Source organism: Lissotriton vulgaris, chromosome 8, assembly GCF_964263255.1.
Source record: "Lissotriton vulgaris chromosome 8, aLisVul1.2, whole genome shotgun sequence".
Taxonomy (NCBI): domain Eukaryota; kingdom Metazoa; phylum Chordata; class Amphibia; order Caudata; family Salamandridae; genus Lissotriton; species Lissotriton vulgaris.
This window is the reverse complement of record NC_141696.1, coordinates 1,529,026,666-1,529,098,754: the sequence shown is the minus strand read 5'-3', so window position 1 is coordinate 1,529,098,754 and position 72,089 is coordinate 1,529,026,666. Positions and strand designations below refer to the sequence as shown.

At 39.3% G+C, this 72,089-nt stretch overlaps 9 non-coding genes across 9 annotated transcripts; all 9 read left to right on the top strand.

The window, feature by feature from the left end:
* The first annotated feature begins 6,323 nt into the window (after window positions 1-6,323).
* TRNAF-GAA (transfer RNA phenylalanine (anticodon GAA)) lies at window positions 6,324-6,396 on the top strand. The gene has a single exon. It is a non-coding gene; the product is annotated as a tRNA-Phe (tRNA).
* Window positions 6,397-8,070: 1,674 nt separating this feature from the next.
* On the top strand, window positions 8,071-8,143 carry TRNAF-GAA (transfer RNA phenylalanine (anticodon GAA)). Its single transcript has one exon. It is a non-coding gene; the product is annotated as a tRNA-Phe (tRNA).
* A 10,395-nt stretch (window positions 8,144-18,538) lies between these two features.
* Window positions 18,539-18,611, top strand: TRNAF-GAA (transfer RNA phenylalanine (anticodon GAA)). The gene has a single exon. It is a non-coding gene; the product is annotated as a tRNA-Phe (tRNA).
* A 1,675-nt stretch (window positions 18,612-20,286) lies between these two features.
* On the top strand, window positions 20,287-20,359 carry TRNAF-GAA (transfer RNA phenylalanine (anticodon GAA)). The gene has a single exon. It is a non-coding gene; the product is annotated as a tRNA-Phe (tRNA).
* Window positions 20,360-33,084: 12,725 nt separating this feature from the next.
* On the top strand, window positions 33,085-33,157 carry TRNAF-GAA (transfer RNA phenylalanine (anticodon GAA)). Its single transcript has one exon. It is a non-coding gene; the product is annotated as a tRNA-Phe (tRNA).
* Window positions 33,158-34,249: 1,092 nt separating this feature from the next.
* TRNAF-GAA (transfer RNA phenylalanine (anticodon GAA)) lies at window positions 34,250-34,322 on the top strand. Its single transcript has one exon. It is a non-coding gene; the product is annotated as a tRNA-Phe (tRNA).
* A 27,598-nt stretch (window positions 34,323-61,920) lies between these two features.
* On the top strand, window positions 61,921-61,993 carry TRNAF-GAA (transfer RNA phenylalanine (anticodon GAA)). Its single transcript has one exon. It is a non-coding gene; the product is annotated as a tRNA-Phe (tRNA).
* Window positions 61,994-65,991: 3,998 nt separating this feature from the next.
* Window positions 65,992-66,064, top strand: TRNAF-GAA (transfer RNA phenylalanine (anticodon GAA)). Its single transcript has one exon. It is a non-coding gene; the product is annotated as a tRNA-Phe (tRNA).
* A 2,256-nt stretch (window positions 66,065-68,320) lies between these two features.
* On the top strand, window positions 68,321-68,393 carry TRNAF-GAA (transfer RNA phenylalanine (anticodon GAA)). Its single transcript has one exon. It is a non-coding gene; the product is annotated as a tRNA-Phe (tRNA).
* Window positions 68,394-72,089: the final 3,696 nt, after the last annotated feature.

Here is a 72,089-nt window from a genome sequence, read left to right as displayed (position 1 = left end):
GCACAGTTGAGAGGTTCCTTGCTTCTAACAAAATAGGTCTTGGGATCAGCTGTAGTTCTTTTTCTCTATTCATCAAATTTTTTCCAACTGATCTACAACACAATCAATTTAACATAGACTTTGCTTTATGTCCTCCTTCTAAACTTGCTTCCACCCCTCTTACCTTCAGGTTTGACAATGAATATTTCCCATTTCATGCTTTTTTGTAAAGTAAACTCTTGTCTGCATTACCTTCCACTTCCCCTTGAACACAGATGTCAGTAGTCAGATGACATTGCTTACCTACTCATGCCAAATATATCTGGGTAATATAGTGCTAGTCCATTCAGAGTTAAAAAAACAACTACCTAACCTGGATCCAAAAAATGCTATTTACCCATTGCACCAGTTAATTGCGGAATGATACAGGACTCCTTAAAACATATCTCTACCATGTGAGGTTAAAAATCCAGGTCCTGCATCTATTTTGTTAAATGGTTTAAATTAAAGTATGAAGACCACAGCTATAAGCAGGCCGAAATAGCTCAGTTGGGAGAGCGTTAGACTGAAGATCTGAAGGTCCCTGGTTCAATCCCGGGTTTCGGCACAGCTGAGAGGTTCCTTGCTTCTAACAAAATAGGTCTTGGAATCAGCTGTGTACTTTTTCTCTATTCATCAAATTTTTTCCAACTGATCTACAACACAATCAATTTAACATAGACTTTGCTTTATGTCCTCCTTCTAAACTTGCTTCCTCCTCTCTTACCTTCAGGTTTGACTATGAATATTTCCCATTTCATGCTTTTTTGTAAAGTAAACTCTTGTCTGCATTACCTTCCACTTCCCCTTGAACACAGATGTCAGTAGTCAGATGACATTGCTTACCTACTCATGCCAAATATATCTGGGTAATATAGTGCTAGTCAATTCAGAGTTAAAAAAACAACTACCTAACCTGGATCCCAAAAATGCTATTTGCCCATTGCACCAGTTAATTGCGGAATGGTACATGACTCCTTAAAACATATATCTACCATATGAGGTTAAAAATCCAGGTCCTGCATCTATTTTGTTAAATGGTTTAAATTAAAGTATGAAGACTACAGCTAGCAGGAGGCAGAAATAGCTCAGTTGGGAAAGCGTTAGACTGAAGATCTAAAGGTCCCTGGTTTAATCCCGGGTTTCGGCACTGTTGAGAGGTTCCTTGCTTCTCACAAAATACGTCTTGGAATCAGCTGTAGTACTTTTTTCTCTATCAACATTTTTATCAACTGATCCACAAAATGATCAATTCAACATAGACTTTGCTTTCTGTCCTCCTTTTAAACTTTCTTCCACCTATCTTTCCTTCAGGTTTGACTATGAATGTTTCCCATTTTGTCCTTTTTTGTAAAGTAAACTCTTGTCTGCATCACATTCCACTTCCCCTTGAACACAGATGTCAGTAGTCAGATGACATTGCTTACCTACTCATGCCAAATATATCTGGGTAATATAATGCTAGTCCATTCAGAGTTAAAAAAACAACTACCTAACCTGGATCCCAAAAATGCTATTTACCCATTGCACCAGTTAACTGGGGAATGATACAGGACTCCTTAAAACATATCTCTACCATAGGAGGTTAAAAATCCAGGTCCTGCATCTATTTTGTTAAATGGTTCAAATTAAAGTATGAAGACCCCAGCTATCAGAAGGCCAAAATAGCTCAGTTGGGAGAGCGTTAGACTGAAGATCTAAAGGTCCCTGGTTCAATCCCGGGTTTCGGCACAGTTGAGAGGATCCTTGCTTCTAACAAAATAGGTCTTGGAATCAGCTGTAGTACTTTTTCTCTATTCATCAAATTTTTTCCAACTGATCTACAACACAATCAATTTAACATAGACTTTGCTTTATGTCCTCCTTCTAAACTTGCTTCCACCTCTCTTACCTTCAGGTTTGACAATGAATATTTCCCATTTCATGCTTTTTTGTAAAGTAAACTCTTGTCTGCATTACCTTCCACCTCCCCTTGAATACAGATGTCAGTAGTCAGATGACACTGCTTACCTACTCATGCCAAATATATCTGGGTAATATAGTGCTAGTCCATTCAGAGTTAAAAAAACAACTACCTAACCTGGATCCCAAAACTGCTATTTGCCCATTGCACCAGTTAATTGCGGAATGATATAGGACTCCTTAAAACATATCTCTACCATATGAGGTTAAAAATCCAGGTCCTGCATCTATTTTGTTAAATGGTTTAAATTAAAGTATGAAGACCACAGCTACAAGCAGGCTGCAATAGCTCAGTTGGGAGAGCGATAGACTGAAGATCTAAAGGTCCCTGGTTCAATCCCGGGTTTCGGCACAGCTGAGAGGTTCCTTGCTTCTAACAAAATAGGTCTTGGAATCAGCTGTAGTACTTTTTTCTCTATCAACATTTTTATCAACTGATCTACAAAATGATCAATTCAACATAGACTTTGCTTTCTGTCCTCCTTTTAAACTTTCTTCCACCTATCTTGCCTTCAGGTTTGACAATGAATGTTTCCCATTTCGTCCTTTTTTGTAAAGTAAACTCTTGTCTGCATCACATTCCACTTCCCCTTGAACACAGATGTCAGTAGTCAGATGACATTGCTTACCTACTCATGCCAAATATATCTAGGTAATATAGTGCTAGTCCATTCAGAGTTAAAAAAACAACTACCTAACCTGGATCCCAAAAATGCTATTTACCCATTGCACCAGTTAACTGGGGAATGATACAGGACTCCTTAAAACATATCTCTACCATATGAGGTTAAAAATCCAGGTCCTGCATCTATTTTGTTAAATGGTTCAAATTAAAGTATGAAGACCCCAGCTATCAGAAGGCCGAAATAGCTCAGTTGGGAGAGCGTTAGACTGAAGATCTAAAGGTCCCTTGTTCAATCCCGGGTTTCGGCACAGTTGAGAGGTTCCTTGCTTCTAGCAAAATAGGTCTTGGAATCAGCTGTAGTACTTTTTCTCTATTCATCAAATTTTTTCCAACTGATCTACAACACAATCAATTTAACATAGACTTTGCTTTATATCCTCCTTCTAAACTTGCTTCCACCTCTCTTACCTTCAGGTTTGACAATGAATATTTCCCATTTCATGCTTTTTTGTAAAGTAAACTCTTGTCTGCATTACCTTCCACTTCCCCTTGAACACAGATGTCAGTAGTCAGATGACATTGCTTACCTACTCATGCCAAATATATCTGGGTGATATAGTGCTAGTCCATTCAGAGTTAAAAAAACAACTACCTAACCTGGATCCCAAAAATGCTATTTACCCATTGCACCAGTTAATTGCGGAATAATACAGGACTCCTTAAAACATATCTCACCATATGAGGTTAAAAATCCAGGTCCTGCATCTATTTTGTTAAATGGTTTAAATTAAAGTATGAAGACCACAGCTATAAGCAGGCCGAAATAGCTAAGTTGGGAGAGCGTTAGACTGAAGATCTAAAGGTCCCTGGTTCAATCCCGGGTTTCGGCACAGTTGAGAGGTTCCTTGCTTCTAACAAAATAGGTCTTGGAATCAGCTGTAGTACTTTTTTCTCTATCAACATTTTTATCAACTGATCCACAAAATGATCAATTCAACATAGACTTTGCTTTCTGTCCTCCTTTTAAACTTTCTTCCACCTATCTTGCCTTCAGGTTTGACAATGAATGTTTCCCATTTCGTCCTTTTTTGTAAAGTAAACTCTTGTCTGCATCACATTCCACTTCCCCTTGAACACAGATGTCAGTAGTAAGATGACATTGCTTACCTGCTCATGCCAAATATATCTGGGTAATATAGTGCTAGTCCATTCAGAGTTAAAAAAACAACTACCTAACCTGGATCCCAAAAATGCTATTTACCCATTGCACCAGTTAACTGGGGAATGATACAGGACTCCTTAAAACATATCTCTACCATATGAGGTTAAAAATCCAGGTCCTGCATCTATTTTGTTAAATGGTTCAAATTAAAGTATGAAGACCCCAGCTATCAGACGGCCGAAATAGCTCAGTTGGGAGAGCGTTAGACTGAAGATCTAAAGGTCCGTCGTTCAATCCCGGGTTTCGGCACAGTTGAGAGGTTCCTTGCTTCTAACAAAATAGGTCTTGGAATCAGCTGTAGTACTTTTTTCTCTATCAACATTTTTATCAACTGATCTACAAAATGATCAATTCAACATAGACTTTGCTTTCTGTCCTCCTTTTAAACTTTCTTCCACCTATCTTGCCTTCAGGTTTGACTATGAATGTTTTCCATTTCGTCCTTTTTTGTAAAGTAAACTCTTGTCTGCATCACATTCCACTTCCCCTTGAACAAAGATGTCAGTAGTCAGATGACATTGCTTACCTACTCATGCCAAATATATCTGGGTAATATAGTGCTAGTCCATTCAGAGTTAAAAAAACAACTACCTAACCTGGATCCCAAAAATGCTATTTACCCATTGCACCAGTTAACTGGGGAATGATACAGGACTCCTTAAAACATATCTCTACCATATGAGGTTAAAAATCCAGGTCCTGCATCTATTTTGTTAAATGGTTTAAATTAAAGTATGAAGACCACAGCTATAAGCAGGCCGAAATAGCTCAGTTGGGCGAGCGTTAGACTGAAGATCTAAAGGTCCCTGGTTCAATCCTGGGTTTCGGCACAGTTGAGAGGTTCCTTGCTTCTAACAAAATAGGTCTTGGGATCAGCTGTAGTTCTTTTTCTCTATTCATCAAATTTTTTCTTACTGATCTACAACACAATCAATTTAACATAGACTTTGCTTTATGTCCTCCTTCTAAACTTGCTTCCACCTCTATTACCTTCAGGTTTGACAATGAATATTTCCCATTTCATGCTTTTTTGTAAAGTAAACTCTTGTCTGCATTACCTTCCACTTCCCCTTGAACACAGATGTCAGTAGTCAGATGACATTGCTTACCTACTCATGCCAAATATATCTGGGTAATATAGTGCAAGTCCATTCAGAGTTAAAAAAACAACTACCTAACCTGGATCCAAAAAATGCTATTTACCCATTGCACCAGTTAATTGCGGAATGATACAGGACTCCTTAAAACATATCTCTACCATGTGAGGTTAAAAATCCAGGTCCTGCATCTATTTTGTTAAATGGTTTAAATTAAAGTATGAAGACCACAGCTATAAGCAGGCCGAAATAGCTCAGTTGGGAGAGCGTTAGACTGAAGGTCCCTGGTTCAATCCCGGGTTTAGGCACAGTTCAGAGGTTCCTTGCTTCTAACAAAATAGGTCTTGGAATCAGCTGTAGTACTTTTTCTCTATTCATCAAATTTTTTCTAACTGATCTACAACACAATCAATTTAACATAGACTTTGCTTTATGTCCTCCTTCTAAACTTGCTTCCACCTCTCTTACCTTCAGGTTTGACAATGAATATTTCCCATTTCATGCTTTTTTGTAAAGTAAACTCTTGTCTGCATTACCTTCCACCTCCCCTTGAATACAGATGTCAGTAGTCAGATGACATTGCTTACCTACTCATGCCAAATATATCTGGGTAATATAGTGCTAGTCCATTCAGAGTTAAAAAAACAACTACCTAACCTGGATCCCAAAACTGCTATTTGCCCATTGCACCAGTTAATTGCGGAATGATACAGGACTCCTTAAAACATATCTCTACCATATGAGGTTAAAAATCCAGGTCCTGCATCTATTTTGTTAAATGGTTTAAATTAAAGTATGAAGACCACAGCTATAAGCAGGCCGCAATAGCTCAGTTGGGAGAGCGTTAGACTGAAGATCTAAAGGTCCCTGGTTCAATCCCGGGTTTCGGCACAGTTGAGAGGTTCCTTGCTTCTACCAAAATATGTCTTGGAATCAGCTGTAGTACTTTTTTCTCTATCAACATTTTTGTCAACTGATCTACAAAATGATCAATTCAACATTGACTTTGCTTTCTGTCCTCCTTTTAAACTTTCTTCCACCTATCTTGCCTTCAGGTTTGACTATGAATGTTTCCCATTTCGTCCTTTTTTGTAAAGTAAACTCTTGTCTGCATCACATTCCACTTCCCCTTGAACACAGATGTCAGTAGTCAGATGACATTGCTTACCTACTCATGCCAAATATATCTAGGTAATATAGTGCTAGTCCATTCAGAGTTAAAAAAACGACTACCTAACCTGGATCCCAAAAATGCTATTTACCCATTGCACCAGTTAACTGGGGAATGATACAGGACTCCTTAAAACATATCTCTACCATATGAGGTTAAAAATCCAGGTCCTGCATCTATTTTGTTAAATGGTTCAAATTAAAGTATGAAGACCCCAGCTATCAGAAAGCCGAAATAGCTCAGTTGGGAGAGCGTTAGATTGAAGATCTAAAGGTCCCTGGTTCAATCCCGGGTTTCGGCACAGTTGAGAGGTTCCTTGCTTCTAACAAAATAGGTCTTGGAATCAGCTGTAGTACTTTTCTCTATTCATCAAATTTTTTCCAACTGATCTACAACACAATCAATTTAACATAGACTTTGCTTTATATCCTCCTTCTAAACTTGCTTCCACCTCTCTTACCTTCAGGTTTGACAATGAATATTTCCCATTTCATGCTTTTTTGTAAAGTAAACTCTTGTCTGCATTACCTTCCACTTCCCCTTGAACACAGATGTCAGTAGTCAGATGACATTGCTTACCTACTCATGCCAAATTTTATCTGGGTAATATAGTGCTAGTCCATTCAGAGTTAAAAAAACAACTACCTAACCTGGATCCCAAAAATGCTATTTACCCATTGCACCGGTTAACTGGGGAATGATACAGGACTCCTTAAAACATATCTCTACCATATGAGGTTAAAAATCCAGGTCCTGCATCTATTTTGTTAAATGGTTCAAATTAAAGTATGAAGACCCCAGCTATCAGAAGGCCGAAATAGCTCAGTTGGGCGAGCGTTAGACTGAAGATCTAAAGGTCCCTGGTTCAATCCCGGGTTTTGGCACATTTGAGAGGTTCCTTGCTTCTAACAAAATAGGTCTTGGGATCAGCTGTAGTTCTTTTTCTCTATTTATCAAATTCTTTCCAACTGATCTACAACACAATCAATTTAACATAGACTTTGCTTTATGTCCTCCTTCTAAACTTGCTTCCACCTCTCTTACCTTCAGGTTTGACAATGAATATTTCCCATTTCATGCTTTTTTGTAAAGTAAACTCTTGTCTGCATTACCTTCCACTTCCCCTTGAACACAGATGTCAGTAGTCAGATGACATTGCTTACCTACTCATGCCAAATATATCTGGGTAGTATAGTGCTAGTCCATTCAGAGTTAAAAAAACAACTACCTAACCTGGATCCCAAAAATGCTATTTGCCCATTGCACCAGTTAATTGCGGAATGATACAGGACTCCTTAAAACATATCTCTACCATATGAGGTTAAAAATCCAGGTCCTGCATCTATTTTGTTAAATGGTTCAAATTAAAGTATGAAGACCCCAGATATCAGAAGGCAGAAATAGCTCAGTTGGGAGAGCGTTAGACTGAAGATCTATAGGTCCCTGGTTTAATCCTGGGTTTCGGCACTGTTGAGAGGTTCCTTGCTTCTCACAAAATAAGTCTTGGAATCAGCTGTAGTACTTTTTTCTCTATGAACATTTTTATCAACTGATCCACAAAATGATCAATTCAACATAGACTTTGCTTTCTGTCCTCCTTTTAAACTTTCTTCCACCTATCTTGCCTTCAGGTTTGACTATTAATGTTTCCTATTTCGTCCTTTTTTGTAAAGTAAACTCTTGTCTGCATCACATTCCACTTCCCCTTGAACACAGATGTCAGTAGTCAGATGACATTGCTTACCTACTCATGCCAAATATATCTGGGTAATATAATGCTAGTCCATTCAGAGTTAAAAAAACAACTACCTCGTCTGGATCCCAAAAATGCTATTTACCCATTGCACCAGTTAACTGGGGAATGATACAGGACTCCTTAAAACATATCTCTACCATATGAGGTTAAAAATCCAGGTCCTGCATCTATTTTGTTAAATGGTTCAAATTAAAGTATGAAGACGCCAGCTATCAGAAGGCCGAAATAGCTCAGTTGGGAGAGCGTTAGACTGAAGATCTAAAGGTCCCTGGTTCAATCCCGGGTTTCGGCACAGTTGAGAGGTTTCTTGCTTCTAACAAAATAGGTCTTGGAATCAGCAGTAGTACTTTTTCTCCATTCATCAAATTTTTTCCAACTGATCTACAACACAATCAATTTAACATAGACTTTGCTTTATATCCTCCTTCTAAACTTGCTTCCACCTCTCTTACCTTCAGGTTTGACAATGAATATTTCCCATTTCATGCTTTTTTGTAAAGTAAACTCTTGTCTGCATTACCTTCCACTTCCCCTTGAACACAGATGTCAGTAGTCAGATGACATTGCTTACCTACTCATGCCAAATATATCTGGGTAATATAGTGCTAGTCCATTCAGAGTTAAAAAAACAACTACCTAACCTGGATCCCAAAAATGCTATTTACCCATTGCACCAGTTAATTGCGGAATGATACAGGACTCCTTAAAACATATCTCACCATATGAGGTTAAAAATCCAGGTCCTGCATCTATTTTGTTAAATGGTTTAAATTAAAGTGTGAAGACCACATCTATAAGCAGGCCGAAATAGCTAAGTTGGGAGAGCGTTAGACTGAAGATCTAAAGGTCCCTGGTTCAATCCCGGGTTTCGGCACAGTTGAGAGGTTCCTTCCTTCTAACAAAATAGGTCTTGGAATCAGCTGTAGTACTTTTTTCTCTATCAACATTTTTTTCAACTGATCTACAAAATGATCAATTCAACATAGACTTTGCTTTCTGTCCTCCTTTTAAACTTTCTTCCACCTATCTTGCCTTCAGGTTTGACTATGAATGTTTTCCATTTCGTCCTTTTTTGTAAAGTAAACTCTTGTCTGCATCACATTCCACTTCCCCTTGAACACAGATGTCAGTAGTCAGATGACATTGCTTACCTACTCATGCCAAATATATCTGGGTAATATAGTGCTAGTCCATTCAGAGTTAAAAAAACAACTACCTAACCTGGATCCCAAAAATGCTATTTACCCATTGCACCAGTTAACTGGGGAATGATACAGGACTCCTTAAAACATATCTCTACCATATGAGGTTAAAAATCCAGGTCCTGCATCTATTTTGTTAAATGGTTCAAATTAAAGTATGAAGACCCCAGCTATCAGAAGGCCGAAATAGCTCAGTTGGGAGAGTGTTAGACTGAAGATCTAAAGGTCCCTGGTTCAATCCCGGGTTTCGGCACAGTTGAGAGGTTCCTTGCTTCTAACAAAATAGGTCTTGGGATCAGCTGTAGTTCTTTTTCTCTATTCATCACATTTTTTCCAACTGATCTACAACACAATCAATTTAACATAGACTTTGCTTTATGTCCTCCTTCTAAACTTGCTTCCACCTCTCTTACCTTCAGGGTTGACAATGAATATTTCCCATTTCATGCTTTTTTGTAAAGTAAACTCTTGTCTGCATTACCTTCCACTTCCCCTTGAACACAGATGTCAGTAGTCAGATGACATTGCTTACCTACTCATGCCAAATATATCTGGGTAATATAGTGCTAGTCCATTCAGAGTTAAAAAAACAACTACCTAACCTGGATCCAAAAAATGCTATTTACCCATTGCACCAGTTAATTGCGGAATGATACAGGACCCCTTAAAACATATCTCTACCATATGAGGTTAAAAATCCAGGTCCTGCATCTATTTTGTTAAATGGTTTAAATTAAAGTATGAAGACCACAGCTATAAGCAGGCCGAAATAGCTCAGTTGGGAGAACGTTAGACTGAAGATCTAAAGGTCCCTGGTTCAATCCCGAGTTTCGGCACAGTTGAGAGGTTCCTTGCTTCTAACAAAATAGGTCTTGGAATCAGCTGTAGTACTTTTTCTCTATTCATCAAATCTTTTCCAACTGATCTACAACACAATCAATTTAACATAGACTTTGCTTTATGTCCTCCTTCTAAACTTGCTTCCACCTCTCTTACCTTCAGGTTTGACAATGAATATTTCCCATTTCATGCTTTTTTGTAAAGTAAACTCTTGTCTGCATTACCTTCCACTTCCCCTTGAACACAGATGTCAGTAGTCAGATGACATTGCTTACCTACTCATGCCAAATATATCTGGGTAATATAGTGCTAGTCCATTCAGAGTTAAAAAAACAACTACCTAACCTGGATCCCAAAAATGCTATTTGCCCATTGCACCAGTTAATTGCGGAATGATACAGGACTCCTTAAAACATATCTCTACCATATGAGGTTAAAAATCCAGGTCCTGCATCTATTTTGTTAAATGGTTTAAATTAAAGTATGAAGACCACAGCTATAAGCAGGCCGAAAAAGCTAAGTTGGGAGAGCGTTAGACTGAAGATCTAAAGGTCCCTGGTTCAATCCCGGGTTTCGGCACAGTTGAGAGGTTCCTTGCTTCTAACAAAATAGGTCTTGGAATCAGCTGTAGTACTTTTTTGTCTATCAACATTTTTATCAACTGATCTACAAAATGATCAATTCAACATAGACTTTGCTTTCTGTCCTCCTTTTAAACTTTCTTCCACCTATCTTGCCTTCAGGTTTGACTATGAATGTTTCCCATTTCGTCCTTTTTTGTAAAGTAAACTCTTGTCTGCATCACATTCCACTTCCCCTTGAACACAGATGTCAGTAGTCAGATGACATTGCTTACCTACTCATGCCAAATATATCTGGGTAATATGGTGCTAGTCCATTCAGAGTTAAAAAAACAACTACCTAACCTGGATCCCAAAAATGCTATTTACCCATTGCACCAGTTAACTGCGGAATGATACAGGACTCCTTAAAACATATCTCTACCATATGAGGTTAAAAATCCAGGTCCTGCATCTATTTTGTTAAATGGTTCAAATTAAAGTATGAAGACCCCAGCTATCAGAAGGCTGAAATAGCTCAGTTGGGAGAGCGTTAGACTGAAGATCTAAAGGTCCCTGGTTCAATCCTGGGTTTGGGCACAGTTGAGAGGTTCCTTGCTTCTAACAAAATAGGTCTTGGAATCAGCTGTAGTACTTTTTCTCTATTCATCAAATTTTTTCCAACTGATCTACAACACAATCAATTTAACATAGACTTTGCTTTATGTCCTCCTTCTAAACTTGCTTCCACCTCTCTTACCTTCAGGTTTGACAATGAATATTTCCCATTTCATGCTTTTTTGTAAAGTAAACTCTTGTCTGCATTACCTTCCACTTCCCCTTGAACACAGATGTCAGTAGTCAGATGACATTGCTTACCTACTCATGCCAAATATATCTGGGTAATATAGTGCTAGTCCATTCAGAGTTAAAAAAACAACTACCTAACCTGGATCCCCAAAATGCTATTTACCCATTGCACCAGTTAATTGCAGAATGATACAGGACTCCTTAAAACATATCTCTACCATATGAGGTTAAAAATCCAGGTCCTGCATCTATTTTGTTAAATGGTTTAAATTAAAGTATGAAGACCACAGCTATAAGCAGGCCGAAATAGCTCAGTTGGGAGAGCGTTAGACTGAAGATCTAAAGGTCCCTGTTTCAATCCCGGGTTTCGGCACAGTTGAGAGGTTCCTTGCTTCTAACAAAATAGGTCTTGGAATCAGCTGTAGTACTTTTTTCTCTATCAACATTTTTATCGAACTGATCTACAAAATGATCAATTCAACATAGACTTTGCTTTCTGTCCTCCTTTTAAACTTTCTTCCACCTATCTTGCCTTCAGGTTTGACTATGAATGTTTCCCATTTCGTCCTTTTTTGTAAAGTAAACTCTTGTCTGCATCACATTCCACTTCCCCTTGAACACAGATGTCAGTAGTCAGATGACATTGCTTACCTACTCATGCCAAATATATCTGGGTAATATAGTGCTAAGAAATTCAGAGTTAAAAAAACAACTACCTAACCTGGATCCCAAAAATGCTATTTACCCATTGCACCAGTTAACTGGGGAATGATACAGGACTCCTTAAAACATATCACTACCATATGAGGTTAAAAATCCAGGTCATGCATCTATTTTGTTAAATGGTTCAAATTAAAGTATGAAGACCACAGATATCAGCAGGCCGGAATAGCTCAGTTGGGAGAGTGTTCGACTGAAGCTCTAAAGGTCCCTGGTTCAATCCCGGGTTTCGGCACTGTTGAGAGGTTCTTTGCTTCTAACAAAATAGGTCTTAGAATCAGCTGTTGTCCTTTTTCTGTATTCATCAATTTTTTTCTAACTGATCTACAACACAATCAATTTAACATAGACTTTGCTTTCTGTCCTCCTTCTAGACTTGCTTCCAACTCTCTTGCCTTCAGGTTTGACAATGAATATTTCCCATGTCATGCTTTTTTGTAAAGTAAACTCTTGTCTGCATTACCTTCCACTTCCCCTTGAACACAGATGTCAGTGGTCAGATGACATTGCTTACCTACTCAGGCAAAATACGTCTGGGTAATATAGTGCTAGTCCATTCAGAGTTAAAAAAACAACTACCTAACCTGGATCCAAAAAATGCTATTTACCCATTGCACCAGTTAATTGCGGAATGATACAGGACTCCTTAAAACATATCTCTACCATGTGAGGTTAAAAATCCAGGTCCTGCATCTATTTTGTTAAATGGTTTAAATTAAAGTATGAAGACCACAGCTATAAGCAGGCCGAAATAGCTCAGTTGGGAGAGCGTTAGACTGAAGATCTGAAGGTCCCTGGTTCAATCCCGGGTTTCGGCACAGCTGAGAGGTTCCTTGCTTCTAACAAAATAGGTCTTGGAATCAGCTGTATACTTTTTCTCTATTCATCAAATTTTTTCCAACTGATCTACAACACAATCAATTTAACATAGACTTTGCTTTATGTCCTCCTTCTAAACTTGCTTCCACCTCTCTTACCTTCAGGTTTGACTATGAATATTTCCCATTTCATGCTTTTTTGTAAAGTAAACTCTTGTCTGCATTACCTTCCACTTCCCCTTGAACACAGATGTCAGTAGTCAGATGACATTGCTTACCTACTCATGCCAAATATATCTGGGTAATATAGTGCTAGTCAATTCAGAGTTAAAAAAACAACTACCTAACCTGGATCCCAAAAATGCTATTTGCCCATTGCACCAGTTAATTGCGGAATGGTACATGACTCCTTAAAACATATATCTACCATATGAGGTTAAAAATCCAGGTCCTGCATCTATTTTGTTAAATGGTTTAAATTAAAGTATGAAGACTACAGCTAGCAGGAGGCAGAAATAGCTCAGTTGGGAGAGCGTTAGACTGAAGATCTAAAGGTCCCTGGTTTAATCCCGGGTTTCGGCACTGTTGAGAGGTTCCTTGCTTCTCACAAAATACGTCTTGGAATCAGCTGTAGTACTTTTTTCTCTATCAACATTTTTATCAACTGATCCACAAAATGATCAATTCAACATAGACTTTGCTTTCTGTCCTCCTTTTAAACTTTCTTCCACCTATCTTTCCTTCAGGTTTGACTATGAATGTTTCCCATTTTGTCCTTTTTTGTAAAGTAAACTCTTGTCTGCATCACATTCCACTTCCCCTTGAACACAGATGTCAGTAGTCAGATGACATTGCTTACCTACTCATGCCAAATATATCTGGGTAATATAATGCTAGTCCATTCAGAGTTAAAAAAACAACTACCTAACCTGGATCCCAAAAATGCTATTTACCCATTGCACCAGTTAACTGGGGAATGATACAGGACTCCTTAAAACATATCTCTACCATAGGAGGTTAAAAATCCAGGTCCTGCATCTATTTTGTTAAATGGTTCAAATTAAAGTATGAAGACCCCAGCTATCAGAAGGCCAAAATAGCTCAGTTGGGAGAGCGTTAGACTGAAGATCTAAAGGTCCCTGGTTCAATCCCGGGTTTCGGCACAGTTGAGAGGATCCTTGCTTCTAACAAAATAGGTCTTGGAATCAGCTGTAGTACTTTTTCTCTATTCATCAAATTTTTTCCAACTGATCTACAACACAATCAATTTAACATAGACTTTGCTTTATGTCCTCCTTCTAAACTTGCTTCCACCTCTCTTACCTTCAGGTTTGACAATGAATATTTCCCATTTCATGCTTTTTTGTAAAGTAAACTCTTGTCTGCATTACCTTCCACCTCCCCTTGAATACAGATGTCAGTAGTCAGATGACACTGCTTACCTACTCATGCCAAATATATCTGGGTAATATAGTGCTAGTCCATTCAGAGTTAAAAAAACAACTACCTAACCTGGATCCCAAAACTGCTATTTGCCCATTGCACCAGTTAATTGCGGAATGATATAGGACTCCTTAAAACATATCTCTACCATATGAGGTTAAAAATCCAGGTCCTGCATCTATTTTGTTAAATGGTTTAAATTAAAGTATGAAGACCACAGCTACAAGCAGGCCGCAATAGCTCAGTTGGGAGAGCGATAGACTGAAGATCTAAAGGTCCCTGTTTCAATCCCGGGTTTCGGCACAGCTGAGAGGTTCCTTGCTTCTAACAAAATAGGTCTTGGAATCAGCTGTAGTACTTTTTTCTCTATCAACATTTTTATCAACTGATCTACAAAATGATCAATTCAACATAGACTTTGCTTTCTGTCCTCCTTTTAAACTTTCTTCCACCTATCTTGCCTTCAGGTTTGACAATGAATGTTTCCCATTTCGTCCTTTTTTGTAAAGTAAACTCTTGTCTGCATCACATTCCACTTCCCCTTGAACACAGATGTCAGTAGTCAGATGACATTGCTTACCTACTCATGCCAAATATATCTAGGTAATATAGTGCTAGTCCATTCAGAGTTAAAAAAACAACTACCTAACCTGGATCCCAAAAATGCTATTTACCCATTGCACCAGTTAACTGGGGAATGATACAGGACTCCTTAAAACATATCTCTACCATATGAGGTTAAAAATCCAGGTCCTGCATCTATTTTGTTAAATGGTTCAAATTAAAGTATGAAGACCCCAGCTATCAGAAGGCCGAAATAGCTCAGTTGGGAGAGCGTTAGACTGAAGATCTAAAGGTCCCTTGTTCAATCCCGGGTTTCGGCACAGTTGAGAGGTTCCTTGCTTCTAGCAAAATAGGTCTTGGAATCAGCTGTAGTACTTTTTCTCTATTCATCAAATTTTTTCCAACTGATCTACAACACAATCAATTTAACATAGACTTTGCTTTATATCCTCCTTCTAAACTTGCTTCCACCTCTCTTACCTTCAGGTTTGACAATGAATATTTCCCATTTCATGCTTTTTTGTAAAGTAAACTCTTGTCTGCATTACCTTCCACTTCCCCTTGAACACAGATGTCAGTAGTCAGATGACATTGCTTACCTACTCATGCCAAATATATCTGGGTGATATAGTGCTAGTCCATTCAGAGTTAAAAAAACAACTACCTAACCTGGATCCCAAAAATGCTATTTACCCATTGCACCAGTTAATTGCGGAATAATACAGGACTCCTTAAAACATATCTCACCATATGAGGTTAAAAATCCAGGTCCTGCATCTATTTTGTTAAATGGTTTAAATTAAAGTATGAAGACCACAGCTATAAGCAGGCCGAAATAGCTAAGTTGGGAGAGCGTTAGACTGAAGATCTAAAGGTCCCTGGTTCAATCCCGGGTTTCGGCACAGTTGAGAGGTTCCTTGCTTCTAACAAAATAGGTCTTGGAATCAGCTGTAGTACTTTTTTCTCTATCAACATTTTTATCAACTGATCCACAAAATGATCAATTCAACATAGACTTTGCTTTCTGTCCTCCTTTTAAACTTTCTTCCACCTATCTTGCCTTCAGGTTTGACAATGAATGTTTCCCATTTCGTCCTTTTTTGTAAAGTAAACTCTTGTCTGCATCACATTCCACTTCCCCTTGAACACAGATGTCAGTAGTAAGATGACATTGCTTACCTACTCATGCCAAATATATCTGGGTAATATAGTGCTAGTCCATTCAGAGTTAAAAAAACAACTACCTAACCTGGATCCCAAAAATGCTATTTACCCATTGCACCAGTTAACTGGGGAATGATACAGGACTCCTTAAAACATATCTCTACCATATGAGGTTAAAAATCCAGGTCCTGCATCTATTTTGTTAAATGGTTCAAATTAAAGTATGAAGACCCCAGCTATCAGACGGCCGAAATAGCTCAGTTGGGAGAGCGTTAGACTGAAGATCTAAAGGTCCGTCGTTCAATCCCGGGTTTCGGCACAGTTGAGAGGTTCCTTGCTTCTAACAAAATAGGTCTTGGAATCAGCTGTAGTACTTTTTTCTCTATCAACATTTTTATCAACTGATCTACAAAATGATCAATTCAACATAGACTTTGCTTTCTGTCCTCCTTTTAAACTTTCTTCCACCTATCTTGCCTTCAGGTTTGACTATGAATGTTTTCCATTTCGTCCTTTTTTGTAAAGTAAACTCTTGTCTGCATCACATTCCACTTCCCCTTGAACAAAGATGTCAGTAGTCAGATGACATTGCTTACCTACTCATGCCAAATATATCTGGGTAATATAGTGCTAGTCCATTCAGAGTTAAAAAAACAACTACCTAACCTGGATCCCAAAAATGCTATTTACCCATTGCACCAGTTAACTGGGGAATGATACAGGACTCCTTAAAACATATCTCTACCATATGAGGTTAAAAATCCAGGTCCTGCATCTATTTTGTTAAATGGTTTAAATTAAAGTATGAAGACCACAGCTATAAGCAGGCCGAAATAGCTCAGTTGGGCGAGCGTTAGACTGAAGATCTAAAGGTCCCTGGTTCAATCCTGGGTTTCGGCACAGTTGAGAGGTTCCTTGCTTCTAACAAAATAGGTCTTGGGATCAGCTGTAGTTCTTTTTCTCTATTCATCAAATTTTTTCTAACTGATCTACAACACAATCAATTTAACATAGACTTTGCTTTATGTCCTCCTTCTAAACTTGCTTCCACCTCTATTACCTTCAGGTTTGACAATGAATATTTCCCATTTCATGCTTTTTTGTAAAGTAAACTCTTGTCTGCATTACCTTCCACTTCCCCTTGAACACAGATGTCAGTAGTCAGATGACATTGCTTACCTACTCATGCCAAATATATCTGGGTAATATAGTGCTAGTCCATTCAGAGTTAAAAAAACAACTACCTAACCTGGATCCAAAAAATGCTATTTACCCATTGCACCAGTTAATTGCGGAATGATACAGGACTCCTTAAAACATATCTCTACCATGTGAGGTTAAAAATCCAGGTCCTGCATCTATTTTGTTAAATGGTTTAAATTAAAGTATGAAGACCACAGCTATAAGCAGGCCGAAATAGCTCAGTTGGGAGAGCGTTAGACTGAAGGTCCCTGGTTCAATCCCGGGTTTAGGCACAGTTCAGAGGTTCCTTGCTTCTAACAAAATAGGTCTTGGAATCAGCTGTAGTACTTTTTCTCTATTCATCAAATTTTTTCTAACTGATCTACAACACAATCAATTTAACATAGACTTTGCTTTATGTCCTCCTTCTAAACTTGCTTCCACCTCTCTTACCTTCAGGTTTGACAATGAATATTTCCCATTTCATGCTTTTTTGTAAAGTAAACTCTTGTCTGCATTACCTTCCACCTCCCCTTGAATACAGATGTCAGTAGTCAGATGACATTGCTTACCTACTCATGCCAAATATATCTGGGTAATATAGTGCTAGTCCATTCAGAGTTAAAAAAACAACTACCTAACCTGGGTCCCAAAACTGCTATTTGCCCATTGCACCAGTTAATTGCGGAATGATACAGGACTCCTTAAAACATATCTCTACCATATGAGGTTAAAAATCCAGGTCCTGCATCTATTTTGTTAAATGGTTTAAATTAAAGTATGAAGACCACAGCTATAAGCAGGCCGCAATAGCTCAGTTGGGAGAGCGTTAGACTGAAGATCTAAAGGTCCCTGGATCAATCCCGGGTTTCGGCACAGTTGAGAGGTTCCTTGCTTCTACCAAAATAGGTCTTGGAATCAGCTGTAGTACTTTTTTCTCTATCAACATTTTTGTCAACTGATCTACAAAATGATCAATTCAACATAGACTTTGCTTTCTGTCCTCCTTTTAAACTTTCTTCCACCTATCTTGCCTTCAGGTTTGACTATGAATGTTTCCCATTTCGTCCTTTTTTGTAAAGTAAACTCTTGTCTGCATCACATTCCACTTCCCCTTGAACACAGATGTCAGTAGTCAGATGACATTGCTTACCTACTCATGCCAAATATATCTAGGTAATATAGTGCTAGTCCATTCAGAGTTAAAAAAACGACTACCTAACCTGGATCCCAAAAATGCTATTTACCCATTGCACCAGTTAACTGGGGAATGATACAGGACTCCTTAAAACATATCTCTACCATATGAGGTTAAAAATCCAGGTCCTGCATCTATTTTGTTAAATGGTTCAAATTAAAGTATGAAGACCCCAGCTATCAGAACGCCGAAATAGCTCAGTTGGGAGAGCGTTAGACTGAAGATCTAAAGGTCCCTGGTTCAATCCCGGGTTTCGGCACAGTTGAGAGGTTCCTTGCTTCTAACAAAATAGGTCTTGTAATCAGCTGTAGTACTTTTTCTCTATTCATCAAATTTTTTCCAACTGATCTACAACACAATCAATTTAACATAGACTTTGCTTTATATTCTCCTTCTAAACGTGCTTCCACCTCTCTTACCTTCAGGTTTGACAATGAATATTTCCCATTTCATGCTTTTTTGTAAAGTAAACTCTTGTCTGCATTACCTTCCACTTCCCCTTGAACACAGATGTCAGTAGTCAGATGACATTGCTTACCTACTCATGCCAAATTTTATCTGGGTAATATAGTGCTAGTCCATTCAGAGTTAAAAAAACAACTACCTAACCTGGATCCCAAAAATGCTATTTACCCATTGCACCGGTTAACTGGGGAATGATACAGGACTCCTTAAAACATATCTCTACCATATGAGGTTAAAAATCCAGGTCCTGCATCTATTTTGATAAATGGTTCAAATTAAAGTATGAAGACCCCAGCTATCAGAAGGCCGAAATAGCTCAGTTGGGCGAGCGTTAGACTGAAGATCTAAAGGTCCCTGGTTCAATCCCGGGTTTCGGCACAGTTGAGAGGTTCCTTGCTTCTAACAAAATAGGTCTTGGGATCAGCTGTAGTTCTTTTTCTCTATTTATCAAATTCTTTCCAACTGATCTACAACACAATCAATTTAACATAGACTTTGCTTTATGTCCTCCTTCTAAACTTGCTTCCACCTCTCTTACCTTCAGGTTTGACAATGAATATTTCCCATTTCATGCTTTTTTGTAAAGTAAACTCTTGTCTGCATTACCTTCCACTTCCCCTTGAACACAGATGTCAGTAGTCAGATGACATTGCTTACCTACTCATGCCAAATATATCTGGGTAGTATAGTGCTAGTCCATTCAGAGTTAAAAAAACAACTACCTAACCTGGATCCCAAAAATCCTATTTGCCCATTGCACCAGTTAATTGCGGAATGATACAGGACTCCTTAAAACATATCTCTACCATATGAGGTTAAAAATCCAGGTCCTGCATCTATTTTGTTAAATGGTTCAAATTAAAGTATGAAGACCCCAGATATCAGAAGGCAGAAATAGCTCAGTTGGGAGAGCGTTAGACTGAAGATCTATAGGTCCCTGGTTTAATCCTGGGTTTCGGCACTGTTGAGAGGTTCCTTGCTTCTCACAAAATAAGTCTTGGAATCAGCTGTAGTACTTTTTTCTCTATGAACATTTTTATCAACTGATCCACAAAATGATCAATTCAACATAGACTTTGCTTTCTGTCCTCCTTTTAAACTTTCTTCCACCTATCTTGCCTTCAGGTTTGACTATTAATGTTTCCTATTTCGTCCTTTTTTGTAAAGTAAACTCTTGTCTGCATTACATTCCACTTCCCCTTGAACACAGATGTCAGTAGTCAGATGACATTGCTTACCTACTCATGCCAAATATATCTGGGTAATATAATGCTAGTCCATTCAGAGTTAAAAAAACAACTACCTCGTCTGGATCCCAAAAATGCTATTTACCCATTGCACCAGTTAACTGGGGAATGATACAGGACTCCTTAAAACATATCTCTACCATATGAGGTTAAAAATCCAGGTCCTGCATCTATTTTGTTAAATGGTTCAAATTAAAGTATGAAGACCCCAGCTATCAGAAGGCCGAAATAGCTCAGTTGGGAGAGCGTTAGACTGAAGATCTAAAGGTCCCTGGTTCAATCCCGGGTTTCGGCACAGTTGAGAGGTTTCTTGCTTCTAACAAAATAGGTCTTGGAATCAGCAGTAGTACTTTTTCTCCATTCATCAAATTTTTTCCAACTGATCTACAACACAATCAATTTAACATAGACTTTGCTTTATATCCTCCTTCTAAACTTGCTTCCACCTCTCTTACCTTCAGGTTTGACAATGAATATTTCCCATTTCATGCTTTTTTGTAAAGTAAACTCTTGTCTGCATTACCTTCCACTTCCCCTTGAACACAGATGTCAGTAGTCAGATGACATTGCTTACCTACTCATGCCAAATATATCTGGGTAATATAGTGCTAGTCCATTCAGAGTTAAAAAAACAACTACCTAACCTGGATCCCAAAAATGCTATTTACCCATTGCACCAGTTAATTGCGGAATGATACAGGACTCCTTAAAACATATCTCACCATATGAGGTTAAAAATCCAGGTCCTGCATCTATTTTGTTAAATGGTTTAAATTAAAGTGTGAAGACCACATCTATAAGCAGGCCGAAATAGCTAAGTTGGGAGAGCGTTAGACTGAAGATCTAAAGGTCCCTGGTTCAATCCCGGGTTTCGGCACAGTTGAGAGGTTCCTTCCTTCTAACAAAATAGGTCTTGGAATCAGCTGTAGTACTTTTTTCTCTATCAACATTTTTTTCAACTGATCTACAAAATGATCAATTCAACATAGACTTTGCTTTCTGTCCTCCTTTTAAACTTTCTTCCACCTATCTTGCCTTCAGGTTTGACTATGAATGTTTTCCATTTCGTCCTTTTTTGTAAAGTAAACTCTTGTCTGCATCACATTCCACTTCCCCTTGAACACAGATGTCAGTAGTCAGATGACATTGCTTACCTACTCATGCCAAATATATCTGGGTAATATAGTGCTAGTCCATTCAGAGTTAAAAAAACAACTACCTAACCTGGATCCCAAAAATGCTATTTACCCATTGCACCAGTTAACTGGGGAATGATACAGGACTCCTTAAAACATATCTCTACCATATGAGGTTAAAAATCCAGGTCCTGCATCTATTTTGTTAAATGGTTCAAATTAAAGTATGAAGACCCCAGCTATCAGAAGGCCGAAATAGCTCAGTTGGGAGAGTGTTAGACTGAAGATCTAAAGGTCCCTGGTTCAATCCCGGGTTTCGGCACAGTTGAGAGGTTCCTTGCTTCTAACAAAATAGGTCTTGGGATCAGCTGTAGTTCTTTTTCTCTATTCATCACATTTTTTCCAACTGATCTACAACACAATCAATTTAACATAGACTTTGCTTTATGTCCTCCTTCTAAACTTGCTTCCACCTCTCTTACCTTCAGGGTTGACAATGAATATTTCCCATTTCATGCTTTTTTGTAAAGTAAACTCTTGTCTGCATTACCTTCCACTTCCCCTTGAACACAGATGTCAGTAGTCAGATGACATTGCTTACCTACTCATGCCAAATATATCTGGGTAATATAGTGCTAGTCCATTCAGAGTTAAAAAAACAACTACCTAACCTGGATCCAAAAAATGCTATTTACCCATTGCACCAGTTAATTGCGGAATGATACAGGACCCCTTAAAACATATCTCTACCATATGAGGTTAAAAATCCAGGTCCTGCATCTATTTTGTTAAATGGTTTAAATTAAAGTATGAAGACCACAGCTATAAGCAGGCTGAAATAGCTCAGTTGGGAGAACGTTAGACTGAAGATCTAAAGGTCCCTGGTTCAATCCCGAGTTTCGGCACAGTTGAGAGGTTCCTTGCTTCTAACAAAATAGGTCTTGGAATCAGCTGTAGTACTTTTTCTCTATTCATCAAATCTTTTCCAACTGATCTACAACACAATCAATTTAACATAGACTTTGCTTTATGTCCTCCTTCTAAACTTGCTTCCACCTCTCTTACCTTCAGGTTTGACAATGAATATTTCCCATTTCATGCTTTTTTGTAAAGTAAACTCTTGTCTGCATTACCTTCCACTTCCCCTTGAACACAGATGTCAGTAGTCAGATGACATTGCTTACCTACTCATGCCAAATATATCTGGGTAATATAGTGCTAGTCCATTCAGAGTTAAAAAAACAACTACCTAACCTGGATCCCAAAAATGCTATTTGCCCATTGCACCAGTTAATTGCGGAATGATACAGGACTCCTTAAAACATATCTCTACCATATGAGGTTAAAAATCCAGGTCCTGCATCTATTTTGTTAAATGGTTTAAATTAAAGTATGAAGACCACAGCTATAAGCAGGCCGAAAAAGCTAAGTTGGGAGAGCGTTAGACTGAAGATCTAAAGGTCCCTGGTTCAATCCCGGGTTTCGGCACAGTTGAGAGGTTCCTTGCTTCTAACAAAATAGGTCTTGGAATCAGCTGTAGTACTTTTTTGTCTATCAACATTTTTATCAACTGATCTACAAAATGATCAATTCAACATAGACTTTGCTTTCTGTCCTCCTTTTAAACTTTCTTCCACCTATCTTGCCTTCAGGTTTGACTATGAATGTTTCCCATTTCGTCCTTTTTTGTAAAGTAAACTCTTGTCTGCATCACATTCCACTTCCCCTTGAACACAGATGTCAGTAGTCAGATGACATTGCTTACCTACTCATGCCAAATATATCTGGGTAATATGGTGCTAGTCCATTCAGAGTTAAAAAAACAACTACCTAACCTGGATCCCAAAAATGCTATTTACCCATTGCACCAGTTAACTGCGGAATGATACAGGACTCCTTAAAACATATCTCTACCATATGAGGTTAAAAATCCAGGTCCTGCATCTATTTTGTTAAATGGTTCAAATTAAAGTATGAAGACCCCAGCTATCAGAAGGCCGAAATAGCTCAGTTGGGAGAGCGTTAGACTGAAGATCTAAAGGTCCCTGGTTCAATCCTGGGTTTGGGCACAGTTGAGAGGTTCCTTGCTTCTAACAAAATAGGTCTTGGAATCAGCTGTAGTACTTTTTCTCTATTCATCAAATTTTTTCCAACTGATCTACAACACAATCAATTTAACATAGACTTTGCTTTATGTCCTCCTTCTAAACTTGCTTCCACCTCTCTTACCTTCAGGTTTGACAATGAATATTTCCCATTTCATGCTTTTTTGTAAAGTAAACTCTTGTCTGCATTACCTTCCACTTCCCCTTGAACACAGATGTCAGTAGTCAGATGACATTGCTTACCTACTCATGCCAAATATATCTGGGTAATATAGTGCTAGTCCATTCAGAGTTAAAAAAACAACTACCTAACCTGGATCCACAAAATGCTATTTACCCATTGCACCAGTTAATTGCAGAATGATACAGGACTCCTTAAAACATATCTCTACCATATGAGGTTAAAAATCCAGGTCCTGCATCTATTTTGTTAAATGGTTTAAATTAAAGTATGAAGACCACAGCTATAAGCAGGCCGAAATAGCTCAGTTGGGAGAGCGTTAGACTGAAGATCTAAAGGTCCCTGTTTCAATCCCGGGTTTCGGCACAGTTGAGAGGTTCCTTGCTTCTAACAAAATAGGTCTTGGAATCAGCTGTAGTACTTTTTTCTCTATCAACATTTTTATCGAACTGATCTACAAAATGATCAATTCAACATAGACTTTGCTTTCTGTCCTCCTTTTAAACTTTCTTCCACCTATCTTGCCTTCAGGTTTGACTATGAATGTTTCCCATTTCGTCCTTTTTTGTAAAGTAAACTCTTGTCTGCATCACATTCCACTTCCCCTTGAACACAGATGTCAGTAGTCAGATGACATTGCTTACCTACTCATGCCAAATATATCTGGGTAATATAGTGCTAAGAAATTCAGAGTTAAAAAAACAACTACCTAACCTGGATCCCAAAAATGCTATTTACCCATTGCACCAGTTAACTGGGGAATGATACAGGACTCCTTAAAACATATCACTACCATATGAGGTTAAAAATCCAGGTCATGCATCTATTTTGTTAAATGGTTCAAATTAAAGTATGAAGACCACAGATATCAGCAGGCCGGAATAGCTCAGTTGGGAGAGTGTTCGACTGAAGATCTAAAGGTCCCTGGTTCAATCCCGGGTTTCGGCACTGTTGAGAGGTTCTTTGCTTCTAACAAAATAGGTCTTAGAATCAGCTGTTGTCCTTTTTCTGTATTCATCAATTTTTTTCTAACTGATCTACAACACAATCAATTTAACATAGACTTTGCTTTCTGTCCTCCTTCTAGACTTGCTTCCAACTCTCTTGCCTTCAGGTTTGACTATGAATGTTTCCCATGTCATGCTTTTTTGTAAAGTAAACTCTGGTCTGCATTACCTTCCACTTCCCCTTGAACACAGATGTCAGTGGTCAGATGACATTGCTTACCTACTCAGGCAAAATACGTCTGGGTAATATAGTGCTAGTCCATACGGAGGTAAAAATAAAATGACCTAACCTGGATCCCAAAAATAGTATTTACCCATTGCCCCAGTTAACTGCTGAATGATACAGGACTCCTTAAAACATATCTCTAACCTATAAGGTCAAATATCCAGGTCATGCATCTATTTTGTTAAATGGTTCAAATCAAAGTATGTAGACTACAGCTAGCAGGAGGCAGAAATAGCTCAGTTGGGAGACCGTTAGACTGAAGATCTAAAGGTCCCTGGTTTAATCCCGGGTTTCGGCACTGTTGAGAGGTTCCTTGCTTCTCACAAAATAAGTCTTGGAATCAGCTGTAGTACTTTTTTCTCTATCAACATTTTTATCAACTGATCCACAAAATGATCAATTCAACATAGACTTTGCTTTCTGTCCTCCTTTTAAACTTTCTTCCACCTATCTTACCTTCAGGTTTGACAATTAATATTTCCCATTTCATGCTTTTTTGTAAAGTAAACTCTTGTCTGCATTACCTTCCACTTCCCCTTGAACACAGATGTCAGTAGTCAGATGACATTGCTTACCTACTCATGCCAAATATATCTGGGTAATATAGTGCTAGTCCATTCAGAGTTAAAAAAACAACTACCTAACCTGGATCCCCAAAATGCTATTTACCCATTGCACCAGTTAATTGCAGAATGATACAGGACTCCTTAAAACATATCTCTACCATATGAGGTTAAAAATCCAGGTCCTGCATCTATTTTGTTAAATGGTTTAAATTAAAGTATGAAGACCACAGCTATAAGCAGGCTGAAATAGCTCAGTTGGGAGAGCGTTAGACTGAAGATCTGAAGGTCCCTGTTTCAATCCCGGGTTTCGGCACAGTTGAGAGGTTCCTTGCTTCTAACAAAATAGGTCTTGGAATCAGCTGTAGTACTTTTTTCTCTATCAACATTTTTATCAACTGATCTACAAAATGATCAATTCAAGATAGACTTTGCTTTCTGTCCTCCTTTTAAACTTTCTTCCACCTATCTTGCCTTCAGGTTTGACTATGAATGTTTCCCATTTCGTCCTTTTTTGTAAAGTAAACTCTTGTCTGCATCACATTCCACTTCCGCTTGAACACAGATGTCAGTAGTCAGATGACATTGCTTACCTACTCATGCCAAATATATCTGGGTCATATAGTTCTAGTCCATTCAGAGTTAAAAAAACAACTACCTAACCTGGATCCCAAAAATGCTATTTACCCATTGCACCAGTTAACTGGGGAATGATACAGGACTCCTTAAAACATATCTCTACCATATGAGGTTAAAAATCCAGGTCCTGCATCTATTTTGTTAAATGGTTCAAATTAAAGTATGAAGACCCCAGATATCAGAAGGCAGAAATAGCTCAGTTGGGAGAGCCTTAGACTGAAGATCTAAAGGTCCCTGGTTCAATCCCGGGTTTCAGCACAGTTGAGAGGTTCCTTGCTTCTAACAAAATAGGTCTTGGAATCAGCTGTAGTACTTTTTCTCTATTCATCAAATTGTTTCCAACTGATCTACAACATAATCAATTTAACATAGACTTTGCTTTATGTCCTCCTTCTAAACTTGCTTCCACCTCTCTTACCTTCAGGTTTGACAATGAATATTTCCCATTTCATGCTTTTTTGTAAAGTAAACTCTTGTCTGCATTACCTTCCACTTCCCCTTGAACACAGATGTCAGTAGTCAGATGACATTGCTTACCTACTCATGCCAAATATATCTGGGTAATATAGTGCTAGTCCATTCAGAGTTAAAAAAACAACTACCTAACCTGGATCCCAAAAATGCTATTTACCCATTGCACCAGTTAACTGGGGAATGATACAGGACTCCTTAAAACATATCTCTACCATATGAGGTTAAAAATCCAGGTCCTGCATCTATTTTGTTAAATGGTTCAAATTAAAGTATGAAGACCCCAGCTATCAGAAGGCCGAAATAGCTCAGTTGGGAGAGTGTTAGACTGAAGATCTAAAGGTCCCTGGTTCAATCCCGGGTTTCGGCACAGTTGAGAGGTTCCTTGCTTCTAACAAAATAGGTCTTGGGATCAGCTGTAGTTCTTTTTCTCTATTCATCACATTTTTTTCCAACTGATCTACAACACAATCAATTTAACATAGACTTTGCTTTATGTCCTCCTTCTAAACTTGCTTCCACCTCTCTTACCTTCAGGGTTGACAATGAATATTTCCCATTTCATGCTTTTTTGTAAAGTAAACTCTTGTCTGCATTACCTTCCACTTCCCCTTGAACACAGATGTCAGTAGTCAGATGACATTGCTTACCTACTCATGCCAAATATATCTGGGTAATATAGTGCTAGTCCATTCAGAGTTAAAAAAACAACTACCTAACCTGGATCCAAAAAATGCTATTTACCCATTGCACCAGTTAATTGCGGAATGATACAGGACCCCTTAAAACATATCTCTACCATATGAGGTTAAAAATCCAGGTCCTGCATCTATTTTGTTAAATGGTTTAAATTAAAGTATGAAGACCACAGCTATAAGCAGGCTGAAATAGCTCAGTTGGGAGAACGTTAGACTGAAGATCTAAAGGTCCCTGGTTCAATCCCGAGTTTCGGCACAGTTGAGAGGTTCCTTGCTTCTAACAAAATAGGTCTTGGAATCAGCTGTAGTACTTTTTCTCTATTCATCAAATCTTTTCCAACTGATCTACAACACAATCAATTTAACATAGACTTTGCTTTATGTCCTCCTTCTAAACTTGCTTCCACCTCTCTTACCTTCAGGTTTGACTATGAATATTTCCCATTTCATGCTTTTTTGTAAAGTAAACTCTTGTCTGCATTACCTTCCACTTCCCCTTGAACACAGATGTCAGTAGTCAGATGACATTGCTTACCTACTCATGCCAAATATATCTGGGTAATATAGTGCTAGTCAATTCAGAGTTAAAAAAACAACTACCTAACCTGGATCCCAAAAATGCTATTTGCCCATTGCACCAGTTAATTGCGGAATGGTACATGACTCCTTAAAACATATATCTACCATATGAGGTTAAAAATCCAGGTCCTGCATCTATTTTGTTAAATGGTTTAAATTAAAGTATGAAGACTACAGCTAGCAGGAGGCAGAAATAGCTCAGTTGGGAGAGCGTTAGACTGAAGATCTAAAGGTCCCTGGTTTAATCCCGGGTTTCGGCACTGTTGAGAGGTTCCTTCCTTCTCACAAAATACGTCTTGGAATCAGCTGTAGTACTTTTTTCTCTATCAACATTTTTATCAACTGATCCACAAAATGATCAATTCAACATAGACTTTGCTTTCTGTCCTCCTTTTAAACTTTCTTCCACCTATCTTTCCTTCAGGTTTGACTATGAATGTTTCCCATTTTGTCCTTTTTTGTAAAGTAAACTCTTGTCTGCATCACATTCCACTTCCCCTTGAACACAGATGTCAGTAGTCAGATGACATTGCTTACCTACTCATGCCAAATATATCTGGGTAATATAATGCTAGTCCATTCAGAGTTAAAAAAACAACTACCTAACCTGGATCCCAAAAATGCTATTTACCCATTGCACCAGTTAACTGGGGAATGATACAGGACTCCTTAAAACATATCTCTACCATAGGAGGTTAAAAATCCAGGTCCTGCATCTATTTTGTTAAATGGTTCAAATTAAAGTATGAAGACCCCAGCTATCAGAAGGCCAAAATAGCTCAGTTGGGAGAGCGTTAGACTGAAGATCTAAAGGTCCCTGGTTCAATCCCGGGTTTCGGCACAGTTGAGAGGATCCTTGCTTCTAACAAAATAGGTCTTGGAATCAGCTGTAGTACTTTTTCTCTATTCATCAAATTTTTTCCAACTGATCTACAACACAATCAATTTAACATAGACTTTGCTTTATGTCCTCCTTCTAAACTTGCTTCCACCTCTCTTACCTTCAGGTTTGACAATGAATATTTCCCATTTCATGCTTTTTTGTAAAGTAAACTCTTGTCTGCATTACCTTCCACCTCCCCTTGAATACAGATGTCAGTAGTCAGATGACACTGCTTACCTACTCATGCCAAATATATCTGGGTAATATAGTGCTAGTCCATTCAGAGTTAAAAAAACAACTACCTAACCTGGATCCCAAAACTGCTATTTGCCCATTGCACCAGTTAATTGCGGAATGATATAGGACTCCTTAAAACATATCTCTACCATATGAGGTTAAAAATCCAGGTCCTGCATCTATTTTGTTAAATGGTTTAAATTAAAGTATGAAGACCACAGCTACAAGCAGGCCGCAATAGCTCAGTTGGGAGAGCGATAGACTGAAGATCTAAAGGTCCCTGGTTCAATCCCGGGTTTCGGCACAGCTGAGAGGTTCCTTGCTTCTAACAAAATAGGTCTTGGAATCAGCTGTAGTACTTTTTTCTCTATCAACATTTTTATCAACTGATCTACAAAATGATCAATTCAACATAGACTTTGCTTTCTGTCCTCCTTTTAAACTTTCTTCCACCTATCTTGCCTTCAGGTTTGACAATGAATGTTTCCCATTTCGTCCTTTTTTGTAAAGTAAACTCTTGTCTGCATCACATTCCACTTCCCCTTGAACACAGATGTCAGTAGTCAGATGACATTGCTTACCTACTCATGCCAAATATATCTAGGTAATATAGTGCTAGTCCATTCAGAGTTAAAAAAACAACTACCTAACCTGGATCCCAAAAATGCTATTTACCCATTGCACCAGTTAACTGGGGAATGATACAGGACTCCTTAAAACATATCTCTACCATATGAGGTTAAAAATCCAGGTCCTGCATCTATTTTGTTAAATGGTTCAAATTAAAGTATGAAGACCCCAGCTATCAGAAGGCCGAAATAGCTCAGTTGGGAGAGCGTTAGACTGAAGATCTAAAGGTCCCTTGTTCAATCCCGGGTTTCGGCACAGTTGAGAGGTTCCTTGCTTCTAGCAAAATAGGTCTTGGAATCAGCTGTAGTACTTTTTCTCTATTCATCAAATTTTTTCCAACTGATCTACAACACAATCAATTTAACATAGACTTTGCTTTATATCCTCCTTCTAAACTTGCTTCCACCTCTCTTACCTTCAGGTTTGACAATGAATATTTCCCATTTCATGCTTTTTTGTAAAGTAAACTCTTGTCTGCATTACCTTCCACTTCCCCTTGAACACAGATGTCAGTAGTCAGATGACATTGCTTACCTACTCATGCCAAATATATCTGGGTGATATAGTGCTAGTCCATTCAGAGTTAAAAAAACAACTACCTAACCTGGATCCCAAAAATGCTATTTACCCATTGCACCAGTTAATTGCGGAATAATACAGGACTCCTTAAAACATATCTCACCATATGAGGTTAAAAATCCAGGTCCTGCATCTATTTTGTTAAATGGTTTAAATTAAAGTATGAAGACCACAGCTATAAGCAGGCCGAAATAGCTAAGTTGGGAGAGCGTTAGACTGAAGATCTAAAGGTCCCTGGTTCAATCCCGGGTTTCGGCACAGTTGAGAGGTTCCTTGCTTCTAACAAAATAGGTCTTGGAATCAGCTGTAGTACTTTTTTCTCTATCAACATTTTTATCAACTGATCCACAAAATGATCAATTCAACATAGACTTTGCTTTCTGTCCTCCTTTTAAACTTTCTTCCACCTATCTTGCCTTCAGGTTTGACAATGAATGTTTCCCATTTCGTCCTTTTTTGTAAAGTAAACTCTTGTCTGCATCACATTCCACTTCCCCTTGAACACAGATGTCAGTAGTAAGATGACATTGCTTACCTACTCATGCCAAATATATCTGGGTAATATAGTGCTAGTCCATTCAGAGTTAAAAAAACAACTACCTAACCTGGATCCCAAAAATGCTATTTACCCATTGCACCAGTTAACTGGGGAATGATACAGGACTCCTTAAAACATATCTCTACCATATGAGGTTAAAAATCCAGGTCCTGCATCTATTTTGTTAAATGGTTCAAATTAAAGTATGAAGACCCCAGCTATCAGACGGCCGAAATAGCTCAGTTGGGAGAGCGTTAGACTGAAGATCTAAAGGTCCGTCGTTCAATCCCGGGTTTCGGCACAGTTGAGAGGTTCCTTGCTTCTAACAAAATAGGTCTTGGAATCAGCTGTAGTACTTTTTTCTCTATCAACATTTTTATCAACTGATCTACAAAATGATCAATTCAACATAGACTTTGCTTTCTGTCCTCCTTTTAAACTTTCTTCCACCTATCTTGCCTTCAGGTTTGACTATGAATGTTTTCCATTTCGTCCTTTTTTGTAAAGTAAACTCTTGTCTGCATCACATTCCACTTCCCCTTGAACAAAGATGTCAGTAGTCAGATGACATTGCTTACCTACTCATGCCAAATATATCTGGGTAATATAGTGCTAGTCCATTCAGAGTTAAAAAAACAACTACCTAACCTGGATCCCAAAAATGCTATTTACCCATTGCACCAGTTAACTGGGGAATGATACAGGACTCCTTAAAACATATCTCTACCATATGAGGTTAAAAATCCAGGTCCTGCATCTATTTTGTTAAATGGTTTAAATTAAAGTATGAAGACCACAGCTATAAGCAGGCCGAAATAGCTCAGTTGGGCGAGCGTTAGACTGAAGATCTAAAGGTCCCTGGTTCAATCCTGGGTTTCGGCACAGTTGAGAGGTTCCTTGCTTCTAACAAAATAGGTCTTGGGATCAGCTGTAGTTCTTTTTCTCTATTCATCAAATTTTTTCTAACTGATCTACAACACAATCAATTTAACATAGACTTTGCTTTATGTCCTCCTTCTAAACTTGCTTCCACCTCTATTACCTTCAGGTTTGACAATGAATATTTCCCATTTCATGCTTTTTTGTAAAGTAAACTCTTGTCTGCATTACCTTCCACTTCCCCTTGAACACAGATGTCAGTAGTCAGATGACATTGCTTACCTACTCATGCCAAATATATCTGGGTAATATAGTGCTAGTCCATTCAGAGTTAAAAAAACAACTACCTAACCTGGATCCAAAAAATGCTATTTACCCATTGCACCAGTTAATTGCGGAATGATACAGGACTCCTTAAAACATATCTCTACCATGTGAGGTTAAAAATCCAGGTCCTGCATCTATTTTGTTAAATGGTTTAAATTAAAGTATGAAGACCACAGCTATAAGCAGGCCGAAATAGCTCAGTTGGGAGAGCGTTAGACTGAAGGTCCCTGGTTCAATCCCGGGTTTAGGCACAGTTCAGAGGTTCCTTGCTTCTAACAAAATAGGTCTTGGAATCAGCTGTAGTACTTTTTCTCTATTCATCAAATTTTTTCTAACTGATCTACAACACAATCAATTTAACATAGACTTTGCTTTATGTCCTCCTTCTAAACTTGCTTCCACCTCTCTTACCTTCAGGTTTGACAATGAATATTTCCCATTTCATGCTTTTTTGTAAAGTAAACTCTTGTCTGCATTACCTTCCACCTCCCCTTGAATACAGATGTCAGTAGTCAGATGACATTGCTTACCTACTCATGCCAAATATATCTGGGTAATATAGTGCTAGTCCATTCAGAGTTAAAAAAACAACTACCTAACCTGGGTCCCAAAACTGCTATTTGCCCATTGCACCAGTTAATTGCGGAATGATACAGGACTCCTTAAAACATATCTCTACCATATGAGGTTAAAAATCCAGGTCCTGCATCTATTTTGTTAAATGGTTTAAATTAAAGTATGAAGACCACAGCTATAAGCAGGCCGCAATAGCTCAGTTGGGAGAGCGTTAGACTGAAGATCTAAAGGTCCCTGGATCAATCCCGGGTTTCGGCACAGTTGAGAGGTTCCTTGCTTCTACCAAAATAGGTCTTGGAATCAGCTGTAGTACTTTTTTCTCTATCAACATTTTTGTCAACTGATCTACAAAATGATCAATTCAACATAGACTTTGCTTTCTGTCCTCCTTTTAAACTTTCTTCCACCTATCTTGCCTTCAGGTTTGACTATGAATGTTTCCCATTTCGTCCTTTTTTGTAAAGTAAACTCTTGTCTGCATCACATTCCACTTCCCCTTGAACACAGATGTCAGTAGTCAGATGACATTGCTTACCTACTCATGCCAAATATATCTAGGTAATATAGTGCTAGTCCATTCAGAGTTAAAAAAACGACTACCTAACCTGGATCCCAAAAATGCTATTTACCCATTGCACCAGTTAACTGGGGAATGATACAGGACTCCTTAAAACATATCTCTACCATATGAGGTTAAAAATCCAGGTCCTGCATCTATTTTGTTAAATGGTTCAAATTAAAGTATGAAGACCCCAGCTATCAGAACGCCGAAATAGCTCAGTTGGGAGAGCGTTAGACTGAAGATCTAAAGGTCCCTGGTTCAATCCCGGGTTTCGGCACAGTTGAGAGGTTCCTTGCTTCTAACAAAATAGGTCTTGTAATCAGCTGTAGTACTTTTTCTCTATTCATCAAATTTTTTCCAACTGATCTACAACACAATCAATTTAACATAGACTTTGCTTTATATTCTCCTTCTAAACTTGCTTCCACCTCTCTTACCTTCAGGTTTGACAATGAATATTTCCCATTTCATGCTTTTTTGTAAAGTAAACTCTTGTCTGCATTACCTTCCACTTCCCCTTGAACACAGATGTCAGTAGTCAGATGACATTGCTTACCTACTCATGCCAAATTTTATCTGGGTAATATAGTGCTAGTCCATTCAGAGTTAAAAAAACAACTACCTAACCTGGATCCCAAAAATGCTATTTACCCATTGCACCGGTTAACTGGGGAATGATACAGGACTCCTTAAAACATATCTCTACCATATGAGGTTAAAAATCCAGGTCCTGCATCTATTTTGATAAATGGTTCAAATTAAAGTATGAAGACCCCAGCTATCAGAAGGCCGAAATAGCTCAGTTGGGCGAGCGTTAGACTGAAGATCTAAAGGTCCCTGGTTCAATCCCGGGTTTCGGCACAGTTGAGAGGTTCCTTGCTTCTCACAAAATAAGTCTTGGAATCAGCTGTAGTACTTTTTTCTCTATGAACATTTTTATCAACTGATCCACAAAATGATCAATTCAACATAGACTTTGCTTTCTGTCCTCCTTTTAAACTTTCTTCCACCTATCTTGCCTTCAGGTTTGACTATTAATGTTTCCTATTTCGTCCTTTTTTGTAAAGTAAACTCTTGTCTGCATTACATTCCACTTCCCCTTGAACACAGATGTCAGTAGTCAGATGACATTGCTTACCTACTCATGCCAAATATATCTGGGTAATATAATGCTAGTCCATTCAGAGTTAAAAAAACAACTACCTCGTCTGGATCCCAAAAATGCTATTTACCCATTGCCCCAGTTAACTGGGGAATGATACAGGACTCCTTAAAACATATCTCTACCATATGAGGTTAAAAATCCAGGTCCTGCATCTATTTTGTTAAATGGTTCAAATTAAAGTATGAAGACCCCAGCTATCAGAAGGCCGAAATAGCTCAGTTGGGAGAGCGTTAGACTGAAGATCTAAAGGTCCCTGGTTCAATCCCGGGTTTCGGCACAGTTGAGAGGTTTCTTGCTTCTAACAAAATAGGTCTTGGAATCAGCAGTAGTACTTTTTCTCCATTCATCAAATTTTTTCCAACTGATCTACAACACAATCAATTTAACATAGACTTTGCTTTATATCCTCCTTCTAAACTTGCTTCCACCTCTCTTACCTTCAGGTTTGACAATGAATATTTCCCATTTCATGCTTTTTTGTAAAGTAAACTCTTGTCTGCATTACCTTCCACTTCCCCTTGAACACAGATGTCAGTAGTCAGATGACATTGCTTACCTACTCATGCCAAATATATCTGGGTAATATAGTGCTAGTCCATTCAGAGTTAAAAAAACAACTACCTAACCTGGATCCCAAAAATGCTATTTACCCATTGCACCAGTTAATTGCGGAATGATACAGGACTCCTTAAAACATATCTCACCATATGAGGTTAAAAATCCAGGTCCTGCATCTATTTTGTTAAATGGTTTAAATTAAAGTGTGAAGACCACATCTATAAGCAGGCCGAAATAGCTAAGTTGGGAGAGCGTTAGACTGAAGATCTAAAGGTCCCTGGTTCAATCCCGGGTTTCGGCACAGTTGAGAGGTTCCTTCCTTCTAACAAAATAGGTCTTGGAATCAGCTGTAGTACTTTTTTCTCTATCAACATTTTTTTCAACTGATCTACAAAATGATCAATTCAACATAGACTTTGCTTTCTGTCCTCCTTTTAAACTTTCTTCCACCTATCTTGCCTTCAGGTTTGACTATGAATGTTTTCCATTTCGTCCTTTTTTGTAAAGTAAACTCTTGTCTGCATCACATTCCACTTCCCCTTGAACACAGATGTCAGTAGTCAGATGACATTGCTTACCTACTCATGCCAAATATATCTGGGTAATATAGTGCTAGTCCATTCAGAGTTAAAAAAACAACTACCTAACCTGGATCCCAAAAATGCTATTTACCCATTGCACCAGTTAACTGGGGAATGATACAGGACTCCTTAAAACATATCTCTACCATATGAGGTTAAAAATCCAGGTCCTGCATCTATTTTGTTAAATGGTTCAAATTAAAGTATGAAGACCCCAGCTATCAGAAGGCCGAAATAGCTCAGTTGGGAGAGTGTTAGACTGAAGATCTAAAGGTCCCTGGTTCAATCCCGGGTTTCGGCACAGTTGAGAGGTTCCTTGCTTCTAACAAAATAGGTCTTGGGATCAGCTGTAGTTCTTTTTCTCTATTCATCACATTTTTTCCAACTGATCTACAACACAATCAATTTAACATAGACTTTGCTTTATGTCCTCCTTCTAAACTTGCTTCCACCTCTCTTACCTTCAGGGTTGACAATGAATATTTCCCATTTCATGCTTTTTTGTAAAGTAAACTCTTGTCTGCATTACCTTCCACTTCCCCTTGAACACAGATGTCAGTAGTCAGATGACATTGCTTACCTACTCATGCCAAATATATCTGGGTAATATAGTGCTAGTCCATTCAGAGTTAAAAAAACAACTACCTAACCTGGATCCAAAAAATGCTATTTACCCATTGCACCAGTTAATTGCGGAATGATACAGGACCCCTTAAAACATATCTCTACCATATGAGGTTAAAAATCCAGGTCCTGCATCTATTTTGTTAAATGGTTTAAATTAAAGTATGAAGACCACAGCTATAAGCAGGCTGAAATAGCTCAGTTGGGAGAACGTTAGACTGAAGATCTAAAGGTCCCTGGTTCAATCCCGAGTTTCGGCACAGTTGAGAGGTTCCTTGCTTCTAACAAAATAGGTCTTGGAATCAGCTGTAGTACTTTTTCTCTATTCATCAAATCTTTTCCAACTGATCTACAACACAATCAATTTAACATAGACTTTGCTTTATGTCCTCCTTCTAAACTTGCTTCCACCTCTCTTACCTTCAGGTTTGACAATGAATATTTCCCATTTCATGCTTTTTTGTAAAGTAAACTCTTGTCTGCATTACCTTCCACTTCCCCTTGAACACAGATGTCAGTAGTCAGATGACATTGCTTACCTACTCATGCCAAATATATCTGGGTAATATAGTGCTAGTCCATTCAGAGTTAAAAAAACAACTACCTAACCTGGATCCCAAAAATGCTATTTGCCCATTGCACCAGTTAATTGCGGAATGATACAGGACTCCTTAAAACATATCTCTACCATATGAGGTTAAAAATCCAGGTCCTGCATCTATTTTGTTAAATGGTTTAAATTAAAGTATGAAGACCACAGCTATAAGCAGGCCGAAAAAGCAAAGTTGGGAGAGCGTTAGACTGAAGATCTAAAGGTCCCTGGTTCAATCCCGGGTTTCGGCACAGTTGAGAGGTTCCTTGCTTCTAACAAAATAGGTCTTGGAATCAGCTGTAGTACTTTTTTGTCTATCAACATTTTTATCAACTGATCTACAAAATGATCAATTCAACATAGACTTTGCTTTCTGTCCTCCTTTTAAACTTTCTTCCACCTATCTTGCCTTCAGGTTTGACTATGAATGTTTCCCATTTCGTCCTTTTTTGTAAAGTAAACTCTTGTCTGCATCACATTCCACTTCCCCTTGAACACAGATGTCAGTAGTCAGATGACATTGCTTACCTACTCATGCCAAATATATCTGGGTAATATGGTGCTAGTCCATTCAGAGTTAAAAAAACAACTACCTAACCTGGATCCCAAAAATGCTATTTACCCATTGCACCAGTTAACTGCGGAATGATACAGGACTCCTTAAAACATATCTCTACCATATGAGGTTAAAAATCCAGGTCCTGCATCTATTTTGTTAAATGGTTCAAATTAAAGTATGAAGACCCCAGCTATCAGAAGGCCGAAATAGCTCAGTTGGGAGAGCGTTAGACTGAAGATCTAAAGGTCCCTGGTTCAATCCTGGGTTTGGGCACAGTTGAGAGGTTCCTTGCTTCTAACAAAATAGGTCTTGGAATCAGCTGTAGTACTTTTTCTCTATTCATCAAATTTTTTCCAACTGATCTACAACACAATCAATTTAACATAGACTTTGCTTTATGTCCTCCTTCTAAACTTGCTTCCACCTCTCTTACCTTCAGGTTTGACAATGAATATTTCCCATTTCATGCTTTTTTGTAAAGTAAACTCTTGTCTGCATTACCTTCCACTTCCCCTTGAACACAGATGTCAGTAGTCAGATGACATTGCTTACCTACTCATGCCAAATATATCTGGGTAATATAGTGCTAGTCCATTCAGAGTTAAAAAAACAACTACCTAACCTGGATCCCCAAAATGCTATTTACCCATTGCACCAGTTAATTGCAGAATGATACAGGACTCCTTAAAACATATCTCTACCATATGAGGTTAAAAATCCAGGTCCTGCATCTATTTTGTTAAATGGTTTAAATTAAAGTATGAAGACCACAGCTATAAGCAGGCCGAAATAGCTCAGTTGGGAGAGCGTTAGACTGAAGATCTAAAGGTCCCTGTTTCAATCCCGGGTTTCGGCACAGTTGAGAGGTTCCTTGCTTCTAACAAAATAGGTCTTGGAATCAGCTGTAGTACTTTTTTCTCTATCAACATTTTTATCGAACTGATCTACAAAATGATCAATTCAACATAGACTTTGCTTTCTGTCCTCCTTTTAAACTTTCTTCCACCTATCTTGCCTTCAGGTTTGACTATGAATGTTTCCCATTTCGTCCTTTTTTGTAAAGTAAACTCTTGTCTGCATCACATTCCACTTCCCCTTGAACACAGATGTCAGTAGTCAGATGACATTGCTTACCTACTCATGCCAAATATATCTGGGTAATATAGTGCTAAGAAATTCAGAGTTAAAAAAACAACTACCTAACCTGGATCCCAAAAATGCTATTTACCCATTGCACCAGTTAACTGGGGAATGATACAGGACTCCTTAAAACATATCACTACCATATGAGGTTAAAAATCCAGGTCATGCATCTATTTTGTTAAATGGTTCAAATTAAAGTATGAAGACCACAGATATCAGCAGGCCGGAATAGCTCAGTTGGGAGAGTGTTCGACTGAAGATCTAAAGGTCCCTGGTTCAATCCCGGGTTTCGGCACTGTTGAGAGGTTCTTTGCTTCTAACAAAATAGGTCTTAGAATCAGCTGTTGTCCTTTTTCTGTATTCATCAATTTTTTTCTAACTGATCTACAACACAATCAATTTAACATAGACTTTGCTTTCTGTCCTCCTTCTAGACTTGCTTCCAACTCTCTTGCCTTCAGGTTTGACTATGAATGTTTCCCATGTCATGCTTTTTTGTAAAGTAAACTCTGGTCTGCATTACCTTCCACTTCCCCTTGAACACAGATGTCAGTGGTCAGATGACATTGCTTACCTACTCAGGCAAAATACGTCTGGGTAATATAGTGCTAGTCCATACGGAGGTAAAAATAAAATGACCTAACCTGGATCCCAAAAATAGTATTTACCCATTGCCCCAGTTAACTGCTGAATGATACAGGACTCCTTAAAACATATCTCTAACCTATAAGGTCAAATATCCAGGTCATGCATCTATTTTGTTAAATGGTTCAAATCAAAGTATGTAGACTACAGCTAGCAGGAGGCAGAAATAGCTCAGTTGGGAGACCGTTAGACTGAAGATCTAAAGGTCCCTGGTTTAATCCCGGGTTTCGGCACTGTTGAGAGGTTCCTTGCTTCTCACAAAATAAGTCTTGGAATCAGCTGTAGTACTTTTTTCTCTATCAACATTTTTATCAACTGATCCACAAAATGATCAATTCAACATAGACTTTGCTTTCTGTCCTCCTTTTAAACTTTCTTCCACCTATCTTACCTTCAGGTTTGACAATTAATATTTCCCATTTCATGCTTTTTTGTAAAGTAAACTCTTGTCTGCATTACCTTCCACTTCCCCTTGAACACAGATGTCAGTAGTCAGATGACATTGCTTACCTACTCATGCCAAATATATCTGGGTAATATAGTGCTAGTCCATTCAGAGTTAAAAAAACAACTACCTAACCTGGATCCCCAAAATGCTATTTACCCATTGCACCAGTTAATTGCAGAATGATACAGGACTCCTTAAAACATATCTCTACCATATGAGGTTAAAAATCCAGGTCCTGCATCTATTTTGTTAAATGGTTTAAATTAAAGTATGAAGACCACAGCTATAAGCAGGCTGAAATAGCTCAGTTGGGAGAGCGTTAGACTGAAGATCTGAAGGTCCCTGTTTCAATCCCGGGTTTCGGCACAGTTGAGAGGTTCCTTGCTTCTAACAAAATAGGTCTTGGAATCAGCTGTAGTACTTTTTTCTCTATCAACATTTTTATCAACTGATCTACAAAATGATCAATTCAAGATAGACTTTGCTTTCTGTCCTCCTTTTAAACTTTCTTCCACCTATCTTGCCTTCAGGTTTGACTATGAATGTTTCCCATTTCGTCCTTTTTTGTAAAGTAAACTCTTGTCTGCATCACATTCCACTTCCGCTTGAACACAGATGTCAGTAGTCAGATGACATTGCTTACCTACTCATGCCAAATATATCTGGGTCATATAGTTCTAGTCCATTCAGAGTTAAAAAAACAACTACCTAACCTGGATCCCAAAAATGCTATTTACCCATTGCACCAGTTAACTGGGGAATGATACAGGACTCCTTAAAACATATCTCTACCATATGAGGTTAAAAATCCAGGTCCTGCATCTATTTTGTTAAATGGTTCAAATTAAAGTATGAAGACCCCAGATATCAGAAGGCAGAAATAGCTCAGTTGGGAGAGCCTTAGACTGAAGATCTAAAGGTCCCTGGTTCAATCCCGGGTTTCAGCACAGTTGAGAGGTTCCTTGCTTCTAACAAAATAGGTCTTGGAATCAGCTGTAGTACTTTTTCTCTATTCATCAAATTGTTTCCAACTGATCTACAACATAATCAATTTAACATAGACTTTGCTTTATGTCCTCCTTCTAAACTTGCTTCCACCTCTCTTACCTTCAGGTTTGACAATGAATATTTCCCATTTCATGCTTTTTTGTAAAGTAAACTCTTGTCTGCATTACCTTCCACTTCCCCTTGAACACAGATGTCAGTAGTCAGATGACATTGCTTACCTACTCATGCCAAATATATCTGGGTAATATAGTGCTAGTCCATTCAGAGTTAAAAAAACAACTACCTAACCTGGATCCCAAAAATGCTATTTACCCATTGCACCAGTTAACTGGGGAATGATACAGGACTCCTTAAAACATATCTCTACCATATGAGGTTAAAAATCCAGGTCCTGCATCTATTTTGTTAAATGGTTCAAATTAAAGTATGAAGACCCCAGCTATCAGAAGGCCGAAATAGCTCAGTTGGGAGAGTGTTAGACTGAAGATCTAAAGGTCCCTGGTTCAATCCCGGGTTTCGGCACAGTTGAGAGGTTCCTTGCTTCTAACAAAATAGGTCTTGGGATCAGCTGTAGTTCTTTTTCTCTATTCATCACATTTTTTTCCAACTGATCTACAACACAATCAATTTAACATAGACTTTGCTTTATGTCCTCCTTCTAAACTTGCTTCCACCTCTCTTACCTTCAGGGTTGACAATGAATATTTCCCATTTCATGCTTTTTTGTAAAGTAAACTCTTGTCTGCATTACCTTCCACTTCCCCTTGAACACAGATGTCAGTAGTCAGATGACATTGCTTACCTACTCATGCCAAATATATCTGGGTAATATAGTGCTAGTCCATTCAGAGTTAAAAAAACAACTACCTAACCTGGATCCAAAAAATGCTATTTACCCATTGCACCAGTTAATTGCGGAATGATACAGGACCCCTTAAAACATATCTCTACCATATGAGGTTAAAAATCCAGGTCCTGCATCTATTTTGTTAAATGGTTTAAATTAAAGTATGAAGACCACAGCTATAAGCAGGCTGAAATAGCTCAGTTGGGAGAACGTTAGACTGAAGATCTAAAGGTCCCTGGTTCAATCCCGAGTTTCGGCACAGTTGAGAGGTTCCTTGCTTCTAACAAAATAGGTCTTGGAATCAGCTGTAGTACTTTTTCTCTATTCATCAAATCTTTTCCAACTGATCTACAACACAATCAATTTAACATAGACTTTGCTTTATGTCCTCCTTCTAAACTTGCTTCCACCTCTCTTACCTTCAGGTTTGACAATGAATATTTCCCATTTCATGCTTTTTTGTAAAGTAAACTCTTGTCTGCATTACCTTCCACTTCCCCTTGAACACAGATGTCAGTAGTCAGATGACATTGCTTACCTACTCATGCCAAATATATCTGGGTAATATAGTGCTAGTCCATTCAGAGTTAAAAAAACAACTACCTAACCTGGATCCCAAAAATGCTATTTGCCCATTGCACCAGTTAATTGCGGAATGATACAGGACTCCTTAAAACATATCTCTACCATATGAGGTTAAAAATCCAGGTCCTGCATCTATTTTGTTAAATGGTTTAAATTAAAGTATGAAGACCACAGCTATAAGCAGGCCGAAAAAGCTAAGTTGGGAGAGCGTTAGACTGAAGATCTAAAGGTCCCTGGTTCAATCCCGGGTTTCGGCACAGTTGAGAGGTTCCTTGCTTCTAACAAAATAGGTCTTGGAATCAGCTGTAGTACTTTTTTGTCTATCAACATTTTTATCAACTGATCTACAAAATGATCAATTCAACATAGACTTTGCTTTCTGTCCTCCTTTTAAACTTTCTTCCACCTATCTTGCCTTCAGGTTTGACTATGAATGTTTCCCATTTCGTCCTTTTTTGTAAAGTAAACTCTTGTCTGCATCACATTCCACTTCCCCTTGAACACAGATGTCAGTAGTCAGATGACATTGCTTACCTACTCATGCCAAATATATCTGGGTAATATGGTGCTAGTCCATTCAGAGTTAAAAAAACAACTACCTAACCTGGATCCCAAAAATGCTATTTACCCATTGCACCAGTTAACTGCGGAATGATACAGGACTCCTTAAAACATATCTCTACCATATGAGGTTAAAAATCCAGGTCCTGCATCTATTTTGTTAAATGGTTCAAATTAAAGTATGAAGACCCCAGCTATCAGAAGGCCGAAATAGCTCAGTTGGGAGAGCGTTAGACTGAAGATCTAAAGGTCCCTGGTTCAATCCTGGGTTTGGGCACAGTTGAGAGGTTCCTTGCTTCTAACAAAATAGGTCTTGGAATCAGCTGTAGTACTTTTTCTCTATTCATCAAATTTTTTCCAACTGATCTACAACACAATCAATTTAACATAGACTTTGCTTTATGTCCTCCTTCTAAACTTGCTTCCACCTCTCTTACCTTCAGGTTTGACAATGAATATTTCCCATTTCATGCTTTTTTGTAAAGTAAACTCTTGTCTGCATTACCTTCCACTTCCCCTTGAACACAGATGTCAGTAGTCAGATGACATTGCTTACCTACTCATGCCAAATATATCTGGGTAATATAGTGCTAGTCCATTCAGAGTTAAAAAAACAACTACCTAACCTGGATCCCCAAAATGCTATTTACCCATTGCACCAGTTAATTGCAGAATGATACAGGACTCCTTAAAACATATCTCTACCATATGAGGTTAAAAATCCAGGTCCTGCATCTATTTTGTTAAATGGTTTAAATTAAAGTATGAAGACCACAGCTATAAGCAGGCCGAAATAGCTCAGTTGGGAGAGCGTTAGACTGAAGATCTAAAGGTCCCTGTTTCAATCCCGGGTTTCGGCACAGTTGAGAGGTTCCTTGCTTCTAACAAAATAGGTCTTGGAATCAGCTGTAGTACTTTTTTCTCTATCAACATTTTTATCGAACTGATCTACAAAATGATCAATTCAACATAGACTTTGCTTTCTGTCCTCCTTTTAAACTTTCTTCCACCTATCTTGCCTTCAGGTTTGACTATGAATGTTTCCCATTTCGTCCTTTTTTGTAAAGTAAACTCTTGTCTGCATCACATTCCACTTCCCCTTGAACACAGATGTCAGTAGTCAGATGACATTGCTTACCTACTCATGCCAAATATATCTGGGTAATATAGTGCTAAGAAATTCAGAGTTAAAAAAACAACTACCTAACCTGGATCCCAAAAATGCTATTTACCCATTGCACCAGTTAACTGGGGAATGATACAGGACTCCTTAAAACATATCACTACCATATGAGGTTAAAAATCCAGGTCATGCATCTATTTTGTTAAATGGTTCAAATTAAAGTATGAAGACCACAGATATCAGCAGGCCGGAATAGCTCAGTTGGGAGAGTGTTCGACTGAAGATCTAAAGGTCCCTGGTTCAATCCCGGGTTTCGGCACTGTTGAGAGGTTCTTTGCTTCTAACAAAATAGGTCTTAGAATCAGCTGTTGTCCTTTTTCTGTATTCATCAATTTTTTTCTAACTGATCTACAACACAATCAATTTAACATAGACTTTGCTTTCTGTCCTCCTTCTAGACTTGCTTCCAACTCTCTTGCCTTCAGGTTTGACTATGAATGTTTCCCATGTCATGCTTTTTTGTAAAGTAAACTCTGGTCTGCATTACCTTCCACTTCCCCTTGAACACAGATGTCAGTGGTCAGATGACATTGCTTACCTACTCAGGCAAAATACGTCTGGGTAATATAGTGCTAGTCCATACGGAGGTAAAAATAAAATGACCTAACCTGGATCCCAAAAATAGTATTTACCCATTGCCCCAGTTAACTGCTGAATGATACAGGACTCCTTAAAACATATCTCTAACCTATAAGGTCAAATATCCAGGTCATGCATCTATTTTGTTAAATGGTTCAAATCAAAGTATGTAGACTACAGCTAGCAGGAGGCAGAAATAGCTCAGTTGGGAGACCGTTAGACTGAAGATCTAAAGGTCCCTGGTTTAATCCCGGGTTTCGGCACTGTTGAGTGGTTCCTTGCTTCTCACAAAATAAGTCTTGGAATCAGCTGTAGTACTTTTTTCTCTATCAACATTTTTATCAACTGATCCACAAAATGATCAATTCAACATAGACTTTGCTTTCTGTCCTCCTTTTAAACTTTCTTCCACCTATCTTACCTTCAGGTTTGACAATTAATATTTCCCATTTCATGCTTTTTTGTAAAGTAAACTCTTGTCTGCATTACCTTCCACTTCCCCTTGAACACAGATGTCAGTAGTCAGATGACATTGCTTACCTACTCATGCCAAATATATCTGGGTAATATAGTGCTAGTCCATTCAGAGTTAAAAAAACAACTACCTAACCTGGATCCCCAAAATGCTATTTACCCATTGCACCAGTTAATTGCAGAATGATACAGGACTCCTTAAAACATATCTCTACCATATGAGGTTAAAAATCCAGGTCCTGCATCTATTTTGTTAAATGGTTTAAATTAAAGTATGAAGACCACAGCTATAAGCAGGCTGAAATAGCTCAGTTGGGAGAGCGTTAGACTGAAGATCTGAAGGTCCCTGTTTCAATCCCGGGTTTCGGCACAGTTGAGAGGTTCCTTGCTTCTAACAAAATAGGTCTTGGAATCAGCTGTAGTACTTTTTTCTCTATCAACATTTTTATCAACTGATCTACAAAATGATCAATTCAAGATAGACTTTGCTTTCTGTCCTCCTTTTAAACTTTCTTCCACCTATCTTGCCTTCAGGTTTGACTATGAATGTTTCCCATTTCGTCCTTTTTTGTAAAGTAAACTCTTGTCTGCATCACATTCCACTTCCGCTTGAACACAGATGTCAGTAGTCAGATGACATTGCTTACCTACTCATGCCAAATATATCTGGGTCATATAGTTCTAGTCCATTCAGAGTTAAAAAAACAACTACCTAACCTGGATCCCAAAAATGCTATTTACCCATTGCACCAGTTAACTGGGGAATGATACAGGACTCCTTAAAACATATCTCTACCATATGAGGTTAAAAATCCAGGTCCTGCATCTATTTTGTTAAATGGTTCAAATTAAAGTATGAAGACCCCAGATATCAGAAGGCAGAAATAGCTCAGTTGGGAGAGCCTTAGACTGAAGATCTAAAGGTCCCTGGTTCAATCCCGGGTTTCAGCACAGTTGAGAGGTTCCTTGCTTCTAACAAAATAGGTCTTGGAATCAGCTGTAGTACTTTTTCTCTATTCATCAAATTGTTTCCAACTGATCTACAACATAATCAATTTAACATAGACTTTGCTTTATGTCCTCCTTCTAAACTTGCTTCCACCTCTCTTACCTTCAGGTTTGACAATGAATATTTCCCATTTCATGCTTTTTTGTAAAGTAAACTCTTGTCTGCATTACCTTCCACTTCCCCTTGAACACAGATGTCAGTAGTCAGATGACATTGCTTACCTACTCATGCCAAATATATCTGGGTAATATAGTGCTAGCCCATTCAGAGTTAAAAAAACAACTACCTAACCTGGATCCCAAAAATGCTATTTACCCATTGCACCAGTTAATTGCGGAATGATACAGGACTCGTTAAAACATATCTCTACCATATGAGGTTAAAAATCCAGGTCCTGCATCTATTTTGTTAAATGGTTTAAATTAAAGTATGAAGACCACAGCTATAAGCAGGCCGAAATAGCTCAGTTGGGAGAGCGTTAGACTGAAGATCTAAAGGTCCCTGTTTCAATCCCGGGTTTCGGCACAGTTGAGAGGTTCCTTGCTTCTAACAAAATAGGTCTTGGAATCAGCTGTAGTACTTTTTTCTCTATCAACATTTTTATCGAACTGATCTACAAAATGATCAATTCAACATAGACTTTGCTTTCTGTCCTCCTTTTAAACTTTCTTCCACCTATCTTGCCTTCAGGTTTGACTATGAATGTTTCCCATTTCGTCCTTTTTTGTAAAGTAAACTCTTGTCTGCATCACATTCCACTTCCCCTTGAACACAGATGTCAGTAGTCAGATGACATTGCTTACCTACTCATGCCAAATATATCTGGGTAATATAGTGCTAAGAAATTCAGAGTTAAAAAAACAACTACCTAACCTGGATCCCAAAAATGCTATTTACCCATTGCACCAGTTAACTGGGGAATGATACAGGACTCCTTAACACATTTTCTACCATATGAGGTTAAAAATCCAGGTCATGCATCTATTTTGTTAAATGGTTCAAATTAAAGTATGAAGACCACAGATATCAGCAGGCCGAAATAGCTCAGTTGGGAGAGTGTTCGACTGAAGATCTAAAGGTCCCTGGTTCAATCCTGGGTTTCGGCACTGTTGAGAGGTTCTTTGCTTCTAACAAAATAGGTCTTAGAATCAGCTGTTGTCCTTTTTCTGTATTCATCAATTTTTTTCTAACTGATCTACAACACAATCAATTTAACATAGACTTTGCTTTCTGTCCTCCTTCTAGACTTGCTTCCAACTCTCTTGCCTTCAGGTTTGACAATTAATATTTCCCATGTCATGCTTTTTTGTAAAGTAAACTCTGGTCTGCATTACCTTCCACTTCCCCTTGAACACAGATGTCAGTGGTCAGATGACATTGCTTACCTACTCAGGCAAAATACGTCTGGGTAATATAGTGCTAGTCCATACGGAGGTAAAAATAAAATGACCTAACCTGGATCCCAAAAATAGTATTTACCCATTGCCCCAGTTAACTGCTGAATGATACAGGACTCCTTAAAACATATCTCTAACCTATAAGGTCAAATATCCAGGTCATGCATCTATTTTGTTAAATGGTTCAAATCAAAGTATGTAGACTACAGCTAGCAGGAGGCAGAAATAGCTCAGTTGGGAGACCGTTAGACTGAAGATCTAAAGGTCCCTGGTTTAATCCCGGGTTTCGGCACTGTTGAGAGGTTCCTTGCTTCTCACAAAATAAGTCTTGGAATCAGCTGTAGTACTTTTTTCTCTATCAACATTTTTATCAACTGATCCACAAAATGATCAATTCAACATAGACTTTGCTTTCTGTCCTCCTTTTAAACTTTCTTCCACCTATCTTGCCTTCAGGTTTGACTATGAATGTTTCCCATTTCGTCCTTTTTTGTAAAGTAAACTCTTGTCTGCATCACATTCCACTTCCCCTTGAACACAGATGTCAGTAGTGAGGAAAATTAAATTTTGGTCATGTTGTGTTCCCTAGCGCGTACCCCACCGACTCCATGTACCAGCTTAAAGTGCATGTAACTTCCCTCCTGTGCCAGCTATGAAGACGCAAATACATTTGCGTCCACCGTTGACTTGTCCTCTTTCAGATCCACCATGACTGGATTATGTAGTCCGTTCCTAAGTATGCTATGCCACCGTCTTTTTGTAATACACTCTACATGTTTTTCCTGCTCTAGCAAGAGTAGGCCCTGAATTCCTGCCATCTGAACCTCTTTTGTGGCTCCTGACTCTGCCCAGGCTACCTCTGTACCCGTGAACTCTGTCCTACTTTCAGCGCGGCCCCTCGCGCTCAGCTCAAGCCTGCTTTCTGCCAAGACTGACTATAACCTTCGAGTTATCTGTTCCGCTCCTCGAGAATGCATTCCTGCCTACTAGATCCTGTAAACATCCTCTCCAGCTGTAGAGCCAAAGGGCCGACCTGTCTTAATGCAAGTAATTCATAGCCTCTGTTGCCATGCTTCCATGGAAGGCCCCGTGCCCCACGCTTCACATGTAGAAACTCAGGCGCTCATACACGCATCCACAGTTAGCATAGAATAGCTTCTGCCCTAGAGACTTTTTCCGCCCAGATAGTATAGTTCCTAAACATCAGATATCAGATATGATAGAAGTACAAGTTGATCTGACATGCCAGACTTCTGTCTCTTTCCGTCAGTGTAAATGTCAAGTCCCCTGCACCCCGTCAATCACACGTCATGCAGCTGCGCGCGCATCCAAGCTTCCGATTTCTGCTGACATTGCAACATTCTGTTAGCACCACCCCTTGGTGCCACCCACTTGCGTCACCTATCAGTGACGTTTCTAGCACACACCTCTGGTTCACGCCTAGTTTACGCCTCTTGATGATGTACTAGTATCACGTGTATCATGTTATCTTGTCTTCTCTCAGCTGTTACGCCTCTTACATTATTCTTTATGGTATAAATCAAGTATATAAGCTATGTACTGTCAATAAAATTCAGCGCTCTATCCCTTCTGACACCCCTGTGGTGGTCAGAACATGATATCCTGATTCCTTTATGAGGAATAAAACCCTTAGAAACTCTAACACCACGGACTCTGTCTTTTTTCATTCTGATTGAGTTATTATTGATTAAGTACTTACCTGCATAGAAATTAAGAGAGTAAATTAATTATTTACGTCATTTTGGCGCCCGAATAGGGACCCCTCCCCCACCTCACGCGCCGGTTGGTGCGTTGCAATCTATGTCCCCTGCCATCAGTTAGATGGAACACACGTGTACTGGCAGGATTTCCTGCATCTCCCTCTGACCCACGGAGGTGACGAAGACTGCGATCAGTGCCCAGACGAGGCGGTGAGGAGTGCGGAGGATCCCGACCAGAGCCTAGCCGAAAGAAGCAAGGTCCGAGGTGTGAAGAGGCCCACCAGTTTTCCGAAGTTTTCCGAAATTTTCCGAAGTTTTCCGAAGTTCCGAGTCGAGTCCAGTCGAGTTTTCCGAGGCCTTCTGTTTCCGTGCTTCCCGGTGAGTACCATTGCTGGGTCGTATCTAGACGGGTTTGGGTACGCAAGTCCGGTCTGCACTGTTTTTAGGCAGTGTATCTGTACTGTTTAGCAGTATATCAAGTATTCCGAATTTCTGCACTGTTACACCAGTGTATCCGTACTGTTGAGCAGTACATCCAGTATAAGGGGGTAGTCATCTATGTCTTCAATGTTTTTTGATGTGATTAATGTTGTGGTATGCATGTGACTGTTTAAACGTGTATTATTGTATTTCTTGTGTCAACTAGCTGTAACTCGTATTAAGGAATAAAGATCTAGCGTTCAGTAATAAGTAAGCAAGATGCCGTTTTTCAACAAGTTAAAACAGATAGGAACTAGGAAAGGGTTACTGGAGGAAGAAATTCCTATCCCCCCTAGGGACATTCCAGGCAATTTTATGTATCAGAAACATGGCATAGATGCCATATTATATCTAGATTTATGGGCCGATTACACCAAACACCTAGACGAAAGACACAGATGGCCTGTCACCGGAACATGGGATGCCGAGTGCATCATGAGGGTAGAAGAAGCATTATGGAAAAAGAAAGCTAGACAATCTCAGAAGGACGCCATAGAATTTTGGCGTAAGGAATCACGTAAGCGTGCTGACAAAGCACTCCGTAGAGAAGACAGACTTAAAGAATCAGAAAAAGACCAAGAAAACGAATTAGTTACTGAAGGGATCCGAGTAAAAACAGAACAAATAGACCGTGCCCGAAATAATCTTGTAAACGGTATGTATCTCGCAGCAGATGGCACATCTGAAGCCCAATCAGAGTCACCGAAAAACTTACCGACACCATTGGTTCCAACTAAAGTAATACATAAAACTACTAAAGACATATTCCTAAATTCATATCTAGAGGATGTAGCACCAGCTTACACCAATCTGCCCGTTCGCGCCCTGCCTACTGACAGGGATGGGGGTGGCACTACGCCCCCAGATCCGGTTCCGCCGGTACCGCGACAGACCTCCCCCGCTCCGCCAGCTCCGCCACTCCCCGTACTTAAGACCGACCTACCGAAACCAATCCTACCTGATTCTACTAAACGACAAATTCAAGTTCAAATACAGACTCCGCGGAGAGATAATGCTCAAGCATCCGCCTCAGGAGGTGCGACTGCGGGTCTTCAGACCCCGCCACCGACACACAGACTCAATTTAAGAGACACGCAGAATCCTTTCCAGTCTCCCCACTCGTCGCGTCTTGACGCATTTAAAGAGAAAATGTCAGTTTGCAGATATGATCCAGTCCCCGGAAGAACCGATCTAATGATATTAGCATTACTACGATTAAGATCTGCCACCGATAGCTTGCTATGCTATGTAGGAATGAAGGAACTCCTCGACAGATTATATAAGTTTATCCAGACAGGGAAAGACCCTGACAGTGTCAAAGATGCCATGCATAAACAGAAAGTTGACACTCAAGCACAGATATTACGATTTTTCATAAATTGTGTAATAAGAGAACGAGACAGGCCCGGGACAGATCAAAGTGAATTAGACGCATTAAACAAGTGGGGTCAAAATATAGCCGATGGAAAACATGATAAGGGGACTTGCATAGCCAGTATGTCCCAGAAAATTAGAAAGGCAGTATTGACTGCACACCAGGAAGAGAATGATAAAACTTCCTCCGAGGAGGAAGAAGAACATGAAGCATCAGGAAGATCTACAGATACTATAGCGTATGTAGGTAGGGGAGCCTACCTTAGGAAAGGTATCCGTCCAGAAAGCAAGAGAGTTTTTCTCTCTGAGTTAACAAATCCGAACTCTTCTGAACATCAGTTCCAGGAAACTGATAAAAGGCTTCGAGACCGAATGGGGTACCATGTACTCAACTCTATGGATGAACAGGAATTAGCCCGGTCAGCCGTGTTATGGGCCGAAAACCCAGACATGTATAATGATGACACGTTAGTGCAGACATTCCTGAACCTTTCCCCGGAAGAGCAGAAAATAGCAGGTGTATACATGATCCAGCACCTCCTCATCAAGTTCAGAAACCATCATTCTGATCCAGGTCCCTTACACGAAACGTTAGAAGCACTACTCATGGATAGATGGAGAGGTTTTAGTACCAAATTAATACAAATAATTCTAGAACAACGACGTAAGTATAACACCTTTATAAGCTCTGAATATGTTCCCGCCCCGCCTCCAGAAAGGAAAACGTACCACATGCAATGCGGTAGTGGCATTGAAAGTCAGAATCCCTTACGAGAAGTACACCCAGTTATGGGTACGGATCAACGCTTGAAGCGTGTGTATGTTCACACACCACTGACTAAGTTAGAACTGTTAGAAATGAAGAAATTAGTCCTGTGTCATGATAAAGACCCTGCAGGTTTTCACAGAGAGCTTAAAGACATGTTACTGATGGGAGATTACACGTATGATGATATTATGAAAATGTTAAAGGTACTGTTGCCCACGGGCATTTACGAGAAATTAAAGGAAAAAGATTGGGAGGTGGGAGAGTCAAAGATAGCATGGGCAGAAATAGAAGACGAAGAAAGCAAACGAGTCCCAGGGTTAGGCCTTGGGGACAAGACTAAATCATTACCAGGTTTAATAGTACAGGTTTTGCCCAGATTATTGACAACTAGAAAGGAAGATTGGGACGCAATCTCGTCCTGTAAACAGAAACAAGATGAAGATACTAGTGACTTTTATTCAAGATTCGAGAAATGTTTCATTATCAATAGTGGCCTAAAAGTTAGCAGTGAGTCATATCCACACCTTTTTGTAACAAAACTAGTCGAGAATGCCCTACCATTAGTCAAAAATAGAGTGTACAAGGTTGAAAGTACTTGGCAAGCAAACACGCCATCCCAGATGTTACAAATGTTACAATATCACCAGAACAGAATTAGGGAAGAACAAGATCAGGAACAGAAACGTATGAAAGACACGAAAATGAAAATGTTAGTAGCTCAGACGATCCCAGCCGACGGTCATAGAAGAGGTGGGGCCCAGACCAATCATTCTGCCGCTCCCGTTAAAGGGACATGTAATTATTGCAAGCAGCCAGGTCACTACGTACATGAATGTCCAGTCCTGAAACACAACATCGCGACAGGTAAAACTAAAGAAAGACCGCATCCGCCTAGACATGAGCAGGGTCATCAACAGACCTCACAGAACGAACAGCCAATGCAGAATACACAGCCTATGCATGATCAGTCCCACGCAGTACAGACAGTAGCAGTACCACAGCCACAGCATGCCCAGACACAGCCCATTGCCGCAACTCGGCAAGTCTCACAGCAGATGTACCAGTATGCCCAGTCGGCATATCCAGATTATCCCCGATACACATGAAACAGCCTAGAGAGGGAAAGTGATTTGCCTCTTATTGAAATTCCTGTAGATCAAGAAGGTCCTTATGTACACAGTCACGTATTAGGAAAAGACAGAAAATTTTTAATTGACACAGGGGCAAGTCGCACTACAATCAGTCACAATGAAGTCCCAGGGGCACCCCTCTCAGGCTCGCAGAATGTTTCCCTTGGTTTTTCAGGACAGCCTATTGTAAATGAAGTATCAGAACCAGTACCATTAGCTGTAGGTCCATTATCTCGAGTTACAGATTTGTTACTTACGAAATCATGTCCAGAAAATCTGTTAGGAATTAAAACACTGAAGGCTCTAGGAGCTATAATATGCTGTTCCCCGGAGGGAGTCAGACTCTTTCTACGAGATTTCAAGGGTCATTATGTTTTACGTGATTTTGATGTCAGATTGAAAAATGTACCAGATCACTTATGGGCAAAAGGCCCAGCTGATGTAGGTTGTATGCATATCACTCCATATCGTGTGACACTCAAGGCAGGAGTTGTCCTACCCAGAATCAGACAATACAAGTTACCACCCGATGCTGTAGTGGCTTTACTGAAAATAATTGAAGAGCTTATTGCCCAGGGAGTGGTCGTAGAGACCGACTCCAATATCTGTAATTCACCTATCATTCCGATTCTTAAACGTACAGACCGCAATGCACCGCCAGTATATCGGCTGGTGATTGATCTTCGAGAATTGAACAAATGCATTGTACCACAGTACCCTGTGGTCCCCGATATCTCTTCCCTATTGACTGCTATTGATTCAGAAGCAACGTTCTTTACTGTAATCGATCTCAAGAACGCTTTCTTCAGTGTACCTATTGACCCGGAGAGCCAATATCTCTTCGGATTCAGTTTAAATGGACGAAGTTTCAAATTTTCCCGCGCACCTCAAGGATTTACAGAAAGCCCCAGCATCTATAGTCAAGCACTGAAAAGACAACTAGATTGTATCCAAATGCCAGTTAATACCGCTTTACTGCAATACGTCGATGATCTACTGATCACCGCACGAAGTGAGCCCGAATGTGAACAAGCATCTCTGACAGTTTTGCATTTTCTGGCCGACAAGGGACACAAGGTGTCTCCTTCGAAGCTTCAATTCTGTGTTCAGCAAGTTGTGTACTTGGGTCACTTGCTGTCCAAAGTGGGGAGACAGCTCACTCCCGATCGCATTCAGTTAATTATAAATATGCCACGACCCCAGACACAAAAGGAAGTGCGGGCCTTCATAGGCCTCACCTCATACTGCAGACAATGGATTCCTCAATATGCATTTCTAGCTAAACCACTCATCCAGTTAACGACACAGGAGGCAGCGACTTCCATTGCCCTCCCTTGGACTCAGGAACACACACAAGCCTTTGAGGAATTAAAGAAAGCTTTATGCCAAGCACCAGTTTTAGCAACACCATGTTACAGCAAACCGTTTACACTTTTTGTTACAGAACGTGATGGTACAGCATTGTCTGTCCTCACTCAAGAGCAAGCAGGTTCACATAAGCCTTGTGCTTATTTTTGAAGTACATTGGATTCAGTAGCCCAGGCACTCCCTGCGTGCTTAAAGTCAGTAGCAGCAACAGCGTTAGCAATCAGACAAAGCGACTCAATTGTTTTAGGTCATCAGTTAACAGTACAAGTTCCACATGCTGTAGAAGTTCTGTTAAACAGAACCCAGACTCAACACTTGACTATAGCACGACTTACAGGTTACGAACTGACATTATTCCAGCCACACATAGAAATCAGACACTGCAGTATCTTGAACCCAGCAACACTGTTACCTACAGTTATGACAGATCCAGTTCCACATGATTGTATAGAGATCATTAATGCAGTAACAAAGCCCCGACGAGATTTAACAGATGTTCCATTGACAAATCCAGACCTGACACTTTATGTGGATGGTTCATGTATGAGAACAAGTACAGGAGAGTTAGTGGCCGCGTATGCAGTGACCACTGAAACTGAAGTTAAAGAAACACACCGTATTGATACACTGTCTGCTCAAGCAGCAGAGCTCATCGCTCTGACCCGAGCCTGTATTCTAGCCAAGAACAGAAATGTCAACATATACACAGATTCCCGTTATGCGTTCGGAGTCGTACACGACTTCGGCATGCTCTGGCAGGAACGAGGTTTTCTGACCTCTCATGGTACAAAGATACAGCATGGTCCTCTCATTCAAGCACTGTTAGAAGCAATACATCTGCCTTCAGCCATATCCGTCATGAAGTGTAAAGCACATACTAAAGTTACAGATTCTGTTTCCCAGGGTAACGACCTGGCAGATCAGACAGCAAAACATACAGCACTGACTCACACTCAGACAACTGACACGACAAAGACAACAGATCCGACAAACTGTATGACAGTCAGGGATCCCACACTAGATGTTATTGACATTCAGACACATGCTACTCCAGAAGAAATAAAGAAATGGATCGAACTAGGAGGGATCCAGACAGATCAAGGTTGGATGACGAAGGGAAAATCTACGTGGTTTCTCCCTGACTCTATGGTTCAAGTCATGATAAATACAGCACATAGTCCTGCCCATCTAGGAGAGAAAGCAATGCTAGACAGTTTGCAAAATCTCTGGAACAATAAACACTTACGAGCAGCAGCAAAACAGAAAGTGCGTACTTGCATGATCTGTTGTCAGTTCAATCCAGGTAAAAGCGTCCCTGTAGAGCAAGGTGGATTTCATCCTCCCGATCACCCTTTTGAAGTCCTCCAGATGGATTATATCCAGATGGACCGTTGTCGAGGTTTTAAATATGTTCTCGTAGTTGTCTGTGCTCTGTCCCGCTGGACCGAAGCATACCCAGTCCCAGATTACACTGCTCCGACCACTGCCAAACAGTTGGTTCGTGAATTTTTCCCACGATACGGCCTGCCTCGTGTCGTGTACTCAGATAACGGTCAGCCATTCTCGTCTGCCTTAATGAAAGAAGTTTCCTTGTTACTGGGATACCAGTGGAAGTTCCATTGTGTCCGACATCCAGAAGCCGCAGGCCTTGTTGAAAGGCATAACCAGACACTAAAGATCCGCCTTGCCAAAATATGTCAGGAAAAAGGGGTCGACTGGATAGTCGCCCTGCCAGTGGCACTATTCTATATGAGAATGGTCGCCCATTCGAGATCAGGGCTATCTCCGTACGAGGTGGTCTTTGGAAGACCACCGAATATGTGGGGGACGCCCATTCCAAAAAAGATTACTGATGTTGATTCTAACATGTTGACAGATTACCTTGCCTCCTTGATGTCTGCACTCCAATCATGTCGTTCACAGGTTGCCGCAGCCTTCCCTGACAACACTGATGTAAAGCCACATGACGTCCGTCCCGGGGATACTGTCCTCGTCCGCAATTTCGACAGAAAAAGTCCGTTGGAGCCCCGCTGGAAGTCTCCGAAGACCGTTCTTCTAACAACAAGGACGGCGGTGAAGATCGAGGGAAGAAAGGGGTGGGTACACACGAGTCACATAAAAAAGTTTGCTGGACTGAAACCTGACCTAGACTCGTCCACCCCCACCAAAGACTGTGTCAAACCGAAAGACTTTACAGAATCTGAACGAGAAAAGACTCCTCAAGAACAATATCGTATGAAATTGCGATCTAGCAAGTCAGACAGTTTAATTGTTTAAGTCCTCCCCTAGGTGAATCGGTTAAATAGTTTCTGACATGTATCCCCTAGATCGAGATAGAGAGAGAGAAGCAAAGAAACGTACATATTGCAAATCACTTCGTAGTCACTGCATAGTGACACTAATATTCATGTTTATTCTCAGTATTTTAATTATTGTTGCTAGCATCTTATTGCCTATCTATTACCCTATTTTCAGGCGTGAACAATCTGCTTACAATGTATCTGCTGAACACACTTTTAGTGAGTTACCTCCTCACGAGCTTTCCTACAGACTTGCGCTGCGCAACAATACATTCATTAGTATGTTACATCATTCTCATCAAACTAACAATGCTACAAATTGCTGGATATGTGGCCGACTCCCTCCCTACCAGAATTACAAGGGAGCTCTGCCTCTCTTTCCGTACCCGTTCACTCACAATGGCTCCTGTGGAGCATGGTTTAAAATAATTAATTCTTTAGATCCCGACATTGCTGTTTTCAATGGGGGTTGGGTTTGGGGAAACCTGAACTTAGTCCTACTAGACGTCTGTCACCCAGATAAGGAGGGACTCCCCACTAGAATAGGAACTGATCTAGAAAATGAAGTGTATGGATTAGGTAATTATACAATTAGCCTTATGATTCTCACTGTCGAATCCGAAGCCACACCCGTTCTGCCCATTATGTCAGTACTACCAGTCACTGGTGAATTATGTATCAAAAAGAAAGGTTCAGTACACTTAGGTCATAGTAAATGCACTACTGTGGTCGAATTCAGTGATGATGGCAAATCATCTTTCAAAGCTATCAGTCATTCCTACTTTGTTTGTGGTCATACCGCATACATACGTCTACCTCCAGATTGGGATGGTACCTGTTACATTGCATTCCTTCAACCGCCTGTTTTTCTAGCTCCTCCTGATTACCATAGAAATAGCAATCTAGTAAAGAATAGACCCAGAAGAGATGTCCCACTTGTCGACTACACAGAAACGGCATGGGAACAGTACACTGACTTTAATAAAGGATTCTTTTTCTTTTTAGGACCTGTCCAGAATAGTAAATTAATACGCAGATTAACTAGAACACTTGAAGCCGTAGTAAATGAAACTACCTCCGCCTTAGGTAACTTAACAGAAGAGCAGTCCGCTATACGGGTTGTTGTCCTTCAGAATCGTCTTGTAATTGACGTCATCTTGGCAGACAGAGGTGGAGCCTGTAAGGTCATCGGGTCAAGTTGCTGTGTTTTCATTCCACAAAACGCACCATCTGTATATCAAGCTATCACCCGTCTTCATAAAATTGCAAATCAGATACATCAGAATCCAGGCACCTGGACTTGGTCCGGTTGGTTCTGGACAACGTTAACAGCTTGGGGATGGAAGATCCTATCCTTTTTAGGCATTGGCCTAGTCCTAGTATTCAGTTGCTGCCTGTGCCTACAGTGTGGGCCAGCGATCTGTGGACTGTGTGCCACCTCTTGTATTGAACACTCCAGTTTTCTCTCAAAACGTAACCGAAAGAAAGAAGAACAAATGATGTTACAAGAACAGACTGATCGATTCATGAGGATCGATATTTCATGAAGGGTCCGTAGGGAACAAGGAGGGAATGAGGAAAATTAAATTTTGGTCATGTTGTGTTCCCTAGCGCGTACCCCACCGACTCCATGTACCAGCTTAAAGTGCATGTAACTTCCCTCCTGTGCCAGCTATGAAGACGCAAATACATTTGCGTCCACCGTTGACTTGTCCTCTTTCAGATCCACCATGACTGGATTATGTAGTCCGTTCCTAAGTATGCTATGCCACCGTCTTTTTGTAATACACTCTACATGTTTTTCCTGCTCTAGCAAGAGTAGGCCCTGAATTCCTGCCATCTGAACCTCTTTTGTGGCTCCTGACTCTGCCCAGGCTACCTCTGTACCCGTGAACTCTGTCCTACTTTCAGCGCGGCCCCTCGCGCTCAGCTCAAGCCTGCTTTCTGCCAAGACTGACTATAACCTTCGAGTTATCTGTTCCGCTCCTCGAGAATGCATTCCTGCCTACTAGATCCTGTAAACATCCTCTCCAGCTGTAGAGCCAAAGGGCCGACCTGTCTTAATGCAAGTAATTCATAGCCTCTGTTGCCATGCTTCCATGGAAGGCCCCGTGCCCCACGCTTCACATGTAGACACTCAGGCGCTCATACACGCATCCACAGTTAGCATAGAATAGCTTCTGCCCTAGAGACTTTTTCCGCCCAGATAGTATAGTTCCTAAACATCAGATATCAGATATGATAGAAGTACAAGTTGATCTGACATGCCAGACTTCTGTCTCTTTCCGTCAGTGTAAATGTCAAGCCCCCTGCACCCCGTCAATCACACGTCATGCAGCTGCGCGCGCATCCAAGCTTCCGATTTCTGCTGACATTGCAACATTCTGTTAGCACCACCCCTTGGTGCCACCCACTTGCGTCACCTATCAGTGACGTTTCTAGCACACACCTCTGGTTCACGCCTAGTTTACGCCTCTTGATGATGTACTAGTATCACGTGTATCATGTTATCTTGTCTTCTCTCAGCTGTTACGCCTCTTACATTATTCTTTATGGTATAAATCAAGTATATAAGCTATGTACTGTCAATAAAATTCAGCGCTCTATCCCTTCTGACACCCCTGTGGTGGTCAGAACATGATATCCTGATTCCTTTATGAGGAATAAAACCCTTAGAAACTCTAACACCACGGACTCTGTCTTTTTTCATTCTGATTGAGTTATTATTGATTAAGTACTTACCTGCATAGAAATTAAGAGAGTAAATTAATTATTTACGTCAGTAGTCAGATGACATTGCTTACCTACTCATGCCAAATATATCTGGGTGTATGCTAGTCCATTCAGAGTTAAAAAAACAACTACCTAACCTGGATCCCAAAAATGCTATTTACCCATTGCACCAGTTAACTGGGGAATGATACAGGACTCCTTAAAACATATCTCTACCATATGAGGTTAAAAATCCAGGTCCTGCATCTATTTTGTTAAATGGTTCAAATTGAAGTATGAAGACCCCAGCTATCAGAAGGCCGAAGTAACTCAGTTGGGAGAGCGTTAGACTGAAGATCTAAAGGTCCCTGGTTCAATCCCGGGTTTCGGCACAGTTGAGAGGTTCCTTGCTTCTAACAAAATAGGTCTTGGAATCAGCTGTAGTACTTTTTCTCTATTCATCAAATTTTTTCCAACTGATCTACAACACAATCAATTTAACATAGACTTTGCTTTATGTCCTCCTTCTAAACTTGCTTCCACCTCTCTTACCTTCAGGTTTGACAATGAATATTTCCCATTTCATGCTTTTTTGTAAAGTAAACTCTTGTCTGCATTACCTTCCACTTCCCCTTGAACACAGATGTCAGTAGTCAGATGACATTGCTTACCTACTCATGCCAAATATATCTGGGTAATATAGTGCTAGTCCATTCAGAGTTAAAAAAACAACTACCTAACCTGGATCCAAAAAATGCTATTTACCCATTGTACCAGTTAATTGCGGAATGATACAGGACTCCTTAAAACATATCTCTACCATATGAGGTTAAAAATCCAGGTCCTGCATCTATTTTGTTAAATGGTTTAAATTAAAGTATGAAGACCACAGCTATAAGCAGGCCGAAATAGCTCAGTTGGGAGAGCGTTAGACTGAAGATCTAAAGGTACCTGGTTCAATCCCGGGTTTCGGCACAGTTGAGAGGTTCCTTGCTACTAACAAAATAGGTCTTGGAATCAGCTGTAGTACTTTTTCTCTATTCATCAAATTTTTTCCAACTGATCTACAACACAATCAATTTAACATAGACTTTGCTTTATGTCCTCCTTCTAAACTTGCTTCCACCTCTCTTACCTTCAGGTTTGACAATTAATATTTCCCATTTCATGCTTTTTTGTAAAGTAAACTCTTGTCTGCATTACCTTCCACTTCCCCTTGAACACAGATGTCAGTAGTCAGATGACATTGCTTACCTACTCATGCCAAATATATCTGGGTAATATAGTGCTAGTCCATTCAGAGTTAAAAAAACAACTACCTAACCTGGATCCCAAAAATACTATTTGCCCATTGCACCAGTTAATTGCGGAATGATACAGGACTCCTTAAAACATATCTCTACCATATGAGGTTAAAAATCCAGGTCCTACATCTATTTTGTTAAATGGTTTAAATTAAAGTATGAAGACCACAGCTTTAAGCAGGCTGCAATAGCTCAGTTGGGAGAGCGTTAGACTGAAGATCTAAAGGTCCCTGGTTCAATCCCGGGTTTCGGCACAGTTGAGAGGTTCCTTGCTTCTAACAAAATAGGTCTTGGAATCAGCTGTAGTACTTTTTTCTCTATCAACATTTTTATCAACTGATCTACAAAATGATCAATTCAACATAGACTTTGCTTTCTGTCCTCCTTTTAAACTTTCTTCCACCTATCTTGCCTTCAGGTTTGACACTGAATGTTTCCCATTTCGTCCTTTTTTGTAAAGTAAACTCTTGTCTGCATCACATTCCACTTCCCCTTGAACACAGATGTCAGTAGTCAGATGACATTGCTTACCTACTCATGCCAAATATATCTAGGTAATATAGTGCTAGTCCATTCAGAGTTAAAAAAACAACTACCTAATCTGGATCCCAAAAATGCTATTTACCCATTGCACCAGTTAACTGGGGAATGATACAGGACTCCTTAAAACATATCTCTACCATATGAGGTTAAAAATCCAGGTCCTGCATCTATTTTGTTAAATGGTTCAAATTAAAGTATGAAGACCACAGCTATAAGCAGGCCGAAATAGCTAAGTTGGGAGAGCGTTAGACTGAAGATCTAAAGGTCCCTGGTTCAATCCCGGTTGTCGGCACAGTTGAGAGGTTCCTTGCTTCTAACAAAATAGGTCTTGGAATCAGCTGTAGTACTTTTTTCTCTATCAACATTTTTATCAACTGATCTACAAAATGATCAATTCAACGTAGACTTTGCTTTCTGTCCTCCTTTTAAACTTTCTTCCACCTATCTTGCCTTCAGGTTTGACTATGAATGTTTTCCATTTCGTCCTTTTTTGTAAAGTAAACTCTTGTCTGCATCACATTCCACTTCCCCTTGAACACAGATGTCAGTAGTCAGATGACATTGCTTACCTACTCATGCCAAATATATCTGGGTAATATAGTGCTAGTCCATTCAGAGTTAAAAAAACAACTACCTAACCTGGATCCCAAAAATGCTATTTACCCATTGCACCAGTTAACTGGGGAATGATACAGGACTCCTTAAAACATATCTCTACCATATGAGTTAAAAATCCAGGTCCTGCATCTATTTTGTTAAATGGTTCAAATTAAAGTATGAAGACCCCAGCTATCAGAAGGCCGAAATAGCTCAGTTGGGAGAGCGTTAGACTGAAGATCTAAAGGTCCCTGGTTCAATCCTGGGTTTCGGCACAGTTGAGAGGTTCCTTGCTTCTAACACGATAGGTCTTGGAATCAGCTGTAGTTCTTTTTCTCTATTCATCAAATTTTTTCCAACTGATCTACAACACAATCAATTTAACATAGACTTTGCTTTATGTCCTCCTTCTAAACTTGCTTCCACCTCTCTTACCTTCAGGTTTGACAATGAATATTTCCCATTTCATGCTTTTTTGTAAAGTAAACTCTTGTCTGCATTACCTTCCACTTCCCCTTGAACACAGATGTCAGTAGTCAGATGACATTGCTTACCTACTCATGCCAAATATATCTGGGTAATATAGTGCTAGTCCATTCAGAGTTAAAAAAAAACTACCTAATCTGGATCCCAAAAATGCTATTTACCCATTGCACCAGTTAATTGCGGAATGATACAGGACTCCTTAAAACATATCTCTAACATATGAGGTTAAAAATCCAGGTCCTGCATCTATTTTGTTAAATGGTTTAAATTAAAGTATGAAGACCACAGCTATAAGCAGGCCGAAATAGCTCAGTTGGGAGAGCGTTAGACTGAAGATCTAAAGGTCCCTGGTTCAATCCCGGGTTTCGGCACAGTTGAGAGGTTCCTTGCTTCTAACAAAATAGGTCTTGGAATCAGCTGTAATACTTTTTCTCTATTCATCAAATTTTTTCCAACTGATCTACAACACAATCAATTTAACATAGACTTTGCTTTATGTCCTCCTTCTAAACTTGCTTCCACCTCTCTTACGTTCAGGTTTGACAATGAATATTTCCCATTTCATGCTTTTTTGTAAAGTAAACTCTTGTCTGCATTACCTTCCACTTCCCCTTGAACACAGATGTCAGTAGTCAGCTGACATTGCTTACCTACTCATGCATAATATATCTGGGTAATATAGTGCTAGCCCATTCAGAGTTAAAAAAACAACTACCTAACCTGGATCCCAAAAATGCTGTTTACCCATTGCACCAGTTAACTGGGGAATGATACAGGACTCCTTAAAACATATCTCTACCATATGAGGTTAAAAATCCAGGTCCTGCATCTATTTTGTTAAATGGTTCAAATTAAAGTATGAAGACCACAGATATCAGCAGGCCGAAATAGCTCATTTGGGAGAGTGTTAGACTGAAGATCTAAAGGTCCCTGGTTCAATCCTGGGTTTCGGCACTGTTGAGAGGTTCTTTGCTTCTAACAAAATAGGTCTTGGAATCAGCTGTAGTCCTTTTTCTGTATTCATCAATTTTTTTCCAACTGATCTACAACACAATCAATTTAACATAGACTTTGCTTTCTGTCCTCCTTCTAGACTTGCTTCCACCTCTCTTGCCTTCAGGTTTTACTATGAATGTTTCCCATGTCATGCTTTTTTGTAAAGTAAACTCTTGTCTGCATTACCTTCCACTTCCCCTTGAACACAGATGTCAGTAGTCAGATGACATTGCTTACCTACTCATGCCAAATATATCTGGGTAATATAGTGCTAGTACATTCAGAGTTAAAAAAACAACTACCTAACCTGGATCCCAAAAATGCTATTTACCCATTGCACCAGTTAATTGCGGAATGATACAGGATTCCTTAAAACATATCTCACCATATGAGGTTAAAAATCCAGGTCCTGCATCTATTTTGTTAAATGGTTTAAATTAAAGTATGAAGACCACAGCTATAAGCAGGCTGAAATAGCTAAGTTGGGAGAGCGTTAGACTGAAGATCTAAAGGTCCCTGGTTCAATCCCGGTTGTCGGCACAGTTGAGAGGTTCCTTGCTTCTAACAAAATAGGTCTTGGAATCAGCTGTAGTACTTTTTTCTCTATCAACATTTTTATCAACTGATCTACAAAATGATCAATTCAACGTAGACTTTGCTTTCTGTCCTCCTTTTAAACTTTCTTCCACCTATCTTGCCTTCAGGTTTGACTATGAATGTTTTCCATTTCGTCCTTTTTTGTAAAGTAAACTCTTGTCTGCATCACATTCCACTTCCCCTTGAACACAGATGTCAGTAGTCAGATGACATTGCTTACCTACTCATGCCAAATATATCTGGGTAATATAGTGCTAGTCCATTCAGAGTTAAAAAAACAACTACCTAACCTGGATCCCAAAAATGCTATTTACCCATTGCACCAGTTAACTGGGGAATGATACAGGACTCCTTAAAACATATCTCTAACATATGAGGTTAAAAATCCAGGTCCTGCATCTATTTTGTTAAATGGTTTAAATTAAAGTATGAAGACCACAGCTATAAGCAGGCCGAAATAGCTCAGTTGGGAGAGCGTTAGACTGAAGATCTAAAGGTCCCTGGTTCAATCCCGGTTGTCGGCACAGTTGAGAGGTTCCTTGCTTCTAACAAAATAGGTCTTGGAATCAGCTGTAGTACTTTTTTCTCTATCAACATTTTTATCAACTGATCTACAAAATGATCAATTCAACGTAGACTTTGCTTTCTGTCCTCCTTTTAAACTTTCTTCCACCTATCTTGCCTTCAGGTTTGACTATGAATGTTTTCCATTTCGTCCTTTTTTGTAAAGTAAACTCTTGTCTGCATCACATTCCACTTCCCCTTGAACACAGATGTCAGTAGTCAGATGACATTGCTTACCTACTCATGCCAAATATATCTGGGTAATATAGTGCTAGTCCATTCAGAGTTAAAAAAACAACTACCTAACCTGGATCCCAAAAATGCTATTTACCCATTGCACCAGTTAACTGGGGAATGATACAGGACTCCTTAAAACATATCTCTACCATATGAGGTTAAAAATCCAGGTCCTGCATCTATTTTGTTAAATGGTTCAAATAAAAGTATGAAGACCCCAGCTATCAGAAGGCCGAAATAGCTCAGTTGGGAGAGTGTTAGACTGAAGAGCTAAAGGTCCCTGGTTCAATCCCGGGTTTCGGCACAGTTGAGAGGTTTCTTGCTTCTAACAAAATAGGTCTTGGAATCAGCTGTAGTACTTTTTCTCTATTCATCAAATTTTTTCCAACTGATCTACAACACAATCAATTTAACATAGACTTTGCTTTCTGTCCTCCTTCTAGACTTGCTTCCACCTCTCTTGCCTTCAGGTTTTACTATGAATGTTTCCCATGTCATGCTTTTTTGTAAAGTAAACTCTTGTCTGCATTACCTTCCACTTCCCCTTGAACACAGATGTCAGTAGTCAGATGACATTGCTTACCTACTCATGCCAAATATATCTGGGTAATATAGTGCTAGTACATTCAGAGTTAAAAAAACAACTACCTAACCTGGATCCCAAAAATGCTATTTACCCATTGCACCAGTTAATTGCGGAATGATACAGGATTCCTTAAAACATATCTCACCATATGAGGTTAAAAATCCAGGTCCTGCATCTATTTTGTTAAATGGTTTAAATTAAAGTATGAAGACCACAGCTATAAGCAGGCTGAAATAGCTAAGTTGGGAGAGCGTTAGACTGAAGATCTAAAGGTCCCTGGTTCAATCCCGGTTGTCGGCACAGTTGAGAGGTTCCTTGCTTCTAACAAAATAGGTCTTGGAATCAGCTGTAGTACTTTTTTCTCTATCAACATTTTTATCAACTGATCTACAAAATGATCAATTCAACGTAGACTTTGCTTTCTGTCCTCCTTTTAAACTTTCTTCCACCTATCTTGCCTTCAGGTTTGACTATGAATGTTTTCCATTTCGTCCTTTTTTGTAAAGTAAACTCTTGTCTGCATCACATTCCACTTCCCCTTGAACACAGATGTCAGTAGTCAGATGACATTGCTTACCTACTCATGCCAAATATATCTGGGTAATATAGTGCTAGTCCATTCAGAGTTAAAAAAACAACTACCTAACCTGGATCCCAAAAATGCTATTTACCCATTGCACCAGTTAACTGGGGAATGATACAGGACTCCTTAAAACATATCTCTAACATATGAGGTTAAAAATCCAGGTCCTGCATCTATTTTGTTAAATGGTTTAAATTAAAGTATGAAGACCACAGCTATAAGCAGGCCGAAATAGCTCAGTTGGGAGAGCGTTAGACTGAAGATCTAAAGGTCCCTGGTTCAATCCCGGTTGTCGGCACAGTTGAGAGGTTCCTTGCTTCTAACAAAATAGGTCTTGGAATCAGCTGTAGTACTTTTTTCTCTATCAACATTTTTATCAACTGATCTACAAAATGATCAATTCAACGTAGACTTTGCTTTCTGTCCTCCTTTTAAACTTTCTTCCACCTATCTTGCCTTCAGGTTTGACTATGAATGTTTTCCATTTCGTCCTTTTTTGTAAAGTAAACTCTTGTCTGCATCACATTCCACTTCCCCTTGAACACAGATGTCAGTAGTCAGATGACATTGCTTACCTACTCATGCCAAATATATCTGGGTAATATAGTGCTAGTCCATTCAGAGTTAAAAAAACAACTACCTAACCTGGATCCCAAAAATGCTATTTACCCATTGCACCAGTTAACTGGGGAATGATACAGGACTCCTTAAAACATATCTCTAACATATGAGGTTAAAAATCCAGGTCCTGCATCTATTTTGTTAAATGGTTTAAATTAAAGTATGAAGACCACAGCTATAAGCAGGCCGAAATAGCTCAGTTGGGAGAGCGTTAGACTGAAGATCTAAAGGTCCCTGGTTCAATCCCGGGTTTCGGCACAGTTGAGAGGTTCCTTGCTTCTAACAAAATAGGTCTTGGAATCAGCTGTAGTACTTTTTCTCTATTCATCAAATTTTTTCCAACTGATCTACAACACAATCAATTTAACATAGACTTTGCTTTATGTCCTCCTTCTAAACTTGCTTCCACCTCTCTTACGTTCAGGTTTGACAATGAATATTTCCCATTTCATGCTTTTTTGTAAAGTAAACTCTTGTCTGCATTACCTTCCACTTCCCCTTGAACACAGATGTCAGTAGTCAGCTGACATTGCTTACCTACTCATGCATAATATATCTGGGTAATATAGTGCTAGCCCATTCAGAGTTAAAAAAACAACTACCTAACCTGGATCCCAAAAATGCTGTTTACCCATTGCACCAGTTAACTGGGGAATGATACAGGACTCCTTAAAACATATCTCTACCATATGAGGTTAAAAATCCAGGTCCTGCATCTATTTTGTTAAATGGTTCAAATTAAAGTATGAAGACCACAGATATCAGCAGGCCGAAATAGCTCATTTGGGAGAGTGTTAGACTGAAGATCTAAAGGTCCCTGGTTCAATCCTGGGTTTCGGCACTGTTGAGAGGTTCTTTGCTTCTAACAAAATAGGTCTTGGAATCAGCTGTAGTCCTTTTTCTGTATTCATCAATTTTTTTCCAACTGATCTACAACACAATCAATTTAACATAGACTTTGCTTTCTGTCCTCCTTCTAGACTTGCTTCCACCTCTCTTGCCTTCAGGTTTTACTATGAATGTTTCCCATGTCATGCTTTTTTGTAAAGTAAACTCTTGTCTGCATTACCTTCCACTTCCCCTTGAACACAGATGTCAGTAGTCAGATGACATTGCTTACCTACACATGCCAAATATATCTGGGTAATATAGTGCTAGTACATTCAGAGTTAAAAAAACAACTACCTAACCTGGATCCCAAAAATGCTATTTACCCATTGCACCAGTTAATTGCGGAATGATACAGGATTCCTTAAAACATATCTCACCATATGAGGTTAAAAATCCAGGTCCTGCATCTATTTTGTTAAATGGTTTAAATTAAAGTATGAAGACCACAGCTATAAGCAGGCTGAAATAGCTAAGTTGGGAGAGCGTTAGACTGAAGATCTAAAGGTCCCTGGTTCAATCCCGGTTGTCGGCACAGTTGAGAGGTTCCTTGCTTCTAACAAAATAGGTCTTGGAATCAGCTGTAGTACTTTTTTCTCTATCAACATTTTTATCAACTGATCTACAAAATGATCAATTCAACATAGACTTTGCTTTCTGTCCTCCTTTTAAACTTTCTTCCACCTATCTTGCCTTCAGGTTTGACTATGAATGTTTTCCATTTCGTCCTTTTTTGTAAAGTAAACTCTTGTCTGCATCACATTCCACTTCCCCTTTAACACAGATGTCAGTAGTCAGATGACATTGCTTACCTACTCATGCCAAATATATCTGGGTAATATAGTGCTAGTCCATTCAGAGTTAAAAAAACAACTACCTAACCTGGATCCCAAAAATGCTATTTACCCATTGCACCAGTTAACTGGGGAATGATACAGGACTCCTTAAAACATATCTCTACCATATGAGGTTAAAAATCCAGGTCCTGCATCTATTTTGTTAAATGGTTCAAATTAAAGTATGAAGACCCCAGCTGTCAGAAGGCCGAAATAGCTCAGTTGGGAGAGCGTTAGACTGAAGATCTAAAGGTCCCTGGTTCAATCCTGGGTTTCGGCACAGTTGAGAGGATCCTTGCTTCTAACAAAATAGGTCTTGGAATCAGCTGTAGTTCTTTTTCTCTATTCATCAAATTTTTTCCAACTGATCTACAACACAATCAATTTAACATAGACTTTGCTTTATGTCCTCCTTCTAAACTTGCTTCCACCTCTCTTACCTTCAGGTTTGACAATGAATATTTCCCATTTCATGCTTTTTTGTAAAGTAAACTCTTGTCTGCATTACCTTCCACTTCCCCTTGAACACAGATGTCAGTAGTCAGATGACATTGCTTACCTACTCATGCCAAATATATCTGGGTAATATAGTGCTAGTCCATTCAGAGTTAAAAAAACAACTACCTAACCTGGATCCCAAAAATGCTATTTACCCATTGCACCAGTTAATTGCGGAATGATACAGGACTCCTTAAAACATATCTCTACCATATGAGGTTAAAAATCCAGGTCCTGCATCTATTTTGTTAAATGGTTTAAATTAAAGTATGAAGACCACAGCTATAACTAGGCCGAAATAGCTCAGTTGGGAGAGCATTAGACTGAAGATCTAAAGGTCCCTGGTTCAATCCCAGGTTTCGGCACAGTTGAGAGGTTCCTTGCTTCTAACAAAATAGGTCTTGGAATCAGCTGTAGTACTTTTTCTCTAATCATCACATTTTTTCCAACTGATCTACAACACAATCAATTTAACATAGACTTTGCTTTATGTCCTCCTTCTAAACTTGCTTCCACCTCTCTTACCTTCAGGTTTGACAATGAATATTTCCCATTTCATGCTTTTTTGTAAAGTAAACTCTTGTCTGCATTACCATCCACTTCCCCTTGAACACAGATGTCAGTAGTCAGATGACATTGCTTACCTACTCATGCCAAATATATCTGGGTAATATAGTGCTAGTCCATTCAGAGTTAAAAAAACAACTACCTAACCTGGATCCCAAAAATGCTATTTGCCCATTGCACCAGTTAATTGCGGAATGATACAGGACTCCTTAAAACATATCTCTACCATATGAGGTTAAAAATCCAGGTCCTGCATCTATTTTGTTAAATGGTTCAAATTAAAGTATGAAGACCCCAGCTATCAGAAGGCTGAAATAGCTCAGTTGGGAGAGCGTTAGACTGAAGATCTAAAGGTCCCTTGTTCAATCCCGGGTTTCGGCACAGTTGAGAGGTTCCTTGCTTCTAGCAAAATAGGTCTTGGAATCAGCTGTAGTACTTTTTCTCTATTCATCAAATTTTTTCCAACTGATCTACAACACAATCAATTTAACATAGACTTTGCTTTATATCCTCCTTCTAAACTTGCTTCCACCTCTCTTACCTTCAGGTTTGACAATGAATATTTCCCATTTCATGCTTTTTTGTAAAGTAAACTCTTGTCTGCATTACCTTCCACTTCCCCTTGAACACAGATGTCAGTAGTCAGATGACATTGCTTACCTACTCATGCCAAATATATCTGGGTAATATAGTGCTAGTCCATTCAGAGTTAAAAAAACAACTACCTAACCTGGATCCCAAAAATGCTATTTACCCATTGCACCAGTTAATTGCGGAATGATACAGGACTCCTTAAAACATATCTCACCATATGAAGTTAAAAATCCAGGTCCTGCATCTATTTTGTTAAATGGTTTAAATTAAAGTTTGAAGACCACAGCTATAAGCAGGCCGAAATAGCTAAGTTGGGAGAGCGTTAGACTGAAGATCTAAAGGTCCCTGGTTCAATCCCGGGTTTCGGCACAGTTGAGAGGTTGCTTGCTTCTAACAAAATAGGTCTTGGAATCAGCTGTAGTACTTTTTTCTCTATCAACATTTTTATCAACTGATCCACAAAATGATCAATTCAACATAGACTTTGCTTTCTGTCCTCCTTTTAAACTTTCTTCCACCTATCTTGCCTTCAGGTTTGACAATGAATGTTTCCCATTTCGTACTTTTTTGTAAAGTAAACTCTTGTCTGCATCACATTCCACTTCCCCTTGAACACAGATGTCAGTAGTCAGATGACATTGCTTACCTACTCATGCCAAATATATCTGGGTAATATAGTGCTAGTCCATTCAGAGTTAAAAAAACAACTACCTAACCTGGATCCCAAAAATGCTATTTACCCATTGCACCAGTTAACTGGGGAATGATACAGGACTCCTTAAAACATATCTCTACCATATGAGGTTAAAAATCCAGGTCCTGCATCTATTTTGTTAAATGGTTCAAATTAAAGTATGAAGACCCCAGCTATCAGAAGGCCGAAATAGCTCAGTTGGGAGAGCGTTAGACTGAAGATCTAAAGGTCCGTCGTTCAATCCCGGGTTTCGGCACAGTTGAGAGGTTCCTTGCTTCTAACAAAATAGGTCTTGGAATCAGCTGTAGTACTTTTTTCTCTATCAACTGATCTACAAAATGATCAATTCAACATAGACTTTGCTTTCTGTCCTCCTTTTAAACTTTCTTCCACCTATCTTGCCTTCAGGTTTGACTATGAATGTTTTCCATTTCGTCCTTTTTTGTAAAGTAAACTCTTGTCTGCATCACATTCCACTTCCCCTTGAACAAAGATGTCAGTAGTCAGATGACATTGCTTACCTACTCATGCCAAATATATCTGGGTAATATAGTGCTAGTCCATTCAGAGATAAAAAAACAACTACCTAACCTGGATCCCAAAAATGCTATTTACCCATTGCACCAGTTAACTGGGGAATGATACAGGACTCCTTAAAACATATCTCTACCATATGAGGTTAAAAATCCAGGTCCTGCATCTATTTTGTTAAATGGTTTAAATTAAAGTATGAAGACCACAGCTATAAGCAGGCCGAAATAGCTCAGTTGGGCGAGTGTTAGACTGAAGATCTAAAGGTCCCTGGTTCAATCCTGGGTTTCGGCACAGTTGAGAGGTTCCTTGCTTCTAACAAAATAGGTCTTGGGATCAGCTGTAGTTCTTTTTCTCTATTCATCAAATTTTTTCTAACTGATCTACAACACAATCAATTTAACATAGACTTTGCTTTATGTCCTCCTTCTAAACTTGCTTCCACCTCTCTTACCTTCAGGTTTGACAATGAATATTTCCCATTTCATGCTTTTTTGTAAAGTAAACTCTTGTCTGCATTACCTTCCACCTCCCCTTGAATACAGATGTCAGTAGTCAGATGACATTGCTTACCTACTCATGCCAAATATATCTGGGTAATATAGTGCTAGTCCATTCAGAGTTAAAAAAACAACTACCTAACCTGGATCCCAAAACTGCTATTTGCCCATTGCACCAGTTAATTGCGGAATGATACAGGACTCCTTAAAACATATCTCTACCATATGAGGTTAAAAATCCAGGTCCTGCATCTATTTTGTTAAATGGTTTAAATTAAAGTATGAAGACCACAGCTATAAGCAGGCCGCAATAGCTCAGTTGGGAGAGCGTTAGACTGAAGATCTAAAGGTCCCTGGTTCAATCCCGGGTTTCGGCACAGTAGAGAGGTTCCTTGCTTCTACCAAAATAGGTCTTGGAATCAGCTGTAGTACTTTTTTCTCTATCAACATTTTTGTCAACTGATCTACAAAATGATCAATTCAACATAGACTTTGCTTTCTGTCCTCCTTTTAAACTTTCTTCCACCTATCTTGCCTTCAGGTTTGACAATGAATGTTTCCCATTTCGTCCTTTTTTGTAAAGTAAACTCTTGTCTGCATCACATTCCACTTCCCCTTGAACACAGATGTCAGTAGTCAGATGACATTGCTTACCTACTCATGCCAAATATATCTAGGTAATATAGTGCTAGTCCATTCAGAGTTAAAAAAAACGACTACCTAACCTGGATCCCAAAAATGCTATTTACCCATTGCACCAGTTAACTGGGGAATGATACAGGACTCCTTAAAACATATCTCTACCATATTAGGTTAAAAATCCAGGTCCTGCATCTATTTTGTTAAATGGTTCAAATTAAAGTATGAAGACCCCAGCTATCAGAAGGCCGAAATAGCTCAGTTGGGAGAGTGTTAGACTGAAGATCTAAAGGTCCCTGGTTCAATCCCGGGTTTCGGCACAGTTGAGAGGTTCCTTGCTTCTAACAAAATAGGTCTTGGAATCAGCTGTAGTACTTTTTCTCTATTCATCAAATTTTTTCCAACTGATCTACAACACAATCAATTTAACATAGACTTTGCTTTATATCCTCCTTCTAAACTTGCTTCCACCTCTCTTACCTTCAGGTTTGACAATGAATATTTCCCATTTCATGCTTTTTTGTAAAGTAAACTCT